Below are 71,670 nucleotides of genomic sequence, written 5' to 3' on the forward strand. Positions count from 1 at the left end.
GTTTTTTATTCATGATTTCTTTATATGTTATTTTTTGAAACGATGGCAAGTATGAATCGCTAATATATTTTGCAATTGTGTTATACTAAAATTTTAAGTTTTATGTGCTAATAACTCAAAATAGCAGAAAAGTGGTTGGTACAACTACGTAGATTATTTTCGCATATGTAATTTTGCTTTTTAAATTTAGTTAATATAAACGAATTTCATGGTGCTTAGAGAAACAAAATAAATAATTAAAAAATATTTTTAGATTACATGTAAATATTATTATTATTTTAAGTGAATTCTATATTTGATTTTCTTTCTCGTTATTTATATATTTCTTTTCAAAATAAATTTTAAAAATAACTTCTTATATTTATTTTTTCATCACTGTAAAAATTTTCATCAAGATAGACCTTCATTTTTTTTTTAGTTTAACGTGAGTGTCCGGGCCAGCTTGCGAGCACCTCGACTAATCCCGCGGACCTAAAGTTAACGACCATGTAAGCCTCCAATGGCCATCATATGAGCAACCATAAGACTTGAACCCGAGACCATAGAGGAAGCAAACCTCTTGGCCCCAAACTCTTATCACTGAGCCATCACCTAAATGGTTAGATAGACCTTCATTTTTAGTTAAAAAATCACAAAAAAAAAACTGCTTGTTACGCTCTAACCCAGGCTTGGAAATATAGGAACTTGACCCGAAAACAACATTATGTATAAAAAATTAAAAGAATTTAAGATGATTACAAATGTATGGACAACATTGTAACTAATAAAAGAAACACACAACATGGAGTAAATGCTCGCTTGGTAACATGGCTGCGGGTGAGGTTTACCCGCAACCACACTAATAAACATTTGGTTAAGAAAATAAAAGTGCTTTCAGCATGTAGGACCCACATGGCACCGCAAGTTTCGAAGAAGCGGCATTTTGCTGCTTCTTGTCTGGGAGAAACCTCAACAGTGGAGCGATGCTCCACTGTAGCACTGTTCACTAAAGTGAACAGTGCGAGTGAATTCTGTGAACATATATATATATATATATATTGAAAAACCAGTGCGAGTGAATTAATTCGCTGTCACTGTTCACATGAAAAGTTTAGTTTTTTTTTCTTCTAAAAAACTAGTGCAGTTAAGTGATTTCATTCGTACTATTCACGTGAACGTGAACAATATTTTTTTTGTTTTTTAAAACAATTAGTTTAAGGTGAATTAAATTTACTCGTACTACAATATCAATTTTATTCCTGATAATATTTTACCTAATTTTATTGCAGGCTCAAAAAATCATGAAAACTGTAGTTCCTGTTGAATGAATTTTGTACGTAATGAAATTGTAATTTTTTTTAAAAAAATTGAGTTTTACTCGAAAAACTAGTATTTAATATTATTTAATAACACTACATAAATTAGAAGGTTATCGTATGATGACGTAGCATTTGTGAAATTTGATCGCAATTCCAATTATGTTCTTGCTGGGTTCGACCAAGTTAAAAAAAATTCAGTTTTTATTTTTATTGTGTTTTATTCAAAAAAAATTAAAAGGAGATCGCTTGATGATGCAATAAAAAATTCAGTTTACCTAATTTTATTGCACGCTCAAAAAATCATGAAAACTGTAGTTCCTGTCGAATGAATTTTGTACGTAATAAAATTGTATTTTTTTTAAAAAAAATTGAGTTTTACTCGAAAAACTAGTATTTAATATTATTTAATAACACTACATAAATTAGAAGGTTATCGTATGATGACGTAGCATTTGTGAAATTTGATCGCAATTCCAATTATATTCTTACCGGGTCCGACCAAGTTAAAAAAAATTCAGTTTTTATTTTTATTGTGTTTTATTCAAAAAATTAGAAAGAGATCGCTTGATGATGTAATAAAAAATTCGGTTTTTATTGTTGCGTGCTTAAGAAACCATGAAAAATATAGTCATTGTAATAATAGATTTCGTATGTGATACCATTGCATATAGTTTAATAGAATAATAAAAAATATTTGATATCAATATTATTTATTTCATGATGTAATAATACTAGTTAAATCTATAATATTTAAATTAAAAATATTTTTTAATTATTTTATAACCTCAATTTGAAAAGCATTTTTTAAACAAAACACATTAAACTACTTTTTATTCAACTTCAATTTCAACCACAGTTTTAACCAAACATATATTTTTCCAAACCAACCTCAATTAAAAGTATTTTTTATAAAATAATTTTTAAAGCCACAGCCACAACAGCAACTGTAATACCAAACATACCCACTAGTTTTTAATCTTGAAATGTGTTGCTTAATTGGTCAGACTTTAAGTTTGCTCGTCAAAAGTTACAAGTTCAAGTCTCACAAACCTCAAAATCACTAGAGATTTGCATGGTCGTTAACTTTAAGGTCTGTAAGATTAGTCAATTTGTGCGTAAACTAATCCAGATATCTACGTTAATCTAAAAAAATAAAACAGCTTTTTATCTAACAGTATAAGGATATTTAGAAGCTCTTTTGATAAAAAGAAGACACCATGTTCTTCTTCTCCATGAAAGAGTTTCCATTTGAAGAAAGGGATCTTAAACTACTACTGTGTATGGCCTTTAATAGTTATCCCTTATTTTTATTATTGACCTTTGAATAATACGTAGGAATATAAGAATGATTATTTTTAAAAATATTTTTTATTTAGAAATATATTAAAATAGTTTTTTTTATTTTTTTAAATATTATTTTTAATATCAGCACATTATTAAAAATATAAAAAAATTAAATAAAAAAAATCAAATTTTATCCGAATTCCATTCGAGACACAATCCTAAACATAGGGTTCGTTTCTTTCTTTCGTGGATCGTGGGTCGAGCAGAAGCTGACATTCCAAGTCCAATTACCCTTCCGCTGACCATGATAAAAGAAAAGGATTGCCAAGTAATTCTAATATGTATCCATAAGGAAGGGACAAGATGATATATTTGTCAAAAATTAAACAGGAAAGGAAATAAAAAAAATAGCTGTTAGAGAACTTGTCTTCACGACCACAACTAGATTTGCAAATTGCAAGCATCCAATTGAAGTCCCACGGAGTCAATTCAATTAATTGCTTTAGTGTTTTTGCATGTTTGATAATACAACCTAGTGTATTTTTTGATTTTTTGATTTTAAAAGATAATAAAATAATTTTTTTAACACGAAGATATCAAAATTATCACAGAATACTAAAATAAGAATCAAATTCATATTATATTATGATAAATGGATTAGCAAATAAACTTTAATTAGATAGAACCTACTTTGAATGAAGTCAAGAGGTTCAACATTTTCCTATATCATTTCTAGAGTTATAATATAGGTTAGATTGGTTTTTTATATAAAAAAATATTTAAGTGTTGTTAATGTATTTTTTAGTAAAGAAAAAAAACTATATAAAGTTTAACATGATATGACCTGATTAGCTTGGCAAACTTAAAACCAACTCGGATAACTTATAAAAATATAGCTTGACTTTAAAAAAATCAAGATGATATTATTTTTAAAATATTAAAATGACAACTTATTAGATTGACTCGAATCAACTTGGGTTGACTTGCCAAATCCGTTACCCATGTCATTAGACTCATATAACCCTATAGAAAGTTCATAACAAAAAAAATATTAGATCCAATTATCAATCAATCCAATATTGAAAATTAAAAATAAAATTTAATTAAAAAATGAGCCAAGTTAACCATGAAACATGAGTCATAAGACTGAGATAACCCCATAAAAAAAAATCAAAACAAATAATAAAACTCAGATCTCAATCAATCAAGTGTTAAAGTATGATATTAAAAAAATAAAATAAAAATCGAGTCAACCGACTAAACATGTAATCTAGATCATGAAACCACAGTAACCTCATAAAATATAAATCGAAATAGATTATAAAATCTAACCCTCAATCAACCTAATATCAAAGAATTATTTTTTAAAAAATCAATTGAAAAAGTTTAAAGAACTCAAGTTATCAGTTTAACCCACGACCTAATTCATAAAACTGTGATATCCTAGTAGAAAGTAAATAAAAAAAACATGAAACCCAAAACTCGGTCAATATAATATTGAAAGATTAAATTAAAAAAAAACAAAAAAACAATCCGAGTCACCCCAAATTAACTTGTCAAGCATATATCAAAAAATTGAGATAAATTAATATAAAGCAAATAAAAAATAATTATAAAGTTCATTTTCAAATCAACTCAATGTTGAAGGATGAAATTGAAAAAAAAACTATTTAATTAAAAAAATGATAAAAAAACTCGACTCAATCTGACTAACTTGCAAAACTCATGACCCGGTGCACGGGATCATGTTAACCATATAAAAAAAAATCTAAAAACAATCATGAAACCTAATTCTCAATCAATCTAATGTTGAAGGATGATGTCGAGAAAAAAAATTATACGAGTCAATACAATTAACCTGCAAAACTCATAATCTAGGTCATGATATCAGGATAACTCTATAGAAAAAAAATTTAAAAAAATTATAAATTTTAACATCCAGTAAATATAATATTAAAAAATAAAATTAAAAAAAACTAAGTTTTAAATTAAAAAATCCTTAAAACTTTCGAAGACAAGAGTAAAAAAGACCTTAACATTTCAATGTTTATTGTTACGGTGAGATAACAAGGCCTTTTTTGTATATGTTAATGAGATGTTACTCCAATGGGAAGTCCACAATCTTGCTTTGTTCTTTATAAAGCCAGTGTCTAGAAAAATGATATCTTTTGTTTTTAGGTGTATTTTAAAAACATGTTTCACTTAAAAAAAATATTAAATTAAATTTTTAGTATTTTTTTCATAATGTTGATATATTAATATTAAAAATAAAATGAAAATCTAAAAAAAATATTTAAATATATATTTTTTAAAAAATTACTTTTACAAAACAATATAAAATATAAAAAGTTGAGAAACAAAATTTTCTTGAAATGTTCAAGAGCAACAGACCAGCACAAGAGGCCCACCTCACTACTCAACAAGAAGTTTTCTACCTATTCCTTTCCTTCACGAGTCACGACAAGTTGTAGAGGAGGTTGAAACTTGGTCTATGCATACGTGGCATGCAATAACTGGAACTTTTTTAACACCGATAATACGCCAATGACTCATCAACCCCATGAATACACCAACATGTCACAAATTTAAAGGCTCAGTCACCCTCTTGGAACGTAAAGCACTACAACGTAACACTTCCTATCTCTCGTCATTATATATATAAAAATTTTAAAATATTAACTCCACAATGCAAATTCAACTCAAATTTAAAAATAAATTTACTTAAAATTATATATTTTAAATTTCAAAAACAAATCAAAATATAAAAGCTGACCCAATCAACTTGATGAGTCAAAAAACAACTTATATATCTAGTAAAAATATAGCTGGACTCAAAATAATTTAAGACAGACCCAAGTTATAAGATTATAATAATTTTATAAAAAACAAATTAAAATAAATGATAAATCATAATTTATAATTAATCAAATAATAAAAATATTTAATAATGAAATTAACAAAAAAAAATTTGAATCAGTAATATTAACTTCTCAAACCCATGATATAAATCATAAAACTCAATCAAAATTTTAAACAAAATAAAATTTTTTCTGATTCATTCTAATTTTTAAACTAGAACCAGTGAAACAGAATAAAATTCAGTCTTCATCTAGACATCGGAAAAGAAAGAAAAGAGAGAGAGAGAAAAAAAAGAAAAGGTCAAAAAAAAAAAAAAAGAACCAGATTAGGAATATTTTAGTCTTTTAGCAACTCTGCCCTTCACATACCCTTTTAGTTAAAAAAAGGAAAATTATTTCACGATATGTAAATATAATTTTTTAAATATAAGAGGGAAAGTGTTACCAGGATCAACCGAACCCTTAGAAGGTCTAAGGACATTTTTCCAAAACACCATCTTCACAGAAGCAACTCTGCCCTTCGCATACCCTATGGTGACTATTGCACTACCTTTGGATTGGTTTCCGGTGACTGGAAGCTTGGATTTGAACAAAAACCACTGTCGAGAGCTTGCTTCAAACAGAGGGTTATAAAGCTGACAGAATCAGGAATGGTGTACTAAAAAACCACTGGGGAAAAACCAAGCAATCATAGCATTTAAAAAACTTTTGATCTAATTATCATTTCTCGAGGTGCTTGTTTTAACTTCAATATCACATAAAACTTAGCTCGTCTCCCCAGATGGTATATGATGCAGAGGTCATAAAAAAACTCTGATAGATTGGATGGAAAACAAGTCATTAATCAAATGGTAATAATGTACGGTCAAGGTCTTTGATTAGCAACATTGTTCTCATTGCTTTGGTTTGGAGGGTAAACAGTGTCGAAAACTATCCTTGCAAATGCATGTCTAACCTCCTCCAAGCTACCCTTTGCCAAAGACTCACAGTCAATCTTCCTCCCCTGTCGGCGCACAAATCTTGTCTCCATGCCCCTTCTAACGCATTCAAAAATCTTGCTCACTCTTAGGAACAAGGCCATGGGTATAAAAACCTGAAAATTAAGACGCAGCACCAGCATACATTAAATTAAAACCATCAAGTGGCTAATAATAATAATAATACCCTTAAAAACAGTCCATCGGTTCAGAATGATGAATCAATATAGTGCATGTTACATATCTGATTAAACTTCTTGCAAGGACGAGGAACAGGTCATCTCATTTATGCTTAGGCTTCATCTACATATAGTTGGTGCATTGAAGACTAGTCCAAATCAAATCAAATCAAATAAACAAAATGGAAGTTAAATGGATAATATATTGATGGTTTTGATTGTTCTCGTTTATTATAGATGCACAAAGGTACATTGATTATGTACAGATGTTTAGGTCTCATTCACATTAGTATGACACAGATAACTGATTCATTTATGTTGCCAAACAAAAGCAGAGCTGATGTAATAAGACAAGAGAGATGAATTGTAGAAATAAATCCTCACCAAATCTGAGGACGGTGCTTTGGGGTATTTAGCCATTGCTTTAGAGACATAACATCCATCAGTCATATTGCATAACGCAGTTTTGACCAATGCAGCAAAATTGATGGTTTTATGCACCAATGCATTATTTGAATCTGGATTCTGTGCTTCCAATAATTCGGGGAAACTGGATTGATATGGCTGGGATATCCTCCTTGCAATTTCCACGGATTCCAGTAAAGATCCACCACTGTGGACAGCAAGGCTAAATGCAGTAACTACCAATGGATCTTGAGGCTGATCAACCAGAGCATTATGGAAAGCGAAAATGCCTAACCTGTGCAATGTAATCTAGTAATTATCTTGTAACTATTCCAGATATGCATGCATAACATATCAATCACTAGAATACACACTGCAACAGTTATCCTGAAGGATTGGAAGTATAAATCCATAATCATGAAACAGTCCACCTTCTTTACTTCAACTCGGTACAATCCTTATCACAGCTCAGGATGCAGATTGCACGACACTATATTGATTATCAAACAACAGACTCCTTTTTAAATGTGACTAATTATGCAAACCAGAAAACAGAATCTTCGTATAAAAGATTAAAACTTGTAAAAAAAACTTGACCATATGATTGCAGCAATACCAGCTACATCTCACCATAAGCTAGAGTGGCATGGCCGATCAGGTGCTACTAGTCTATCAAGATTGGAAAACAAAGACTGAAAAAGCACAAAGAAGAGGCAGTTACGTTAGTATAGATGCTACAGAGGGAGGATGTCTTACAAGGACAAAACAGTATTATTGAAGACAATGAGAGTGCAGTAGATAAGAATAAGATGATGGTGGTGTTTGCTAGAAGAAGACAGATGGAATGCAGCATGTGCAAAAAATCAACCTACAACATCTATGATGCAACATATTTGACAGCAAACAGTGGCAGTAAAACAAGGACAGGTGTAAGTAGAACACAATTATAACAAGATGCATCTTCACATACCAGAAGCATATTAGATCTCTCATCCCGTCTTCGAAAGCCTTGGGAAACAAAATAAGACGCCTGCATCATGAAGCTAGTTAAATATTTCATGGACACCAATTTTACATTGTATATCAAGAAGGGAAACATGATACTTGGATGGGTAGAAGGATCTCTAGAAGTCCAAATCTCCACATTAATCTCAAAGAAGCTTCTGCAGATCCATATGCGAACATATAATTCAGTTCCAAGAGTATCCTACCCTACAAGCACATGGAAGAAAAAAAACTGAAATGAAATTACCAATGACATTAAAAGACTCGGAACAGGAAATTAATACCTTGTCCAGCCTAAGCACAGAATGAGAAAGCTCTTTTAGAGAAAGAGCAAGATCTCTAGTAAAACCAAAATGTAAACGGGCAGCAATTCTGATTGCACGTAAAATGCGACCTGGGGATTAATTAGTGACAGGATTAGATGATTTATCTAAAAAATGAGTACAAGCACTTTAAAATGGTACTATTGAGCATCATGTTTGGCAAAAGCACAGTATATCAAACAGTAAACTAGAAAAACTAACCACTTAATAAGGAGGTAGAAACTCACCACTATCCTCCACGAAAGAAAGATTTGCAGGTATTACTGTACGGACCTACAGATAACCATTAAAAGATGAATGTCATTGGCAATTTCAACATGCCTCGATCAACCTGTGAACCAGAAATTCTATCAGATGCGTGCATACTTTGGTTTTCTTAATGTCTGCAATTCCTCCCATATAGTCATACACTATGTTCGCATATGGATCAAGCATCAACCTGCCAAAAGCATACGGTAATCACAAAATCAAAGTTACAAAATTGCCTTCAAGTAATTATGCAAAGTTCTCAGACAACTTATCTAACATAATTTGCTAAAAGAAAGACAACCAATGCCAGATATCTGTTAATCCCAACTTGAAAAAATGCAAGTATCAAAGATGTACCCGTTGATTGTAAAGTCCCGCTGCAAGCAGTTCCTCCATCGAATAAAATCATGCTCACTGCAACCTCGAGGTTTTCTGACATTACCATTGAATTTCCCATCAGACTTCAATTGAGAAGTGCTAAAACTTGAAACCTATTAAATAAATGGATTCCATTAAACCTAAACATGCAGGTAGACTAAAGGAAATTAAAAATGTACAAGTAGACTGGAAATATCACAGAATAAGACCTGATCATGATCACTTTTTTTTAACGTAGGAAATAAACTGACTGGGGCGGGGGCACTTTATTGGCCAAGTATTTGAATATGGAATAGAAGGTTATGGACAAACCTCCACAATGGCATCATCCACATGCACGTGGCATATAGGAAACCGTTTCCCAACAATTTCACATCGATGAAAGGCTTTTCTTACCCGCGATGGCAAGAATGTTTAATGTGCATAACTAGCATCTCCACAAAAAAATAAAATGAAAGTAAGCATGAAGGCCCAGAATTGGCAAGAATATTGATCAAGCCAGAAGAAAGTAATCTGAGATAGATTTCGTATAAGATTTATGAATACTGATCGATTTCACATTGATGAATTTCATCAGTGAGATCAATGCATACAGGTATCCATAACATATTTGTTAGAGATTAAAGGAGATTGGAGGGAATTTAAAGTTCTAGAGGGTAATGCGTGTGACCACTGACCAGGGCAGGGAAATAGAACGCCGTTTTACTTCCACAGTAAGATCTAAAAAGGCATAATTTTTATCTTTGCAAGCATCATCCAGCTCCTTCGACAATGAGCTTGTATAGTTCTCAATTACATTTCAAAAAATTCATTCTAGCCATCAAGCTTCATGTCGCCCGACAAAAGGTACAGTGTAATTGTTTAATTATGTGATGCCTTTCCAATTTCCAACGAAACCAATTGTCAATACACTGGGAAAAGGAAAAAAAACAACAAAGAATTTAGGTAGAGAAAACCTGCTTAAGTTCAGCTGAAGTTATAACATCAAAGTCTTTTGGGATTCTCTTTAAGATAAGATCCCTTACACAACCTCCAACAAGGTAGACGTCATATCCTACACCAAGCAAGGATCATTTTCATACCTAACAATACAAGTAATGCATATCAAATAAAAACCACAAAAACAAGAATAATAGCACATATAGATGATCCAACCTTTCTTCTTGAGCCCATTAATCACAACTCTTGTAGGTCTTGATATCATTGAATTACTGATTCCAAGTTCTTCAGCGTCCAGCTTCTTCCATTCAGGTGCCTTTCTTTCACCATTTACTACTTCAAATACGAAAAATTAAACATAACCCAATATTTAAAACAACAAAAAGAAGCACAAAACAGACCTTTTTCTTTTTTGGAGGCAGAATTAATTACTGGAAGATGACCCTCTCCTTTATGTTCAGTGGTTGATGCAACTGCTACAACAGAGTTGCTGCAATGCCGAATCTGCAAACATTTCAAGAAGTGAAAATAAAAGGAAAAAAAAAACAAGATCGAATCTTTCATTACAATTATAACTATTTGAGTGAAAGAAAGATTTCAAACATGGAATAAGAGAGGATGGTGAAAGCATAAATGGGTCCTCCATGCAACTACAACTGTCATTTCACAGAATTTTCAAGAGTTGTTCGATAATGATAGCCTGAATCAAGGAAGATTGAATGTGATAGTTAGGATTTTGAGAAGGGATGATGACCAAAAACAAAATAGTACATGTACTTGATAAAGTTCTCTTTGTTAAATTTAAGGCTAATCGGTATAAACACCCTGAACAATCGAAACCTACATCCTCGATCTTTTGATTTTCTGCTTCTTGGTCCCTCGTTGGTTCAGGCCATAAGCAGTGTGGGGCTTCCTCTTGCTTCGAAGCAGTTTATCTTTGTATTTAAAAATTATTTTTGAAAAAATTTAATTTTTTTATTTTTATTTTTTATTTATTTTTTTATTTTTTGATATGATTATGTTAAAAATTAAATTTTAAATATAAAAAATATTATTTCAAAATATAAAAAATAAAAAATACTTAAAAAAAAATCATCACCACAATTCCGAGAAGCTGATTCACCTAAAAAAATAACGGAAGAAGACTTGTGCAAGCATATGTTTTGCCAAAAAATATACATATAAAACCCTTAAAATCAATTGATTTTCATAAATTAAAATTGGATTAAAAAAAAAGAACTAGCTTGTCAGATGTAAGAAAAGAAATCGCGTTTACTCTCTTTCTCATTATTCGATTTCGATTTTGAGCTTAATTCGAATTGTAGTTCAGTTTTTTTAATTTTGATATTAAATTATTTTCGATTTTATTAAATTCAGCTACAAGTTCTTTATGCTTTATGGTGCTTGGTTCCTTAATTCGAATTGTAGTTCAGTTTTATATATATATATATATATATATATATATATGATAACAAGAAGTTTTTAATTGGCAATCTAATTGGCTTGTTTTAATTAGTCAAAGTTCAGAAGATTCTTAAATTAAATCCAAGAGATTGTTTTTTTTTTAAATATTTTTCTAATTAATTTTAGATTTTAATTACTTTTTTTCTAGAAATAAAATTAAGAGACATAGTAACAAAACCTCCCAGTAACCTGTAAAGAAACGGCGGGACAGCTACAAGTATAGATGCACCTATACTGTTGTATTGATTATAAACTTGCCATCTTTATCTTTCTTCTCCCAGTCAGAATCTCCAAGGGAGCTCCTTTTTTGTACAGACAATATCATGGAGCTCAAGTTTAGAGGATTAGACAACAGCGCGTCGTCGATGTTCCTCTCCTCTCTATCCTTTAGTAAAGCTTGAACGATTTTCTTTTATTACCTTCAATATTTTTAAATCTCTGTTTGGTTGGTTAATTTCAAATATGATCCAGACCGGGTCAAGTTATTTGATCCATTTTTAACATTGTTTGATTTTAAAAAACAAAAAAAAATAAATTCGAGTTGCACCAATATATACTATTTTTCTGGGGGGGGGGGGAAATATATGCGCTAATTTCCCAGATTTTTTACGGGAAAGTTTCATTTCTCAAAAGGATTCAAAATATCAACGACAATTCAGTCATAATCAGCGGAATCAAAATACAGCCAAATTCAAAACGGTGGCACATCAATTGGACAACCACTCGACTGGACGCCATGTCCTGAGCAATCCACTACGTTAGCTGTAATTGACCAAACATAAAAAATTCAACCCTCAACCTAGCGTGCTAGGCTTTTTCGAGTGCTTTTCAAAAAAAATTTTAAATAAATTTAAATTTTTTTTTGAAGTTATATGTTTTTGATATTTTTAAATTATTTTAATATGAATATTTTAAAAATAATTTTTAAAAAATAAACAAAATATTATTGACATATTTTTCTGAGTGAAAAACACTTTGAAAAGCAACCACAACTACACTACTAAACACCTCTACTCTCATCTAATTTATCTGAGTATATTATTAAACATAAATTTTTTTAAATGTTTGACATATTAACTAACCAGTCAATTTAATATGTTATTATCAGTAAAACTATAATATTGTGGATTATATAAATTATTTTTAAATCTACAAAATTATTAGATTATATCGGATCTTACATAGAATAAAATTAAAGTTAAACATTGCTTATGGGTATAAGATATGATGACATGGATAGCACAATGAGAATAGTGAAAATAAATATAATTATCTAATTAAGAATTGATATGATAATGTTCCTAAGAATTTAATTACTTAATTAGATATAACCGCACCCGGTTCCATCCCACATCGCAGGGCATGCTTCTTGTCAAAAGCCTACTCTTGAGCATGCGTTATTGTATAGGTTTGGTAATTTTGTCCAGTATGGCTATATATCGTATAAAAATTCTAATTCAGAATTTTATATTAAACAAAAATGCATGGACAATACTTTTGAGGTCTAATTTGGACCTTGGCTAACTATAGCAAACCAACATCTTATAGAATTCAATTCGTAGAATCCACTAGTAAAATTTAATCACAATCACGATACAACAGTTAATTAATTAATAAGAACAAATTAAATACGTCAGTATATAGCTGTATCCTTCCTGTCAAAAAGCCTAGTCTTCAGCATGGCATTATTGCAAAGGTTTGATAATTCCGTTGCATGCTCCAATTTTTCAAAGCAATATATCCACGTTGGAGCCAGTAAGACGCCAGCAGCTCTTCGATCGTAGGCAAAAACATGTTATACACGTTGGAACGCTTTCTACCATAAATCTTTTGCCCAGATACTATCTTTTGGTGTTCAACGCGAAAGACGTTATTCTGCCCAGAACCAAACAGCTACTGGCGGCCATGCTTACGTTCGTTCTTGAAAGCATGAATTCTTCCCGTTTTTAATGAGCAGCGCACGAGTGGGGGCCAATTGCTCTATAACACGGTTGAGTACAAGGAAATACTACCATGCTAGCACTCTATTTTTCGCAACTTGCCTCTTCTACTCAGATCAGGCATCACATTCCTCATTTTGGTCTTTTTTTTCCTCTCCTCATTTTAGCATTGCCTTCTCTATCCATGGCTCATTTTTCGCTTTATGTTTATCTGTATTCAAAACATACACTTCTCCATGAACCATGTGCCATTCACTGACTTTGGATGTCCAAGAAAATAACATGTCCATTATATTAATGTTTTTTTTTTAAAAAAAAAGAAGAAGAAGAAGAAGCAGGCAATGCCTTGTCTGCTAACCCAACTCTTTTAAGGATGAGTTCCTGGAGTCCAGAGTAGATTTTATAGGCAACAGATATCGATGTTAATCTTTCAAAACTGTAATGTAATGCTTCAATGTAGCACAAAGTTTCTTTAAACCATATGATTTCTTTGCTTTGAAACATTCTCTGTTAAATAAATTAAATAAAACGCAGTAAATATATGTTTGGTTACGGAGAAAAATGACATCTACTGTTCATGAATCCCACTTTTATTGCGTCCCAAACTCAGTAATCATAAAGCAGTCAAAGCTGCTTTTGTTTCAACAGTAAACAATGGTCAACACATATTTACGCACTATTCATGCTAATTAATTAGCATGAACAGTGCAACATGCATACACTGCTCACATAAACAGTGTATGCATGTTACACTGTTGATTGTAGCCGGCTATACTGTTCCGGTTCAAAGCTTAAAATGTATTGAACCAGGTCCGATCCAGTAAAATAAAAATTATTTTTAATTTTTTAATTGTTTTTTTATTTGAAAAACTAGTGTTTAACATTATTCAATGACACTACATAAATTAGACAGAGATCGCTGGATGATGTAGCATTTGCAGAATTTGATCGCAATCCCAATTTTATTCTTGATTATATTTTACCTGATGTTATTGCGCGCTTAAAAAACCACAAAAACTGTAGTTCTTATCGGATGTATTTCATACATGATGGAATTGTAGATATTTTAATGGAACAATAAAAAATATTTTATATAAAGTATTATTTATTTTGTGATGTAATAATAATATTTAAATCTATATATATTTTTTAAAATTATCTTATAACTTCAATTTCAAAAGCATTTTTAACCAAACACATTAAACTACTTTTTCTTCAACTTCAATTTCAACTATAGTTTTAACCAAACATCTATTTTTTCAAACCAACCTCAACTAAAAATATTTTTTATAAAATAATTTTTTTTAAATCATAGCCAGAACAGCTATCACAATAACAAACACATTTTAAATGTCTTTACGTTCACTGTTATATCATGCAAACACAAAGCCAATGCCTATGAGAAACGTGATTAATGACTTGCGCTGAATTTCGTCGGTAATTTCATGAATGTGCTAGCTTATTTTGTTTGATTAAATTTCTTTGCTTTGATTCAATCTGTTTCCAAGAAAGTTCGTGATGTTTCATGAATTCGACTCTTAAACTTAGCTTTTTGAGAGGATGGGCACCGAAACAGTAGAGCAGCGTAAAAGTTCTAGCAGTAATCTTTAGAAGAAAATTTTCACTAATCTTTTAATTTTACTTGGTTGTTTTAGCTCCAATATCATATGGTAAATTCTTAGTGGAGTTGATGGTAAATTTTAAAAATATTATTTTAATATATTTTTAAATAGCTAATATTATATTAAATTTCATCTACAGTGTTAGTTGTGGAATTGCATTTCTTAAGAGCTCATCATACTGGCGACTTCTTTTCACAAGAAAAGGTATCATCACCAGACTGAACTTTCACTGATTATAAATAACACTAGAAACGTAATTATTATTTGAATTATATTTCTTAAAAATCCAATTTATATGGAAGATTTACTTACCCAGTATATTTACTGCTGTTCCTTCTTACTTTTATGATTTGGTTTCAACCAAACGAATATAAATCAACATACAGTTGATTTATATGTCAGCTATGTCTTGTTGAAATCAAAACATAAGAGTGAGAATGAACAATAATCTTTTAAAAAAATTATTGTTTGTTTTCTGGTGTTAATAGTGTAATTATAATATTATTTCTCGTACATATTTAATTTTTCATTCTTGGTGACACAACCGAAAATAAAAAAAACCAAAATTTATACATTTACTCTATGTAAGAAAGGGTGGAGCTATTCTATTGCTATTTGGCAGCTGCTTTTCTAATCTAAATCGTAACATAGAAAATTTGACAGGAAAGTTTGCAGAAGGAAAGAGTTTTTTAAAAGAGCATAAGTTTTCTTAACCCTCAACGCCTTGTCAGAGTTGTTTCTGTATACAGAGACCAATTTTAATATTAGTTTTCTTTTAAATTAATATACACAACTCTTTAAAATGATATAATTTTGTTTTTTATTTATTTAAAAAAGCTCTATTTTAAACAGATTTTAAAACAGACATCTTTCCAGTAAATTATAAGACATTAATGATATATTTTCATGAGATTATGTGGTTCCTAAAATCTTATGAACCAAATTTTTAGAACCAAACATGTTCTTGAGACATGACTGGTTTCAATCATGGTCGTTGTTAAAAACAGGGGGGGGAATCAATCAGGGTCGCCTCCATTGGATATCATGATACCAGATTGACAAGTTCATATCTGCTTCATAAACTAAAATTATTTTAGATAAAAACTGAATGCAAAAGGTAAGAGGTTTTTTTTTTTCAAAATAGCACAATCAGAAAAATTATTTAAAGAACTAGCAAAAAGGAGAAAAAATTGAGTAAATAACACATTTTCTTTGTTATGCTAATAGATCTGGCGCAACAAATATTTGTTTTTTTGGTTGCACTAGTTTTACTGGCACAACTAATATTATGTTTTGTTTTTTTTGGTTGATCGAGCTTCGAAGTATTGGTTTACGCCCAGAAACAACGGTAAGCATTCCTTTTTATACATTGATATTTTCTTTCTCAAGCGATAGCATGGCATGTTCCTCAATTTTATTTTTTAAGTGCTTCTCATGCCTTCATGCAGCCTGATATAGCAGAGGGGGAAGTGATTAATGGAGCTAAAAGAAGGGCTGCATCAGCAGGTTGTGTGTCTCCGAGTTTCTCTTTCTCAGTTTCTCTATCTATTTGTTCTTAATGCAGAAAGTACTGTTCGCACAGTTTGTTTCCTCTTCTTTTTGCTTTTTATTTTTATTTTCACACTCCAAGTTCTTAATATATACTGACAGATTGGAATAATGAAATACAAGCAAGGGAAACGTGGTTTAGCTGTTCAAGAAAGAAAGAGATATGGATAGAAGGAAGGTTTCACAGCGGTTGTGAGGTCCTGCTGTCATGAAATCCACAGATATTGCTTCCCAATAGCGCCCCATATATAGCCTCCAGAATATATTTGATGCATCAATTACAATATGGCATTCTATCGGATGTCCTATAAAGGTATAAAGTTAGTCATTATAATTTATCCAAATAATTAAACGAGAAATGATTTAAGATCATACACTACAGATGAACATGATTATCCAGTATTCAGCAGTGATATAGCATCCCTGCATCTTCTGTCCTAAAAAGTTATGGTCGAAATCGGTGTCGTTTAGAGGATAGCAAGCAAAAGGGCCATCTCCTCTTCTCGCATAAATTAAGAGATGCTCATACTGTTGATCGTTTGATGGTCGGATCTCTCTAGTGGTCGGTGTTTAACAGGCTGGTAGTACTCCAGCAACTTCAAATCTGGACGGTGGCGATAATTTCCTGGTTTCAAACCAAAGCACAACCCCTGGTTTTGCACTAGTATCTAGGATTGCAAATGCTGAAAAAATTCAGGTCAACACGAAAAGGCTTTCCGGAAGGTACGGCAATCCAAATGTGCTAGTATTATAGAGTTAACAGGCAGGGAGGGAGGGAGGCTGAGGCATTCAGATTCCAATTGTTTTTTCTTGAATTTGAGTTCTCAGTGTTGTCATTTTATGAATACTTTCCTTCCATAGGAGAAGTTGTCGTCTTTGTAGTAGACGCCTAAATATGGATACTTGAGAATTAAAGTGAAAGGTGATTTTAGCATTTTAAATGAGTTTATGAACTCTCTCTAGATAAAAGTTAAATATTTAAGATTTTTAAAGAGCTAAAATCTACATTAATGAAATATTAATTATATGTTGTAGCTGGGTAGTTTACAAAAAAAAATTGCAGTTGAATTTACATTAAAAAAAGAGACAAATATAAAAAAATAAAAAGATAAAACTCATAATACATAAAAATAATAAAAATATATTTATATATAATTTTTATCTCCTAATTATATCTATTTTTAAAGATCTCGATTAGTTAATGAGTTAATTATAGCTGCTCAATGCTCTATAGTTTATTAAAATTAATCAATTAGTTAGTTTTTAGAATATAAGAAATAATTATATATAAAACACGAACTATTTAAAAAAAAAGTTATTTACTGTTATAACCTTGTATCCTGTGAGTAAATTACTCCACCACACTCCACCTTCTCGAGTATTTGGCGTCTATATATTGGTTCTTAATTTTTCGAGACCGACCGGTCCCTTCCTCTTCCAGGTGCCAGCTCTCATCTGCTTTGCTGCTAACTTAGAATTTAGTTTGAAGACCCCAAAATGGCAGTTTTTTCTTACCAGCAACAGCATCCTGCTTCTGTTGTTGACGAGTTTCAGCTCGATTCAAACACCAATATCGCAAGCGGAACCTTGTTTTCTCCAAATCTTCCATATGAATGTCTCCAGGAGAGCCCTTTGCATGCTGAAAGAATCCTTGAAACTATCCATGCTGATGACAACAGCATTGCGAAAGTCCCTTTCATAAGCACTGCAGACCACTCTTCAACGATTGCAAGGCATAATTCAACTTCGTCCATGGTGGTTGATCTTCAGTACTGCGAAGGAAATCAAGTTAGTCAGGCGATGACCCCAACATTGTGGCAATTGAGAAAGCACTCGTCGCCAGCCATGAAGGTACATATGAGCCGCGATATTAAATTTCCTAATTAAGAAAATGTTCGCCTGTCAATCCACGCCTATTTAAAAATTATACAGAATCCTATGGGAGAAATGCTACAGCACGAATACACTACAATGGTGCATATACTGCACATATATTATACATACGAACAAGATGTAAGAATTACTTGATCAATATCCTTAACACAATGGTAGTTAATGAATTAGGGGTATTAGACTCCATACTCTAGTACTTCATTGAGACATGACAGTCGTTTACATGAAATTTATATGATTGATGTTGATGACGACATTATTGTATTTCGTTGGCTGTGATCAGGTAAAAAGAGAAAGCAAAAGGCAGAAACTAAACCCAAACAGTTCTGTCTCAAGAAATGCAAAGAGGGTAAGGCCAGCAAAAAAACAGAAGAAAGTTCCTGTTGAGCCTCCAACAGGCTACGTTCACGTCAGGGCAAGAAGGGGTGAAGCAACAGACAGTCATAGCCTTGCTGAAAGGGTAATTGATTAAAGGACTGATCAATTGAACCTGCTGGCTTTTAATTAATTAGCGGCCAGATTGTCTTATTTATTCTTTATGAAACACGGTTTTGAAGGTGAGAAGAGAGAAAATCAGTTCAAGGATGAAGCTGCTGCAATCTCTAGTTCCTGGATGTGATAAGGTAAATATAATTTCTAAGTCGTCTGCTAATGCCGATTTTGAGAAAAAAATTATTTCGAAATTGAGATTATTCTGTTAAATATTTCAATTGGCTGTCATATAATTAACAGATAACTGGCAAGGCTCTCGTACTGGATGAGATAATCAGCTACGTTCAGTTTCTAAAAGATCGAGTGCAGGTAAGAATTAATGAAGACATCGCCTAAAATCGCCCCTTCATATTGGTATGCTATCAATTACCGCAATTAGCAATATTCTCATCATTTCTCTGTTCAGTCTTTTGAAGCACAACTTGATTTGCTTAATGGAGCGTTCATTGATGAATTTGACCTGAACTTCAATAGGGAGACACGAGAATGGCAGGTAATTAAATATTTATCATGTTATTTAGATTTCAGAGCTTCTCCTGTAGTATAACTGATTCCTCCCTTATCAACATGCCAATTCCAGGAGCTATTTATCTCGGAACTTCAATTGCCGTCTATTCTAGAATCTGGATCCTCCCTGCTCCCTTCTCTCGTTGAGAAAACAGATGCACCCGCTTCATTGTTACAGCCACACCTCAAGAACTACTAATGAGCATTATCAAAGCAGTACTCAAATGCAAGGCAAAACATCATAAAATTATGTTCCCAATTCTGATAATCCCACTTTTGAGGAATCTAGAACTCCAAAAGTGTTGGAATTAATTTTAAAGTTTATATTCAAAGTGTCTTTTTAATTTTTCTAAATATCTTTTAGATATATATGTAACTATTAAAGATATATTTATCTTTCAAATCTCTTGAATTATCCTAAACTAGTATAAATATATGTTCGGAGTAGTATAAGTCTAAGCCTAATTAAGTTAATATGAATGAGATTTGTTCTTCAGAACATTTCCCATGTTCCCATTTTTACTTTTCTCCTTCCAATATTTATAACGTTAAAGGGCATGGCAGATTGTTTGCCGGCATGGATTAGAGAATCTGCATCTTTTCTAGTGGAAAATCAGATGCACGACACCACCTGCAGAAATGCCTGTTTTTTTCAAGTTCCTAATTATTTAGATTGTGTTCAATGGGTTACAATAATTATATTTCATTTTAGTTCATTGGTTGTAAATCACGTGATCTTCTGAGATTCAGAACACACCCACTTGCTTCGTAAACTATGTTGGATTGTCAAACAAATTGTTTTTGTACAGTGTCATTGTCGGATTGCAACATCATATGCGCAGGCTTGTAACTTATAGAATTAATATCACTGATGCATAACAAGCAGTCCAGGAATACATGGATCAAGCAAAACACGCAGAGTAGTTCAAGAAGTCGTCTTGCTAGGGAAAACAAACCATCTAACTTTTAATGATCTTAACTTTTGACCCGGGTAATTTACTGGATTCCTAATCCTCGTGCAACATTTAGAATTTTATAGCCTGGAATGCGTGAGAAGTTGGTAAAGATTTTATTTTTCATTCATTTCATTACTTTGGATGCAGTAAAGTTGTTCAAGTTTAACAGCAGTTGTTTCTGTATTGATTAATAATTGTGCTAAATTATATATAGTATAGTTTATGAAGAGGTTGTGAAACCCCATTGATTATGAAGCTTCTAACAAGATTGAGGCAGGGCGAGTTCTTGAGTGAACAATATTTCTTGAGGAAGTCTTGAAATAATATTCTTGAGGGAACAAATGTTAGAACCTCGAGATTGTTTATGAGCTCATGTGCATTGCATTCAGATAGGGCAAAGTAATCAGTTTATTTATCACATGTACTTTTGTATTACTTGAGGACAAAGAAGGGCTTATGGGGGCAATGAGTCAATGTTCAAGCTGAGTCGTCTCCAGTGTGGGGTCTGTCTACCATAGAAAGTAATCTCTGACTCAGTTTTTAGCACGTTCCATGTCCTTGAAGTTTGCTTGTATTTAATGCATGTGTTATTTGTTCTATGCATGTTTAGTGTGGTTATGATTATTTTTTAAAATATTTTTTATTTAAAAAAATATATTAATTATATTTTTTATTTTGTAAAAATTATTTTTAAAATCAACACATTAAAATAATTTAAAAACATAAAAAACATATTACTTCACAATAAAAAAATTTAAATTTTTTTAAAAGTGGTTTTGAAAAACACTCCCAAACGCTAGGCTGACTCGGGATGTAGGGCATAGGTTAAGGCCCTATCCGGGGCCTTTAAGGTGATCTTTAAAAAGTATGTCAATAATATTTTTTTATTTTTTAAAAATTATTTTTGAGATCAGCATATTAAAATAATTTAAAAACATCAAAAAAATATTACTTCAAAACAAAAAAAAATTCAAATTTTTTGAAAGCGCTTTTAAAAAGCACTCCCAAACACTAGGCTGACTCGGGATGTTAGAAATAGGTTAAGGCCCTATCCGGGCCCTTTAAGGTGATCTTTGACAAATATATGGGCTCCATTCCTTGTCCGTGGGTGGGAGTTACTGTCCATTTTCAGGTCCGGGTTACAATTTACTTGGTCAAATAACAAGGAAAAACTTTTTTGGTTTTTTTTAAATAAAATAAAATGATATTTTAAGAATTAATTTTTTTTATTAGAGTTCACCTAGTTTTAATCCAGTTAATCTGTAATTCAATTTGAAATGAAACTTAATTCAAGTTAAATTCCAAGTTAATAAATTACTGGGTCAACTCAGTGGATTCACTATACTTAACAAATATGGTATCTCCTATAAATGTATGAAATTGAGCGTCAATTGCATATGGATTAACAGAGGTCTATTACTATATATAAAAAAACACTTAAAGAGCTCCCAGTTTTTCACTGTGGCCCTAGATAAAAAAAAAAAAACATTGTTGATCGGAATAATGTAAGTAAATTTGTCATCCTCAACAAAAATCAATAGGCTGGTTATTGTAGGTAATATAGTTTTTTTTTTGCAAGGTCTTGGTTTTTTAGTTTTAATTAAGAATTTGAACTGATATTAAAAAGGTTTATATATATATATATATATATATATATATATATATATTTTGATGTTGGTTTTTTTAGTTATAATCAAATTGATTAGAAAACGATTTGATGTTTTAAAAATTAAAAGTGACGGGGATAAAAAATAATAATAAAAATAAACATGAATAAGAAAACAATTAAATAAAATCAATAAAAAAAATCATGCAGAGATGATAAAAAAAATTGATAACTGATATGAGAAAAAAATGTTTTAATATAATTTGTAAACCAGGTAAAAATTAAATGATGTTTTATGGAAAACCATCACAGATAAATTATTTATTTTAATTAATCTAAATTAAAATTGAATACCCACTAAGTCGATCTTCCTCCACATAAATTGAATGAGTCTATTTTAATTAATTTTTATTTAAAAAAATAAATAAGTTAAAGTAAAAAAAGGTACATGTCTAGGTCTGGATGGATGACATGTTGTTTTCAAATATAATTTTCGATCATCCTCCACTAAGTCGATCCACAAATTAGGAATATAATTTTGTTTAGAGATTATAGTTTTCGTATTTATAAGAAAATATCGATAAAATTACACGACCCTCGAACTAAATCTCCGATAATCATAACCAGCTCATATCTGATAAAATTTCATATTTTCATTTAAAAAAAGAAAGAAAAGCATTGTTATTTGTATCGAAAATAAAATTTCCAGATTATGGTTCTATGAAACGGGAAGAATGCGGAAAAAAGTCAAAAAACCAATTCGCCCACCGTGGGGCTCGAACCCACGACCACAAGGTTAAGAGCCTTGCGCTCTACCAACTGAGCTAGACGGGCTAATTGTTTTGAGGATCGTACATATAATATATAATTAAAGTAAATGTGGTTCCCTCCACTTCACTAGGTTTGCATAAAATAATGACGAGATAAAATTACAAAAACGCTCATTCATTGAAAAGTAAATTACCAATAATTCTATAATGCTTTTGCTAGATTCGCTTGTTAAATTTATCGAGTTTTCTTTCAAGCAAGCTTGTGTTTCATTTTTTTTTCATAATATCATAATATTACATCTGGCAATTTATTATTTATCTTTTTTTTTTGTTAGAAAAAACTTTACAAAGAGTTTTATCATGCATGCGTTTTTTTTAATAGATTTTCACCCAATTTATTTTTAAATATTTTACATAGTAAAAACTTTGTTAGCATACAATTTCATTATTGTCAATTGCAAGAGTTATTGGAAAGGGTAATCAGACTTTTGTATTTAAATACAAAATTTACAAATACTAGCAATTATATTTTCTACTCGTATGTATAATCGAAATATAATTTGATTTACAGTAAGTTAACGTCAGAAAAAATATAATTTATTTTTAACTAAAATAAACCAACTAATTCTTTGAATATATGAAGAATGTGATATAAATACAGCATAACTTAACATGACTTTTTCTTAAAAGATGAAATTATAAAACTTAATTTACTGGTCTTAGCAATCATCACATGTTCTTCATTAATTTATAATAGCAAGAAAAAAAATCTCGAGATATCGTGATGAAATTCATAACCATCAATAAGAAAAACACTACCATGAAAACTTTAAGTACCTTTTCTTTGAGATGAGTTCTTACTCGGGTAACCAAACATAGCCTTATCAGCCCAAAATAGAAAGAACGTCAAGCTGGGCCTAGAAAAGCAACTTCCTGTGTCCCTGGCCGTGACCCAGATATTTCCTTAAAAAGCATCTAAAACCATATCCCTCATCGAACGGTCCAGAATAAAAACACACGATACTCCAGAAAGCACCAGATTCCCCTATCCAAACCCTTATCCTACGCACAGTTCAGTCTAAACAGACACTTCCACTCTCTCATCAAAAAATGGCCGCCGAGTTACTTCCACCGGAAGGCCCAATCACCACCGCCACTGCTACCACAACAGCACCCACCGCCACAGAGCCCACCACAACCGCAACAACAACAGCTCTAGCTCAATCAGAAAACCGAGGGCCACCGCCACCAGCACTCAAACGGCAACGTCGACCAAGCGTCCGTCTCGGCGAGATCGGCGACCATCACCATCAAACAGCATACGAATCGCACATGCGACGCTCAACAAAGCTGCTGCATCCGCAACACAACACGTGGCGCATCCCTAAAGAATCTTCAAAATCAATCAAAGCACGCTCTTTAACACATCTCGTTAACGGGAACGACAACGAGATTGAAGAACACGAGGTCATTAAAAATAGTCCAAACGGAGAGTTGAATCTTGTCGAGTTCGGACATAGAAGGAAAGCGAAGAGAGCGACAACGAAGAGAGTGAGATCGAATTGGATTTCATCGAATTCAAGAATCGAAGAAGGAGATAATAATTTGGAGAATTCAAATGGAGAGGAAGGGTTTGTTCGGGAATTCGATCTTGATTCTGATAGTCCTACAAAAGACCAAAGTCCAGTCCAGTCTGCTGACAATGTTGGTTTAGATTTCTGGCACGGGAATCGGAGAACGGGTACGGGCTCTGGTCGAGTTAGGGTTACAGAGAGTAGGGAAAATGAAGGAATAGAAATGGAGAATAATGATAACGATAATAATTCGGAGCGAAAATGGGAAGGAGTTAGGACTTGGCTGATTGAGTTAGGTTTAAGTCGATACGCGCCGGTTTTTGAGATACATGAAGTGGATGATCAAGTGTTGCCATTATTGACATTGGAGGATTTGAAAGATATGGGAATAAATGCGGTTGGTTCAAGAAGGAAACTGTATTCTGCAATCCAGAAGCTTCGAAAGGGGTTTCCGTGAGTTATGAACTTTTCTATTCTTTTTTTCCCCCTGAGTTTATATCTTTTAGTATAATTGGTGTAACCTTCTTTTTTAGTATAAAAACCTCGGTCATGGATGAACTGTGATAATAGACAAAAATGCATGTCTGAGATGGTTTGAACTATATCTTTTTTGACTAATAACAATGATGGTATAGTCTTGGAATCAGGTGGTAGTTTCTTGGTATTGATTTCTTGTTTGTGCTCTTCCTTTTTCTTTAATCTTGCATTGGACTTGTTTGATAGTACTTTCTACAGTATTTCATGATCAGTTTGAGGTTAATTTATTTGGAAGACGAAGATGGAAAGTTTATCACTCATTTCATGTTTATAGCACACATGTTGGACAGTTACATGTTGCACGCTCTTTAAGATAGTTATTTCTTAGCAATGCCGTTTGGCTTTCCTATCTATGTGATCTGTTTCTTGATATAGTTATTATCGAGTCATTTTGCTGTCTGATTGTGGTGTAATCGTTTTAAATGCTGAAACTATATCTTTCTATGTTTGGAGATTGAGATGATTGTGTAATCGTTGCTATCTTTTGTTTTTTGGCTTTATGCTTGTCTGTGAGTGCTAAATTTTTTTTGTTATGAAGGTTATGCAATTGTGTCATTATACTTGCCATACTGCTCCTCTGTACCAAGGTCAAAGTTTTGTATTCTTCATTAATATCAATGATTAACTCCACTACTGCTTTTAATGGTTAACTCCATTTGGATTCATTGGCTGATTTTCCATTTTAAGCCCAGAATGGTGGTGCATCCTGATCATGCTTTGGCACACGCCATGCATGTCGACCAGTTAACCTGTTTATCCCTTCTGTTAAAAGACTAAATTTATCTTGGGATGCGCCTCTTGTTTGAGGAAAGTTTTATATAACAAATCTCTGAATCCACTCCTACTTTTATCTGAGCTTGGTTGTACCTTGTTTATGTCATGGATGAATCTATTATTGATCCAGTGTAATTTGTCTTAGAGAAGTAAAATTGCCATCTTGTTTTTGGGACAACTCATAGGCTTGTAAGAACATTTTAGGACGAAACTATATGTGTATGTATTTCTAAGTCAATACTTATACCTCAATTGTTCATTTTCTTTCATGACTTACGGTTCTGCTAATGAATGGTTAAAGGTTTGGTGTAATCTTGACAGGTATGAATGGTAACAGAAAAATATCTTCTCCCAAGATTTTCTTCTTTGTAGAGAACATGTAATGGAAACAGTTTAAGTTAGAAGTATGTTTGTCAAAACACTCAAAGCAATTTCTTTGATTAATGAAGATGGCAAGGTTTAGAATCTAAAAGCTGAAACTTAAAATTTTATATAAAGCAACTTAAAACAGTTTGTATGCCAAATGGACTCCTAACAAATAATGTGCTGGCTTGTGGTGTGGGAAGGTTACAAATCCGTTTTGAATGAAGAACTCAATGCACTGTACATGGAAAGCATTTACATCATAAGCGTGTTGTGTTTGCCTCCTCTGGAATGATTTTGTTTCTTCTAGAACTGATCTTTGATGTTAGAGTTATTGTCACCTATGGCTGGAAAAAGCAGTGCTGCAATCGACTGTTCTTTGAATGTGAGTGGTATTTGAAGAAACTTTTTACTCTATTGAAGGTGCAAATTGTATGTGCAGAGCCATTTTTAATTTTGGCCCACCTATCACAAACCCATTAGGTACTTTCGACCTTAAATTTGTACCTGATTGTTTTCCATTCTTTTTGATTGTTTCATTTAAGTTAGTAAGGTTTAGGCACCGTTTGGCATTGCGTTTGTAACTGCGTTTCATCAAAATTTGAATTTTTTTTTTTTTGCTAAAATTGAGTGCGGTTTGTACTTTTTGGATCGTTTTGATGTGCTGATGTCAAAAATGATTTTTAAAAAATAAAAAAACATCATTGGCATGCATTTCGGCACGAAAAACTATTTGAAAAGCACCCGCAACCACACTGTCAAACACGCTCTTAGCTGTCTTTCCCCTTCTTCTGTTAGTGTTATAAGGTTTCTAATAATGTCACATATTGCCTCTGTAGTTTGGTTGAATGCTATAATCAATGGATTTCCTTTCATGCATCCCTCTTTTGGGCTCCTGGCTCTTGTCCTTTGCCTCTCACTACAGCTGCATGCTAAAGACTCTTAGGGTCCCTGATTGATATATTTATGGACAGTGAAGATCGTATCCTTTACCTAAATGATGGAGGGGGGGTCACTCCTGAAGCCTCGTCCCCCTTAAAAACATTTGTGCATCTCTCTGAAATTAGTTGCGCTTTGGTTTCTTTCTTCAATGCTAAAAATATTGGGGTATATCTTGCTTAAATTGTAACGTGCTTGTATTTTGCCTGTATGTTTTAATGAAAGTTGTACATTGATTTGTTTTGGTGGTTTTTAATAAAGTTGTCAAAATGGATTTGTAGTTCTGAAGAATGTCTTGTATGCGGTAACATAGTAATTTGTAGAGTGATGCGAGGGATGCTTGGAAATTTTTACATTACTTGGCGATGTGGCATGTTCATTACAGAATGTTTTTGAAAATTCTAAGCATCCTTGGTATTACCCCAATATTAATTATACTCGTGTGGAGGGGAGCCTCTACAGTCTAGGTCCAGGTGAGCATCTTAACTGTCTGATGGGCGGAGTATTAGCAGTTTAAAGATGAAGTGAAGTTGAAAATCAGTATTAAGTCTTCTGTTGATGAAACTTGTAAATTATTAAGCTTTCAGCAATATTCAATATTTGCCATTGTAACCTATGGAGACTTCACATTGTAATTTGGAAAAGCTGAGTAGTGATTCTGTGTATATTGTGCGGGAATGACTAGGAATTCGGAACCGAATCGGTGCTTTGACATGGTTTTTTACATGTATCAGTTTGACACTGACGTTTGCTATATTTTGGGGGATGCTACTGGAGTTCTAGGTTTGCATGTGCCTTCGCCTTTCTCGCCCTGTGATTTGTTCTGCGTCATTATGGAGGTGGTTTTCTGACTTTAAGACGACACCTCTTGCCTGTTTCAAATCCTTAGTTCGGTCGCAGTCAGCAATCCTCGGCGTTGGGGAGGGTTGACAGGCAAGCCCAGCGCGTCAGTGTAAAACCAAGACAAGAATGCTGGCGGATCAAGTTGCTTATGCTGTAACTGGGCTAAGACTTGTCCTTGGTGATGCTTTATTTAACTACGAGTATTTAGGACAGCACGGCCTTCGAAAAGAATCATGGGATAGAAAAAAGATGTGAAAAAGATTTACCGAAGAAAACAAGTCATAAAGAAAAGGATGTATTCGATGGAGTTTGTGCTCGTTAACAAAACAATTTTAATTAAATATCGATCAAGCCCGCATAGCTTGGAAATACATTTTCGGTTATGTTATTTACCCCAAAATTGTAAACATCATTTCGGGGTATTCCAAACTATTTCTCCAATTAGAGAAGTGAATTAAAAATTAAAAATAAAAATAAATAGCAGAGCCCATTAGCCGGGAAAAAAAAAGAAAAGAAGGAAGAAAAAAGAGTGTTCGGATAACTTAACAACGATACAAGTGAGAGAGGATTAACTAGTGAGAAATCTCTGGGGGCTCCTTTAAGCACTTCTACCATAGTGCAGCACCATGACATGATCCGTGGTTGAGGATTCTGGAAGCAAAGTGAGTGCCTCTCTGGGGCTCCAGATGTTGTCCCTAACATGCTGCAGTGTCAAGAAAGGAAGAAGCTGTTGCCCTCTACAGGTCATCTCTATCTGCTTTTATCAGATCATAGTCGTCCACACGCACAAAAATACACGACACGTTAGCCAGCTAGCCTAGGTATATAATTTAAATTACATTAAACGCATGCATAGGCATGAAAGCAAGAAATTAAGGGCTTGATATTGTAATGACACCTACTTATCATTATCACCGTGCATATTGGAAGAATATCATTGTTTCTTTGTAATTATTAATTATTTTTTTTTACTTTTAAATACTAAATAGTCAAAACAAGAACATGCCGATGGATTCCTTCTCTCCTCTTGTTTGACAAGGGAGAGCATCACGACTGCTAATCCTCGATGGTCTAGCAAGCTAGAAATTACCACGTCTAGCTAGATCAATTCTTTTCTTGATCGTGTGCTTCTAATAAGTTAATTTTGTAATCCCTAATAATAATAATTAAAAAAACCGTAAGCATCTAGCTAGGCAACTCCAAAATCACTTGGAAGTAACGAAAGATGCAAGCATCTATGCATATTAATGCAAACAAGTTGCTAATGGCGACTTTGATTTTTTTAACACAAAAAAAATAAAATAGAGCTATTCAAATAGGTATAAATAAATATAACTAAATAAATATTTATGATGCATTTGAAGTTGAAGATTCATAGTTTTTTTTTTATATAAAAAAATATTCAATAAGAGAACATCATATGAAGTTGTTGAATATTCATAATTTTCTTTCAATATACATACATACATATATATATATATATATATATATATATATATATATATTCATTAAAAAAAGAGATGTATTTTGAAGTCATGCTTTGTCACCAGGTAACGTCTTTGCCATGGCCCCATACATGTATATCCTTGTAACGTCTACTCTACCCTTAAAATTCCGTTCTTTTTACTCGGGCAGCGGTCAGCCATGACAACCCACCCTTTTGGGCTGCCCGTCCCCTCACCCACGAGGCCACGACTCAAACACTGCCCCGGTTTAATCATTACGGGACCCACCTAGACTTTGCTCGTAAGCCAAAATCATGAGCGCTTAGACTTTATTTTTATTATTATTATTATACTATATAAAACACCATCAAAGATTTTATAATCTAACCGGTAACCATAATCTAAAAGGACAATTTGTAATGGATCCGCTAACCACGGAAAAATTAAAATAAACAAATAAGTAAGAATTTTTTTTTAGCTTCAATAAAACCTAACCATGCATCAGTCTCATGTCATGCACGTCTACTTCACACGTTGCTTAGTCGACCAACAAAATAGCCCTAATGATATCATACGGTCAATATTCTTCCATGAACTAATGTATTGTGTTTGGATTTTCATTCCTTGGGATTTATGCAAGACAAAACATGTCCAAACCACCCTTTGTTTGATAGGTATTTGTGGAGAATTACAAAGGATTAAATATTTAATTTATTTTGCATGCATATCGTGATTTCACCAACTACAAAGAATTTATTTTCGTGGAGGAGACTTATCTGTCTTTTAATGCCTTTTATTCTTGTTCTTTTTCAACAACTTGGAATGATTCTGTTGTGGATTATTCACTCATGCATTGCTTTCCTCCGACGTAAAAACATATGAAAGGATTTTTTAAAATTTTCTTCTTTTAGTGGAGTTCATTCTTGTGGTTGGCGAGAGAGGGATATGATGATGGCGATGATGAAGATGGGGTCGTCTATAGTTCGATCGAAGCCCACCACTTAAGGTGTTTTGATGACGGGGTCTTTTTAAGCACAATAATCCCAAGGAAAAAGAGAGAGGAGGGGTAAAAGCTGAGCTGAAAGAAGCGAAAGCGTGACGAAGGGGAGAGATAACGCATGCAGATTGGAGAGGGGGTTTTCCATGATGACATGCTCCACGTGTGGTTTTTTAGGCCCTACGATATGATTTCATCATATGATGTGCTAGTATCAACCCCCCCTCCCCTTTTGTTATGTTAGTATGCATGTGTCAACTAAGCCAAGACAATCCACATCCAAGTTGATGATAATTTTATACATATCTTAAAGTCAATGCTAGCTTGAAGAATTTTCAAAAAGGAAGCAACACTTTCCACCATGAAGACATCTTTTTGGCTTTCTCACGTATTGATTATATGGGTGTGTGTGTCTAGAGAATGAAAACAAGTTTTTATGATCAAGTGAGTATCTAGATTCACATGGATAATCTAAACTGATTAATTTGTGGACAGACTCCTTAAATTACGCTAAAACGGATTATTAGCAGAGCTAGCCGCGGCTTATGGTAATCCTCGGATGCAATTATAAGCTCGACCTCGTCTTTCACGCCCACTTGAAAAGTTTAAATCATTGGGTACTTCGTTGCATGCATATTTGTGTTCAAAGAAGATGGCTTGCATATTCTGGACGGCATGAACTGATTTCTTCCTAGAAGAAACTTTATGGAACTGGTTTTATTAATGTGTCACTTGGGCGGTGGACCGATCCAACACCAAGAGGAACTTGCCAAGTCGATGGCATAGTTAAGTTGACCAGCCTATGTATACCAACTATCTGGTTTGACTAACATGAAACGAGGTGGTTCTAATTCTATAAAAGCAAAGAAGAATGTTGAATAATTAGATAACAACAATAGTTTATAACATGGATGATTGTTTAGTGATTAGGTGTGTACTTTAGCTTAGGTAAGAATATAAAACAGATGGATACTCTCTCTCTCTCTCTCTCTCTCTATCTATCTATATGCTACAAGACTAGAAAGAGACAAAGAAGAGTTCGGATGGTTTTTGGTGGTTGGTTTGTTGTGTATATGTATTTGGGCAAGATCGATAAAATAAGATATCGTGTTAACCGCATATATCTCCTTGCTTCATGGCATGGCATGGCAAGAAAGCAACAGCAAATTTTATTTTTTAAAAAAATATGGGCATGATCCAAATTAATCATCAGATAAGGGTTGACCTAATTAATTACAAACTTATACTCAAAACTACATTATATAAAAACAAAATGGAACTTTGAGCATGTCAAGTTACAACCTAACAAGCCAAAATATAAGAGTATGCATATTTATGTGCTGTGGGCAACGAAGACAACAGATAAACATGCTATATATATGTAATAACCACCTAGGACAAGGAATGGCGAACTCAACTAACACTACGTGCTTTTATATATATATATCCATCCAGGTTTGAGTTCGAGTTTTTTAATGATACGCGGTCTTGAGATCCTCTTCTCTTTCTTGTATGCTACCCTAGAAACAAACCTAAGCATTGCTAGCCGTAGAAGTCAAGGGAGAATGGATGGCTCTTGCTAGATCAAGTAAACACGCACTAGCTTTTATTGTAATCGTCTTCTATCAGAAAGGGAAAAAAAAATTAAGAGAGGTATGATGAGATGAAAATCGCACCAACATCAATACAAATCGGAGAAATTTTTCAGCGCAAGATCGAATATGTAGTAGAAGAACACTTTTAATTGATCCACATGACTCAACTTCTATTCAATTTTTGGCTTTGTATACGATGGAGAAGTTACTGCCCGAAGACAAGCTCTATGACTTAATGTTTTCTCTTATGGATTAGAGTTATTTCTAGTTTTTCTTTAATAACTTGTATGTAACACTGAGTAGTGAAAGCACTTGACAGGCACCCGTACAGTATATTGCTACTAATTTCTATATTAAGTTGCAGTTTTAGCAGTTATATTTCATGCTACACACACAAACACTAAAGGAAAACATGCACACACCATTTTAAATCAAATAAAATGTTTCTGAATAAATTCACAATTCTTTTTCGACGTAAAGCCTTACACTACGAAAAGTTTCCATAGAGTATAATTGCAATACGCAATGGAAGTCGATGGTTTTCCGATGAGACAGAATTGAAATAACAACGAACAATAAGATCACAGGTTCATTTCACACTATGAGACTCTCATGAGAGAACTTACATTTTGTCTATGAAACATAATTCCGCTAGCCCTATGTTAAATCTACCTTTGGCACATATATGTTTCTCTCTCTAAATTTATTAATTTTGAAATAAGAAATGACTATAGAAAAATTATCTAGCGTTTCTTGGCAGCTGGAAAGGATTTTATCTAGAGTTTGCAGAATAGTTAATCCGATCTAAAAAATATATGTACCAAAAATGTCCTTTCTAAGAACTTTAATTTTAATTATATATAGTTAAGATTAATTTTTGTCATGTATATCAACAAGAATCCACATCCTCATAATATTTATCAAATAATATGCATAAGAAAATAGGTACTTATACATCAATATTAACCCCCCCCCCCCTTAATTTATATGCTATGCGCACTTTCTTTTTTACCCTCCCAAGTAAAAACTTCATTTTGCAATTTACCTAAATATTTGAAGTTGATTCGTTACATATATGATTCATGGAAGCTCTAAGCATTTTGGAGCCAGCGATCGATATTTAATGCGTTTAAGGATAGTAAAAGATATTTATTAAATATGTGTTAGAGATCAGGAAACACGAATTTCAAGCAATTAAACCTTTGTATCTGAATATGTTTCATAAAAATACTGAATTTTTAATGATAAAAATAAGAGGACTCAATTAATTTTTGTAAGGAACCTGATTTATGCTAATATATATATATATATAGCAATAATGAAAGAAATAGCTAGTGGGTATTCTGTGAAGTGTGCATGAGAAGCATTGTGTAAATGATGGACACACAATTATGCCTGCAATGAATATATATGATATGAAAACTCAAATCGCCTTTAATGATGCATCCCATGCACAAATTATATCGTATATAATATTGTCCCTAATAATGAAAAAAATACAAAGTTAATCTATTTTATATATCTATATATATATCCGGTACTTTCATACGTCAATTATTTGCCCAGCTCCATGTAAGACCTATACACCTTTTAATATGTATATGATTGTTCCATATACAATGCACGTAAAATTAGGATATGTCTAATCCTTAATATACTGACTGAAATAATTCTCAGCTATATCAATTACCCTTCTCCATTGCAGTTTTCTTCGTTGCATGATGGAAGATTTGAGTTTTGTTAATCATTAAGGATATAAGTATCAGATAAATCATCAATAATCCCATTCCTAATAGTTAAAATCAGAGAAATTATCGATAATCCCATCCCTAATAGTGCAACATGGCACAATCAGAAGTTCCCTTGTACATACAGCACTGCCTCGGGGAATAATTAATATCATTAACAATCAATAGAGATACTCAAGACAAATCCTCTACGGTATTCAATTCTTAGAGATAAACAAGCTACGTACTAACCCTCGATTAAGTGTAACTAACCTAGACAATTCCGGACTTCCCTAGCGGTACTCTTTAAACAGGCAAGAAAAGAGTAAAACAGCGAGAAAACGAGCTAGTGACTAGGGTTTCTTCTCTCCAAGGTTTTGCATTTCAACCCATCCTAGATGCTTAAATGTTATAGTACTGCTTTACTTCGCTTTATTGTTGCACATATACGTTATTTGTGCGAGATATCGATCATTGAAACATGACTTTCATAAGTAAAATAAATGTTGTGGTCTAAAATAGTACTGATTAATCCCATTTGTGAAGTATGAAAGGCCAGTACTGATCATTTCAATTTATTTTGGTGGTCATAGGAAAGAAGGTGGTAGGTAGTTCTCTATATTATCTCTAAATTAATACACTTAAACCCTACACCTCTTCAATCTTGTCAATGAAAACATCCATAACTAACTGAACACCGCATTCATGACCAGTTTAGAAGGCTCGACACCTTGTTTAGACAAACATTTTTGTTCTTATACCATCCCTACAAGAATAGATTATGGCCTAATGATACAAAAAGAGAAGATGGCTACCTAGAAATATACTTCTCACCTAAATATCAAGTTATCAGACACAATAAATACCGCTAGAGAAACGCATTTAGCTCTGCTGTTTCTGTCATTTCTCTAACACCGCCCTTGTCTATATTCGTCTAATTAAAACTAGTAATTCGAACAGATATGCTTGTTTCCTATTTTTGGTTCTTCTATTTGTCTGTGCCTTTGCCAATCTTAAGTAAATGAGATATGCAAGATAAGATAGAAAGCACTGTACCATCAACTACTACTTTTATGCATTAATTGAAATAGAAAAAGAAATGTAAATACCTCTGATTCGCTATCCAGTCTCAGCTTGTTAACCAGATACTTCATTAATAACCGAACTGTCATCCTTCCATCCCTAAGGTTTCAAATATCGAAACAAGAAAGAAAAATTATATCCATGGACAAAAAGGATTTTCATTCCATTAGTATATAAAAAATTATTAAATCCCCCCAAAATTAAAGGAACCAAAAAAGAGGCAAAAAAGAAAAGAAAAGAAAAGGTAGAGAAGATAAAATATGTTACTTGATTCTCAGGTAGCTCTTGGATATTTGCGGCAAGAAGGGTTCTTTCGTTCTGAATTTGAACATTAAAAACAAATCACTACAAAGCAGCTAATTGGACATAAAAAACATTTGGAAGTTAACTAATTAAGAAAACAAAAGATAGAAAGAAACAAAAACAAAATGGTGGGGCTAATCTTTCTATGTGCTTCTCGTTTGTCTTCTCTTTTCCTTTTGCACTTACTGATTTTGAGACGCTTGTAGCATAAACCAAATGCCAGAATGGGATCTTCTTGGAGGATCGATTACTTTAAAGTCGGAGCTCGGTCCTGCAAAATCCATGCCAGTACTATTTACTTGGAACGGACGCGAAAAATAGGACCCCAATGGCATCAAAGACGAAGAAGAGGATGGTGGAGAAGATGAGGCGGTCGCTATATTGTGCAACATAGGCCTAAAAGGCCAGTTTATCTCTTGATGAAGAGGATAGGTTGAGCTAGTTGCTGCTGGATGGTGTTGAAAGAATAAAGATGTATTGCTAAAATTAGTGGCATGACTTGGGACTGGCCTTGGAGGAGCTCTAAAATCAGGAACGTGAAAAACAGGACTACTCAATGGCCTCGCTTGATGTGAAATTCTGCTACTGCTACCTCGTAGTAGATCAAGCTCTATCAACCCTCCTCTTCTACTTGTAGAATCAAGTACTAGCTGTTGTTGTTGTTGTTGTTGTTGTTGATGATGATGATGATGATCGTGCTTGCCCTCATGGCTTGTTGGTGTTGCTGTTGTTGTGTGACCACCGATACTCAATTGGAGCCACCCTTCATGTCTCTCTTCTTGAACATCTTTTGAGCTTGAGCCAGCTTCATTATTAAAACTGTTAGTTCTTGATTCATCTTCAGCCATGGGAATATTAGCCACCACTAGATCAGATCCTAATAAGCAAGCTTCGCTAACACAAGAGTACTCATAACCTTCTAATCGGCTCATAAGACCAAAGCCCTCTTTAAAAGTATGGACATCCTCACCAAAATAACCACCATCACAAAGTTGATGCTGTTGCTGTTTAGAAAGACTTTGAGCAGGAACCATGGTCATATCCAAGGAGAAGCTGGAAACCCAAACCGCCTATATCGATGATGATGATTCTTGTTCCTGATCTCAAAGTAAGCCATGGATATGAAGAAGGTTTCCAAACTGATTATAAGTGTTAGAACGACTATATTGGGAAGAGGGATCTATAGTTGATGTTGCCATAAGTATGTGCTAAAATTATGGAATCAATAGAGAGAGAGATACCCATTAACCAGATAAGGGTTTTTATTTGATGTTTCATCGTAAACATATCCAAAGACAGCAAGGAGAATAAAACTTGCAACTTTCCATTAATTCTCTTTGTTTGGAAGCTTGTGAGATGATGAAATAGTTGCAGAAGAGAGAGAAAGAAAAGAAAGGAAAAAGAAAAGAAAGAGAGATGGTGGCCAGTCAGTCAGTTATGTTAAAAAATATAAATACTACTCCATAATATTTATTGTTTTTTATACTATATTCTTAAGGTGGTCGAAGGGTAATATTTTTTTGACTTAATTTATAAATTAAGAATAGACGAATTATATATCATGCTCTAGCCGTTTTATAATGAGGAAAAAGGAATAGGAATAATAATAATAAAATTTTTGGAAGGGTCATCCAGCTAATTAACACCTTTAGGCTTTAGGGCATGTTCCAAGGAGAAAATGACTAAAAAGGCTCGCTCTTTTTAGAATATCACGAAAAAGTTCCTTTTTAGCCACAGTAGCAGGAGTAGGAGGATTAGATATCTTGGGAGTTTTAATCAACTTTTAATAATGTTGTGCTTGTTAAGTCTTTCACGGATATTAAAAATTAAAAGACAGAAATAATAGACTTGCTGCTTATGCAATGGCTCAAAATGATACATGATAAATTTTAAAGATCCGCTTGAAGATTAATTTTAAATAGTATTATTTGGGGTATATGGTTGTTGAGGAACAAAATTGTTTTTGAGAAGAGAACTATAAACTTGTTTGATTGTTTCTCCACCATCCTTTATCGGGTTGCTATTTGGTTGCATACTCAAGATTCAAACTTCAATTATACAGGAAATGACTTCTTAAGATCTTTTGATGGCATCAAATTATGGTGTAATAAGAAATCTTAGGTAGTCTTCTTGTTGTTTGCTGTAGTAGATCAGTTTTTTTTCTTTTTTATATCGCTTGTATTTCTCTTTGGCTATTTGCTTTATGGCTTTCTCAATATACTCTCGATGATTATAAAAAAAAAAGACAGAAATAATAACATAAAAATAAATATTTTTTTTTATCTTCTTAAGAATATATATATGTTTATCTACACATCAAATATCAAGTTTAAAATAAAAAAAAAACATCTTGACTATTTTTTTTATTTGAATCGGAGTTTAAAACGTGGCATACGTACGTACCCCGTAACAAATTAAATGTGTCTCGTATAACCCTAAGTGTCTCCATCTTTTTTCCCCTAAGAAACGTTATCTAAAAAACAACTAACTTACAATACAAATATCAGGATTATTGCGGAAATCAGACAGCTAAAAAAGACCGATTCCATCGATCCGGTCTCTCATTCATTTTGGTCCCCTTGCTTGAAAAGATTCCACGCGTCTCACCCTTTCAAATTAATAAGATCGATGCAGTTGGTACGTTCTATTCTATCCATCATATTCTTCTATTATTTTAATATTCCTCAAGCCACATATGTATTTATTCTTTAGTAAATTTTATATATATATATATATATATATATATATATATATATATCTTCAAGAGACATGTTGAGTACTTTTGAATCATACGGACACAAAACAACTCTTCCATAATTACCTAGCTAGAATATTCCTTCGATTTAAATTACAGCATGTTAAGCAATTTTCTAGTTCCCAAACAACTCAGCACATGTATAATTAAAGAATCTAAGCTATTGCATAGGCTTCATGGATGACTTCACTCCGAGAGAAAAAGAAAATTAGTTAGAAACAATTTTAATCAATTTATGTCACATTTAGAAAGAGTTTGGAAACGTGGTTGTGTTTTTTAATAATTTTAATTTTTTATTATTAAAATTTAATATGGTTTGTATGTTTTGAATTGTTTTGATGTGCTGATATCAAAAATAATTTTAAAAAAATAAAAAAATATTATTGACATGTATTTCAGTATAAAAAATTATTTGAAAAGCAATTGTTATCACACTGTCAAACATATTCTAATTAATTATCACCAGATTTGAAAATCACAGGACTAATGCTAGCTATTACAGAAAACCAAAAACAAAAAAGAAGAGAAATTAATATTGCGTTTACTAAACGCAAAACATATACGTTACAATTGTTTAATATAAAAGTAGTATCTCTCTATCGAAATTACATTCCCAGATGTGTTCAAAGAATGCTTTTGCGAACAGCAGGGGGGTTGGGGGCTAGCCATACGAGTGGAATGGCATCATGACGTTACCTGTCAATTTAAAGATAAGATACTAGCTACGGTCCGTGAGATAATTTTTGTTTTTAGATTTTTTTAATAATTTTAATGTGCTGAATATATATAAAAAATAAAAAATAATTTTCATATATTTTTAAATAAAAAATATTTTTAAAAAGTACCTGCAACACAATGTTAAACAATCACTGGATAAAGAAAGGAATTAATTAGAGTGTGTATGCTGTTAATTAAGAGGTAATTATTAGAAATAAATAACAATAACTGGGGACTTTGGCATGCATGATGGTGTTTCCCCGCAACCCGAGAATCGAAAAGCACACGACGACGTGGGCTTTTCCTTTGCATAAGCATGTGCTTCCCACCCTCCCTGCAACAACTGTACTGTACGGGACTCTTATAATCATCTCTCTCTCTCTCTCTCTCTCTCGAACAATGGTGTGACACCCATGCCTTATGTAAATATATATACATCACGCACACGCCTATAGCTTCTGCATACATTTATACTCATACAGTATAGTTGTTAGAGCTTGAAAGGAATTATGTGATTTTTTAAATGGAACAATGGGGTTCGATGCAAGGAGCTCTTGGCAGCAGCCTGATCTCTTCATTCCTGAAAAGCTGCTAATTCGCTTTTCAGACCATCAAACATGGTCTTTTCTCCTCTCCCTCTCCCTCTCTCCCTCTCAAAATACTAATAATTTTATGCCTTTTCTTTTGTATTCCAAAAGAAACAAACAAAGGCACTTTTCAAAGAGTGGTCAATCAATGAAATCTCTAACTGAAACTCTGAATTATACTCCATTTGGGATTACATACATTGACATGCTAGCTAGCTATTGAAAAGCAGATTACTTTGCGTGCCTGGTCTTTTATAGTGGAATGATGCTATATATATTCATTGATGAGACAATTCTACCTAGCTCTATATCTCAAACTCCTAGATCAGAAACCCTACTTCTTTTATGCATAGATGAAGTATTGTTAAGACTGCTTTTCAACATTGTAGTAACATTGAAATTAGATGATATCTCGGTTTCAAACCTGCTATTGTTAGCTTCTTGATATCAAGCAATTATAATTTCTCGCAAATTCTTTGATTCTAGAATGGATAGATTGTTTTTAATTAGAATGATCGATAGCCTAAATATATGTTGAGCATGGACTATAAAATATTTAGCATGTTAGAGAAATATTCATCTTATATCAATGAAATAAATCAAAACAATATGACAGAATGAGAATGTTGATGAAATTTGAACTCAATTATCAAATTCAAAGATTTTTTAAGGATCTGACTGTGCACTCCAATGGGGACTAGCTATCTATCATCCCATTCCAAATAAAGAAGAGGTAAAGGTAAGACAGTTAACCTCTGTTGACAGTGCATGGGCACGGAATGACTTGAGCTTGGAACAAAAGCATGAAAGCTAAGGGGAAATAATAGTGACATTTTTCTACCTCAAATTCACCCTCAAGATTCAAGAATATGAAGCGGTAGTACTGATAAGTACCCCAAAGTTTCATTTCAGAATATTTATTCTTCTGTAGGATATGTTTATATATAGTTGAACCACATAAATTATATTGCATGTACACGCTTAGCAATAATGAAAACACCTACTGAAATTTATCCCAGTTCTTAAAAGAGATATATCGATCGTATGACTTTGTTAATTTCATTTAGGTTAATAATCATAAGTCACACAGCATCCTCCAATATCAGATGGGCCAACAATTTTTAAGTGATGGAGGAATTGTCTATTTCACTAATCATTAATTAGGTCTTATTTAAACCCATATTGCATCTGTTAAGTTAATTATGATATGCAAAGCCGGCTTAAACTAACAGCTACTTGCCAATGGGCAATGGCTAAAGACCTCAAAATTAAATAAAGTATATCTGTGAATTATACTTTATAAAATAAAAATTGTTTTCACCTAACAAAAAAAATCCAAAGTACAAAATGAAAATTATTCAAGGTTATTCTTGTCGTGTGTATATATATATATATATAATAAAATATTTTTTAAAAAATTATTTATAATTTTATCCAGGAACTATTCGGCTCTACTCATGATATGCACCATATTTTCTCAATGAGGATGTAGATCCTACTGAAACTTAAATTATTTGTTGACTAGAGTTCCTACTGACGTCATTGGACACAATAATTCGAACCTCAAGTGGGACTTAAACTAGACACTCCCGCAAACACTATGTATGAAACCATTAATCCTGGACATAAATCCAGGATATCTGGTGCAATGTCATAAGATTCTCCATTAGCCGTTTTGTTTTTCCTTACAAAAAAGAAGAATCCCCCCGGCCCCCCCTCTTTTCCTGTGATGAGAGTTGAGAGTTTTGCAACTAGCAAATTAACACTTCTTAATTTGCACGTTATTATAGCAAAGAAAATCAATGGCGATGACGACACAGTACAAAACCAACAGTAAAGAAAGTTAATTTTAGCAAAAGGTGGGGAGGGTATTTTGTTGGGTCCGCAAAGGATATACTGACTGCATCGCATCATCAGTGAACAAAATTAAAGGCAACAAAACAAAAGAAAAGAAGAGAAGAGAAAACAACCAATGTCTAAACATCAAACTTCGCCTTCAGAAAGGAAGGAAGGGAAGAAATATCAAAGCATATGTATTGGTGTATACGTAATAATCATGCATGGGATCCTCTATCTCATTACTTTTAAGACACAAAAGAGAGATGATTTCATGTATCAGAGTCCACGGAAATTATTTCAAGTTTCGTACAAAGCGGGGACCAATCAACAATAACTTTTTCAATATGCTAATGTATGTTCCCATTAGAGAAAAGTGGGGTTGGTTCTCTTCTCTCCCCTCCCACTACTAAATAGATGGAGATGGAGTAATTGAGGTATAATTATAAAAGTAATTTTGCTTTTAATCTCGTCATCATGCCATCATGAATACCATCATCATCACTCACTCCTCTACAGTGCGACCCAAAACACAATACACAAACCACACCATCTAGGAAGCTATATAGCTAGTCAATACAATAGGCATGCCTGTGTATTTGCGTGTGTTTACTCTGAAGAAGGGAGAGAGAAAGAGTTCTGTTTGCATGTGCATGTGGAACAATGAGTGCCCATCTCAGTCCATGCATGTGAGTGAAGAAGCTAGGGATAATAGAAGTGGGGGGTTTAAATTTGCTGAAAACGAGAGAGAGAGAGAGAGAGAGAGAGAGAGAGTATGCATGGCGTCTGGCGGGCAAGTGCAGGTAAGTGAGCACAGAGGAGCAAAGGCTTGTCTTCGGGCTTTGAATGCATGTGCGTCCTTCCCTTCTGCTCTGCTTCAGAAACCTGAGCCACGGCCAATAATTGTCAAACCTCAAGCGCGCGCGTGCATACACACATATAAACCTAAAATCTTACAAGCTCACCCCTCCTCGATTTTATAACCATTTTATAACCCCCTATGTACTACAGTTTGTGAATATCTGCCTCGCATCAACAGGACCACAGAGTAACCCCATGTAATAATTAGCTTGGATAAGCTAGGCAGCGTACCACCGTTCCCGCAAAACGAAAACAAAAATTCTACTAGGAAAGAGATTTTTTCAGAAATGAAACAAAAAGTATTCACGATGATGTTATTCGATCTCTTCATCGTGGAATTCAGAGTAAACTTCAGTCTGGCCCCAAGGCGTAATGTAAAAGATTCATCAATATTTGATTTTTGTTCTTATAGTTTATATTTTCCAATACACCCCTGTAGTTTTCAAAACAACTAAATGCTTTCCCTGAAAAAAGTTAAATATAATTATATTTAAATATTGAAAGCTCACCCTTTTCACTACTAAAAATGGGTCATTAGCATCGAATTTAGCAATATAATAATTCAGATGTTGATTTAGCAATAAATTAATAAATGAATTAAGCAATGAGAAATATGTTGCTAAAAAAGAATGAATAATTAAAAAAAATTAATATATTAAGAATGGTTTTCCATTACTAACATGGTAGCAAAAAATTTGCGATGAAAATATTTGTTGCTGCTAAAAAGAAAATATTAGAATTACACTTTTATGAAAAAAAAAATTATTTAAAAATAATTGTATGTTAATAATTAATTGATGCACGCATACCTTGAAGAACAAAAAAAAAAAACTCACATGAACATACCAATCTCATGAAAGAAACCTTTCATTCTCTAAAAAAACCCTAACCCACACGTCCCTTTCTTCCTTCTCTAGAAACCTCATCTACTTTCTTTCTTCTCCAAAAACCCCTTCAATCACCTTTTTAATTTCTTCTCCGGTGAATATGTGCTCCCAAGGCGCAGGCGCCGACAACCCCTTCATCTTATAGGACCAGATAGTATATTAACAAGTATATTAAAGGATTTCATCTTGCAACGAACAAATTTGATGCAACAAAGACAGAAAATATATTTAAAAACCTATATACATATTTCTTCTTGAAAATTAAGTTCTATTTGTATTGTCAATGATCTTATATTTGAGAAAATTAACTATTGGGGTTTATATTTTGTTCCCCGATATACTTGAACCAAACCATAAACTGCTCAAAGTAATTTACCTAATTTTTTAATATGTATATTTCTTGATTTATTTTAATGAACGGACGCATTGGATTTTCGTTGCACAATCTCAGTCTTCTTGAATGTTATAGTAGACACTGACAATGCCTGCAAGTTATATTTTGGTTTTGTGTCAAAAAATTTGTTCCGACTCGTAGCAAAACACGGGATAGCTAGGTAGTTATTCACTTCCTAAAACGGGTTACAGAAGTATTAAATATATAATTATAATAGCAATTATAAAACAGGTTCCTTATACAAAATGTGCATAAGCATTGTTTCAATTTTTTTAAAAAAATATCATTAAATATATTATTATCTTAATATTTTAAAAATATTTTGTTTATATCAAGTTTTTTAACTGCTTGATATTTTTATATAAGTTTTTAGGTTATAAAATAAATACCCAAACCTTACGCCGCGGATTAAAAAAAAAACTAGTTTTGAACACTCAGACGAGTTTTCTACATAATCTAACCATTATTACGATGCTCGGGTGCCTTCATAGGTGCTCGATGATGGTTGTAGAAAATTTAAGAGAGAGAGAGAGAGAGATGCTTAGGAGTAAAAAAAAGAAATGAGAGGAGAGAGGAGAGGGTGTGTCGTTCTTTAATTTTTAAATCACTTACCAACCGCACGCTTTCTCTTGCAAAGATATTGTAATATTTGAATTTGTCAACATCTTTGCAACAGTTGTTGAAAAGACATCCCCTTTTCTACCAATAAAACGACTAATCGAATTGCAAGGGACAGCTGCTGTTAGTAATTGGAAATTAGCGAGAGCTTATAGCAATCGAAAAAACAGCAAGGTAGAGAAGTAGTTTCAAATCGGTTGGTTAACTAAAAATGGCAAATTAAAGATTTTAACCAGAGTTTTTAAACCTGATTCGGCTCAAGTCCCAAATCAACCTTATTTTTTTATAAAATAAAATGATATTATTTTATTTTAAAAAAATAAATAATTAACGGATTGTAATTGAGTTTTTAATAGGGTCTTGTCGGGTCACCCGATTCACCCAGGTTTTTAACTTCTCTTATTTTTTCTTAAACCCGACTCAGTTACATCCCTGGGTCAGCAGGATCCTAGATCGACCCATCAGGTTTTAAAACTATGATTTTAACCAACCGAATTGCAACAAAAATTAGTGGTTGGCACTACAAGAATATTTAGATTTAACAACTGAATTTTATATTTGTATTTATTTTTATAGTCCTTCGGTACTTTATTGAAAAACTCACATATGAAAATAGTCCATTGAAAAAACTTTTGTCGGTAATTTATGGTTTGCTGGTGAGTCCATCGACAATAATTTTACAGATGGATTTACTAACAGATAAAGCATACAAAAAAAAGACTTTACCCGTTTCATTCTGTAAGTACTTCTATCATTGAATATAACATATCACCAACCAAAAAACTCTATGTCATTCTATAGGTGATATTTTTTTCTCCGTCGGTGAATTTGACATGTAACTGTCAAACATACCATTTATTATTTTGTCAGTGAGTAAATCGTGACAATAATATTTGCAGTAATTCTTTTTCAACTCTCTAGAATATACTGAAGGGCTATGTTCGTCGGTAACCCTATTAGTAAATATTTTTTAAAAAATTATTAAACAGAAACAAAAAATAATTTAAAAATAAATAATTTAATATAAAATTCAAATATTTATTACAAATTTAAACATTTATAAGTTTAAATATAATAAATCTAGAATAGAGGTGCTGGAGAAGGAGGGGGGCGGGTCTTCGCCTAGACCATGGAGCGAATAAGAGGGAGTGCATGTACCACCAATCTGTGATCTCTTGTCCATTACTGATCAGCGGAGTTCAGCCATCTCAGTACTGAGTCATTCATAATCAGCAGCAAGATGGGTCGTCTGATCTTTAACTTGCTTTTCTAAAATTACCTCGAACTCCGGCATTTGAGTGCTCATAACCAATTGCGAGCATCCAACACATGGTTGAAACAATGCAAGTCATCTGCAAGAACTCAGTCATAGTGTTAGAGAGACCTTTCACCCAATTTCTATTGGGTCCGCTTGATAATTCTGCCTTCAACCACAAATCCAGATCGAGATTTGAATGGATCGAATGATCGTTACTATATCTCCCTTTCAACCCGATATTATATTTATCCTGAAAAAATAATTAGCAAATTCAAAAAAATAATAACTTAATAAATAGTTAAAAACAACATACTATAAATTAAGTGCTAAATTCAACTATTCACGAGCTATTTAACAAATACAATTATTTGTTCCTTTAAGGAAAAATAGTAGGATTTATCTTGTCTTGACAAATTAAACTTTTAAATTCAAGGTTAATTCTTTATTATGATATAAGAGTTATTTTCATCCCATAGCGGAAGATCAAAGGCTGATCAAAGGCTCATGTGTAAGGTAGAGTTCATGCTCTTACTCGAACGTAATGTAACATATCAACTTGAATTGTGGTGGTAGGTTATTCCTTGACTTGTGAGATATCATGAAAAGTTTGAAAGGGGACAGATCGGAGAAACCAAAGTGAAATGAAGTGAATGGGTTATTTATCCTAAAAATCAATACATATTGCAAGTGTTTATTTTCAAACAAATTGTCTCAAGTTATATTATATTTATACTTTTCCAATAAAAAAGAAGAAGGATATTGTTTTCGAGTTTTTTTGTATCTATCTCAACTAAAAAAAAAAATTTCAAAAAGTTAGATATTAAATTTAATATTAGCTATCCGAACTCTAGTATTTTTCTTACAATTCCGAGCTTATATTCATACTTTTAACGGTGTTATAATTTTTCATGATTTTTTAACACAGAAAGTAAATTAAAATTTTCAGAGCAATCAAATAATCTGAATGCTTTAAATATAAAATATAACTTAATAATTTAGGATTAAAAAACTTGTATTCATTAGATGATTTTTTCAATTGATTACAAATATATACTGGAATTCCTTGATAGAAAATGAATTTTATATATATATATATATATATATATATATATATATATATCTTATTAGGTAAAAGGTTGTATTTATAAATAAAAACATTTTTTATTATTAATTAAAATATAAGTTAGGGGGGACTTTCTCTCAAGTTAAAGCTTTCCTGTAATATCAAATATTTAAAGAAAAACCTTTTCCTAGTTCCAAACAAGCTACACCAGTGTGGAATGTGGATGACTAACTTTTGTGTACTGCTGTGTTCCAATTTGAGCGAGATTGTCCACTGATTAGCAAGCAATCGGGTTTATTAATTTTGTCATGCAGGTTAATTATTATTAACACTTAAAATCAAGCAGAATAACTATAGTATCCTATCAAAAGAAACCAGCTCATACAAAAGTTTTGCGGAAGCTATCCCAGAAACCGAGCTATGAAATGATGGAGCTGAGTAGCTGACATTTGTGCCAATACGTCGATGTCTTTTGGCGCTGTAAACCATTTCCATGCACTTGATCATTTTTTTTTATCAATCATTCCATGTAGCTTGAAAAGTGAGGAAATGGTACGTAAGGCCTGTACATGTCCCCAAATGCAAGCCATGCATATGAGCCACCATCACCATGGGCAGCTTTTAGGAAATTAAATCCTCCTCTAAGCAAAGATACTCGTAACTTGTGGGAACTTAGCTTCTAAAATTTCCAAGGGGGGAATGATAATAAATAATTATAATCTTATGTGAAAATTGTTTTAACTGTAGGCACGCATCTTAATCAAAAAGCTATTTCTCTACATAAATTACTATTGGAAGGTGATGTTGAATAATGAATTAAGTGATGAATGATCAAGAGAAACCTCATGATATGACTTATTTATTTTATCTTGTATTTAATTTTTATCAAATAAATAAGGATGATGAGATTCGAACTCATGACCACTTGATCATTAAAACTCTAAAACCATATTAAAAAACTATTTTAACCTAATAGCTTAAATTGTTAAATAAAATTTTAAAATATAATTTATATTATTTTTTAACATAAATTGACGCAAAGCAGAAAACTCCACACCCTTTACAAGTAAGTAGATTGATCCGAAAACTCAGACCAAATTAATAATTCATACATTGAAAGCAGATAGATGTTTTTAATTTGAAATTGACTTAGTACCATAAAGCTTAAATGAATTGACCGCTGAGATAGGGTGTGATATATAGTACAAAAAAAAATCATCCCATAATAGTGTTTCAAAGTTTAAAACTAGGTCATAGCGCGTCGACAAATGTACAATGTAACTCTCTCTCTCATTTCACAAACAATAGCTCATGAACATGCTTTCTTTTGCGTCACCGTGATAGGGGCTGGTATTAACTACAATGGTAGGGTTCTGTCTACACCGGCCGATGGTGGATCGATAAAAAAAAAGAAAAAAAAGAGAGAGAGAGAGTGAGAGGATCCCTGTTGCAGGCTTGTTGGATAGTCTTTTGGCATAGCCTCTCCATAGTGGGTTGCGGGGTGATCGTTCAAAAGTGAAAAGGGGGCCAACTTTTCGATAAACCCCTCTTTTTTGGATTACCACACTTTGCAGTGCATGTTCCCTTTGATTACAAGAAACGCCTTCTCACTTCTACACAATATTATTCGTTTTTACATGGATGTTGATGGGGGCACTTCTTTCATAAACGGGGACTCCTTTAAGGGAATAGACATCCTTATCCTTTTGCAGTCATGATTTAACCTATGGGTAGTCGAAGGATAAAGTAAACATTTGATTGGAAAACATTAAAACATCACAAGAAAATTGAAAAATATCGATATATAAGAAAGATTTAATCAACATTTTATAAGGTGACAAAATGGTGATAAGATATTACCATGGAAACTAACTTATAAAGTTTTTATTTCATCTGCATTTTAAATACCAATGAGATTTTTTATAAAATGTTCGTGTTTTAAAAAAATTAAAATAAATAGAAACCATTATCAATTCTGACGCAAATTATTTTTTCAATAGAAATATGTATGAACATTCTAGTGGAATTTCTTGATAAAATATTCTTTCCATCAAAGATTTTCTTTTTTTTTTGCAATTTTTTATTCAATAAAACCAATTAATTCAACCTTGGTAATCCAAAATTTGTAAAACCTATTAATTTAAACCTAAAAGAAAACAATGTACACAAATTAGAAAAGCATATAACAAAATTATCCAACACATATAAATATAATGCATTATAAAGCACCAATAAATATCTTATGTATTTTCAATTTTGTTACACGATAAAAAAAACATCTAAATCAATTCATCACCTTTTAATCAAAATAAAAAAAACATACAAATAATAAATTTAATTATTTATTTAAAAAGAGTCACAATTAATCTAGGCGAACCAACTAATAATTCAAAGTAACAACTTAATAACCCATCATTTTTTAAATTTTAAAATAACTCAATTCCTTCAATTTAGAAATTCATAATTCAATTACTATTAATCACTTTATAAGTTGAAACATACATAACTTTAATTCTTATCAATTCCATACAAATTTAATTTCCCTTAAATTTTCAACTAAACTTTAAAGTTGACAAAAAAAAGATAATAATTGGTACCCAACTAGTTACTTATTATTTATTCAATTAAAGAATAAATAACATCAATTAATATACTAATTATTATCAATTACACATTAATTTGATTTTCTCTAAATTGACTAAATTAATTGGAACCCAACTAATTATCGATCATTTCTTCAATTCATACTTATTCAATCTAAATTAATATATTTAATCATTATCAATTCTACACAAATTTATTTTTTTCTAAATTTCCAACTTAACCATAAAATTAGAAAAAACTAATTGGTACTCAATAAATTACCCATCATTTATTTTTTAATTTTAACACGTAAGTTACAAAATCACATTCAATTTTATTAAGTGACAAATTAAATTTATTTTACTCAAATCCCAAACAAACTCTAAAATAAAAAAAACCTACATTAACAATGTATAGTTTTAATTATACACCAAGTAAAATTGCTTTTAAATATGCAAGTTACAAATACTATAAACAAGTTTCAATAGGTTAACTTAAAATATCAACGGATAGATTTGCTTACTTGATGGAGTAAAGCTTGACTAGAAAAGGAGTCAAGAGAGGAAATCTTGGACCTTAGAAAAGTTGTTGCTCAAGCATCATTGGTTTACTAAAAATACATATTATGTAACCCTAATTTGATATATAGTAAATATAGCTCCTTGTTTCTATAAATGTAGGCACATTATTGAACCATGTTAAACTTATGTGTTCTTTCTTGTTGTTTTTTTGTAATATTCATCTTTATTATTGCAGATTTAACACAATATATATGTCAGTATATATGTGTGTGTTTGTGAAATTAAATTTTTTAATTGTTGAAAATTGATTGGTAATTTTCAAAAACGTTTCTAAATTGAATTTTCAATTGAAGTTATAAGGGGTTTTAGACAAAATTCCAAACATCGGTGTATATTTGAGATAGAATTAGATGAAATGTTATAGATAAATTATTATTGGTTGATTGAATTTGGCGAATTAACTAATTTATCAACAACATTTCTTAAATTTGAAACGAAAATTTTCTATCGATCCTTAATATGTGTTTTTCTCGTTGTGATAGATAAATTAAGCAGGCAAGATCCTCTAGTATAAAACTAGAAGCACCTTCTTTTTATCTAAAGATGAAGGCAATCAAGTCCTTCAACCCAATTAAACTACAAGTTATTAGAGAATACTGGGAATTATGTTGACCTTTCATATCACAAGAATCAACTCGGGAATTTATGGAGAAAAATCATGCATCTATCGGAGCAGTTTAAAGGAATTGAATCATTTATTTTGTAAAGAAATATTTTTCTATGTTCCAACTCTCATGAATCACCAATTATAATTGTGGCTTAAGTGTAATTGTAGAAACTCGATTTTCACCCTGAGGAAATGTAATTGCATTGTTATGGTAACCCGTGGCTAACTTTAGACACTACGCATCATGGGGGCATTTTTTCTTTATGAGAAATCAAAGAGAATATTCTGAAATGAAAATATTCCCCAAGGCATTTATCTTTGATGAAAAAGCTGCGTGAAATCTCGAAAGATTTACTTGAAGACTATCGTGGTAGGTCAATCAATTGGATATCGATCGTCATGGTACTCAACACTTTGATTTGCGGTTTGTCCTCATCTGGACAATCTTTCCTTTGGGGAGATTCACACAAGGGAGTTCTCATTACTTGTGAGATATAGCTAGCAAGTGTCATTACTCTTCGGAAGCAGAGTGTGTTTAAATGAATCTGTACAATCTTCCTCTAGTTTAGCCGCAAGGCATTTTATTTTTAATTATTAAATATTTTATTTTACTGTTTCCTCTTGTTCTTAATTAATAATTTATCAGGTTGTTCTACACTGCTTCCCCCACACACACCATCATCAACTCACACAAACCTCATCATTTCGGAGCCCCTACGTCTCTATATAAAAAGGATGTATGTCTATTGTCTTGCCTCTTTTTCTTGGCCGGCTGGTTCAGAGATTCGCTTTGTTGACAACACCATCCACTTTCTTCCATGTTATCATTATTTACATTTATCTTTATTATGAATTTTACTACGAAAAAGGGTACTTGCAATTACACTACTATTGACTTGGAGCTACATCACCTTTTCCCCTTCTCCCTTCCCCTCCTTTTACTCTTTATGTTTCACGATCCAACTTTTACTAACACTGTAACTACATTTTTGCATGGAAGAGAATTTTTGATAAATAATATTAAAAGTGGTAGTGATTATTTTTTTTTAATATTTTTTACATTAATGTATTAAAATAATTCAAAAAATCTAAATATAGTTTATTTTTCAAGTTTTTTTAAAATATAAAAATAATAAATCAAACATATTAAAAGATAATGCGCTAATTAAAAAAATCCACGAAAGATGGATAAAAGAAAAACAAATTAACACACACAATAAGAAACTATAAGGAGAAGTGACGACGTCGAACATATGAGTTGTTATTTTAACTTGAAGCTCCTTTTTTGAAGGTACAAATTAATGAATAACTTAACAAAATCCTATTAATCATCTCTATTTCTATCTATCTCTCTAAATCCTATGCTATTTAATTGATGTGGACTTCTATTCCTATGCGTTATCTCTAATTCTAACCGCTTAATTTTTATTCTTTTATATATTTTGGGCCCATTTTATTTTCAACTCTATCTTCCTTTTCTTTTTTCTTTTTCCTTGAGATGCATTTTTTCCTCTAATTCACTACTCGCATTCGCATTGGTACGTAGTAGCCTCTTGATTTTTCTCAAGAGATGACAGAATCAATTTTAGCATTTATTTAGAATCGAGCTTAAAATTAATCTACATTTAAAACGAGAACTGCTCAGGATAATTTTTTTTATTTATTAACATGAATGTCTGAGTTAATTTGCGTGTATCTCAACTAATTTTATAATTCTGATTTTATGATTCTAAAGTTAACAATCATGTAAGTTTTCAGTAATTTTAAAAAGAATCGAACTTATAACTATTAAAAAATAAATTAAAAATTTAATTAATTGAGCTTGATAATTTTTTTTTATCTCTCGTCATATTAATCCTTCGTTACAGTAGGTTTCGGAGCTAGACTCCCCGTCCTGAGGTTCATTAGCTGGTAAAAACAAAGCTATTTTGTTTAATTAATTGTATCGTTATTATACATAGTGACTCACTTCATTTGAGTGACGAGCTTAGCACAATATATCAGGACAACAGGGAAAAGCAGTATATAATCATTAGTCTCCAAATTTAATACACCTATTTTTTCTGCAATTTCCTTTTTAGAAATACTAAAAGTATTTCTAGTACTAAATAGGAAAAAAATTACAAACAAATAAATTATACTAAAGTCACACAAACAGATATTATAAGTTATAAATTATGGATTTATAAATATTAACTGATTGATAAAGCATGAAGAGATGCAATTATTTCTTTAATTTATGTGTGAATGTTTTATGGAAAAAGCTAACATCAATCAAAGACTTTTATAGCAAAGAGTTCAAACCTTTATAGCGATTCATTTTTTTATTTTTAATTTTAATTTTAATTTTTTTAACAGTTATTTAGATTGTTTTTGAATTAATTAAATTAACTAGATTATATTAAAACAACTTTTATATAATTTAATTATAAATTTAAGACTAAATAAAGAGTTGAGTGAAGAGTTATTTTCATTAATTTTATTATTTTTTTAAATTTTATTTTTTATTAATTTTTAAAGGAAAAAGATAATCCAATTCATGTTGGAGCGCGAGCCGTAGTAAATGATTAAGAGCAATTATATTTCTCCTCGGTAATTAAACCATGCACCTCCTTTCCATTGGTCATATCTCAAAAACAAAGGAGATCAGTCCCTAAAAAGAATCAAACATGCAAACAAACTAATCAACTCTGCATTTGTTTTCGGGAAGTGGTAAAAGAAACACTTTGTAGTGTGTATTGGGGTCAGTGCCACACACCGTTAAAATTCAGTCTTGAAAGCGTGGACTCTGCATTTCTCCATGTTTATGAGAAACAATAATGATGAAGCCCACCACCTCTCGGAAAAAACAACCACCCAGATAGACAGAGAAGGAATTCTAGCTCTACGGTGGTCGATGGTTCAAGGTGAGAAGCATGCAGCCTCCGGTTTCCCAGACAATACCGGCAGCCTTGGGGTCCATAAAATTCCACGCTCTTAATCCTTTTTTTTATTTTTTATTTTTGCATGGACGTGCTGGGGGTCTGTTTCTACGTGGGTCCCGATTACCTGACTGCGCGTGCAAAGCCGGAGTTCATGGGGGCTCCTCTGTGGACCCCCCTTCCCCTACATCTTCATCACCACGTGTCCTTCTCCTCCGCTCCTTTTCTTTTTTCATTGCCGCCATTTTTATTTCTATTTTCTATTGAATTTGAGAACAAAAATGTATCATAGTATTTGGTTTCTCTTTTAAAATTAGAAAAATGAATATAACTATTATAGAGAGGACATATATATATATATATATATATTTCCTTGTTATTCGCATTTTATAAAGAATTAAATATATTTAAAAAATAAACTTATCTTTATCTTTATCCTTATTTTCCCCATAAATATTTTATTTGTCTTTTTTATATCTATTGTTTTATAACAAAATATACTAATAGAATGTGTGTACTTTATTGTTTTTCTCCTAATTACGGTATTAGTTAGCTAGTGTATTGTTGTTGTTATTATTGTATATAGCAGAGTATTGATAGAACTCAAGTTTTTATTTGTTCATTGAAAAGTAATTTTTTTAAAATTATTTTTTAAATTTTCTTGTATTTATTTACTATTATAAAATTTGGTTTGGTTTTTAAAATTTTTTATTTTGGGTGGAATATAATTTTTAAAAGTTATAAAAAAATCCAAAATATCTTATTATTTATCAGTTGTATCAAATTTAATCCACAATTGTTTTGTTGCTGTATATTTTATTTTGAGTTTTTTTTTAAATTTCATCCCTTAAAATTTGATATAATTTGATTTTTATATCAACTTTAACTTTTATTTTTTTAATTGTTATTTGTTTCTCTTATTTTTTAATTAAAATTTTGTTATCAATCATGTTTGTTCCTATTCTTTTGATTAGTATTTATTTTATTTCAAATAATTTATAAAATTGAAAAATAAATTTTAATTTCATCATCTTTTAATTTTTTTATTTGTCAGATTTGATTTTTATTGTTCTAATTACTATTTATTTATTTGAAATAATTTATTAAATTAGTTTTTTTTTCAATTTCAACCTCTTTTAATTTTTTTTATATGTTAGATTTGGTCTTTATTATTTTAATAATCTTGAAAAAAATAAAACATTAATAAATAATTTTTCAAGTTATTTTTTATAACATGACCGAATATTAAAAAATATTTTACAACTTATTTTTTATAAAATTTTAAATATTAAAAAAATAATAAGAACCCACTTTTATAGAGAAAAAATCACTTTTTAATAAACAAACACACCAAAATATCAAGGTATCAAAATTACATTTTGTTTCTGTCTGCAAATCTTGAACTTCGTGGGAAGATGGGGTCCATGCATATCTTAGTTGATTATATAGTTCATGTGGGGGACGGAATATAAAACATGAATGGATTTGTCATAGTTGAGTCACGTCGACGTTTGATCTATCATCAAAAGGTCAAAAACAAATAAAAAAAATAATTATAACTAGCCAAGAAAACAAAAACATACATATATATATATGTATATATATATATATATATATATATATATATATATATGCACTGATAATATTATTCATATGCGAACGTGAATCTTGCCAATATGGCTCGGCACTTTATTTGTGCACAATCTTTTGTCACATTATTGGCTTGAAACATATAGCACATATATTCCTCCCACTAGCTATATATATTAGGTTCTTTGATGAAATGGATCATCTTAGTCAATGAACCAATGAAATACACAATGTGGAAACACTGGGGGAAAAGTAATCAGCACACGTTTTTTTATTTTCTTGGATTCGAAGGTTACCATTTATCTTATAGGATGGGATATCTTGAGAGATTTGTTTTTATAGTGCCTTCTTTTAAAACTTAAATACGTGACTTGACTGTTTCTATGTACAGGGAAGGCTTAGTTGGCTGCTATTTTTATATATTAATATGCAAATAATTGTGTATTACTGCACATTTGATTTTGTGACTTCAAGTTAATGCAAAAGGCATGATCTGATCGGACATTCAAAAGGCAATGGCCATTGGAGAGTGTTCATTTAATTTAAAGCAACAGGTACTATTGTACACTTTGTGTACGCAGCTCGCTCCAGTGATATATATATATGTAGTTTTCAAGAGTTTGTGGTCAAAATGTCAGGAAACAAATTAATGGAAGAAAAGGTCATGACTATGAAAACAAGAACATATTGTATGCATACGTGAAGAATTTGGTTAACGTTATCTGTCAATTGTTGCCTTTATTCTTTGCTGACGCCCATGCAGTGTAACTTGAGAGCTAGCTAGCTAAAAGTTTGCCTTATTTCTTTCATCTTCTACCTCCTTTCTATTAGGTTAGCAAAAACTTCATGGGTAAGCTCATATATACGTTGAAATTAAATGCCATGGTGCTTTCTTCTTTCTTGTCTTTTGGGTGGAGTGTGGTGCATGCTCACTCCAGCTCCAACTTAAATTGAAATTCTAGAACAAGGGGATTTTAATCCTCGTGAATAAAACAGGCTAGGAATGCTACCTGGCACGCAACAAATTGGGTATCATTCACGTATATATATATATTTTTCTCTGTTGCTAAAATATTAATTTTAACAACGCCTAAGCAATTCCATCAATTTTCAGTTAGACATGACAGGATATATTCCTACAAAGCGGTCCATGTTGGTCGGCTATTCCTTTACAGCCTTCAAGTGTCTTTCTCTGAGATTCATCTGACACCTGTTTCTCCCAGCATCATGTATATGTTTAATCTTTTTATTTCTTTTCAAGGAAAAAAAAAGAAAACGAAAAAGAATTACCGTCTTCATATTTAGATAAGTTCTTTGATCAATTTATTCCCAAACAAATTAAGTTTCCCTTGTAAAATTGCTGTTTTTTTGGGGAAAACAAACTTAGGAGAGTGATAGTATTTGGAGAAAGAACCAACTCAGTTCGCGGTACTTCTGTGGAACTGCTCTAAACTCTAAATCTTGAGGATTTGTTTTTAATAGGTACAAGCATGTATAACAACACCTAATTAAGATGAATATAAAAATAAAAAATGTAAAAAACAAAGACAATCGATACCCAAATATTCTTCATAGCTGTTTAAAAATATATAAACCCTCGAATACATCCAAAACTTCGCTACTCTCTTAACCTTGAGGTATATCTTCCTTAACCTTTCACAGTACTGGAGAAGGAAGCTTTTAATCTTGTGATGGCCACAAAAATAAGCTGGGAAATGTCAAACATGAGACTCCATGGATATGAAACATTAAGTTTTGCTTGAAATATTTATGTAAATGCTTTCTGAAGTTTTGTCTCGCCATGGTCTAGCAGTGAGAGAAATAAAGTGGGCTCTTGAATAAGTTAACCGATAGCTTAGATCTAGCTAGGACCTGTTTGGTAGGAGAGCAAAGGAGATGAAAAATTACTGGTTAGCCCAGGTTTAGGATATATTTGGTAGGTAAGAGGGTAAAGGAGACAGAAATTTATCATTCTTCACACTCTTTAATTACTCATGTTTTATACATTTTTTAGAGGACGAAAAGATTAAAAGGAGGTTCACATTTAACCCTCAAAAGGGGAGTTAAATATTAACCTTGGAGAGGAGAGAGTAAAAGGGTTTTCCCGTGTTTAATTTTCCCCTTCTTCTTTTTTTCATGTTCAACATTTCTTTTTCATTTTGGTTCTATCCCAAATTTTAAACCGTAAATATATATTATTTAATATTTTTTTACAATTATATTTAATATTACATTTGCTTTAATTTAAGTGGGATTCACTATTATCCATATTTTTTTCAATTCTTATCAAACGTCTTTAACTTTTCATCTATTGATAATTGTTTTACTCTTTTACCACTTTGAACTATTAGATCTTTACTCTCTTAACATTTTTGTTTCTCTAAATTTTTAACCTCACACCAAACATAGCAAAAGAGGTTTTCGTAAGGGAGAAAAGAGGGCGCAGCTTACAGGACACCAGCCTGCATGTGGCTCCTGGATTGGTACCTACATTTTTCCATATTCTAACTCTTCACGGTAGCCGATGCTAAGCTTGCCGGAATGTTTAACTGTTATCTATTCAATTGAGAGAAACAGCTTGACCGTGGGAAACCAACTAGGAGCAACATGGACGTTACCAAACCTTCCCTCAAGATCACAAACTAAAAGGTAATGTTAGGTCATTTGCTATAAAAAAAAAAATTCGTTTCCCTGAGTGATAATCTTGCTTGTCACTTTGGCCTTTGCTAATTCTGAAAGCAAGGTGAGGTCGTTTTCATTAACTGTCCAACAAGGATGGTTTCCTACCTTTATCATTTACCGATGCATAAAGATGTTTAGTCCATGAGAAAGACGCTCTAATACTTGCATAGTCATGGATATAAATCTGATCTAATCTTTACTCCACTTTCGCACTCACAGGGAGAAAGATGAGAACTAAAAAATTATGGTTAGTAAGACGAAATAGAAACCAAGTCAAATGGCAATTCATGTTAAGATTGACATAATTAGTAGAAACCAGTTGAGAGTGGTAAAACTAGACCACCAAATCGTTATAGTTGGTTCGTCAATTCTGTTCTGACGAGGATACTCACCAACATAGGAGGTCCCCTGATCTGTAAGTCCAACTGCTGCTTTCTTAAAAGTTCCTCAAGCAAAATGAGAAGAGCTAGGAAATTAGTGATGATAAGTCTGCTCCAAACTAATAAAATAGAAAGGCCAGTTCATTATAAGCTTAAAAAAACAAAGATCGAGCTTCCTTGACATTTCTGGAATCGATATCCACCCATCTAATTTGAGGCTTTTGTAACAAAAAATGGAAACCTTTACAATTCTCCATATGAAGCACATATTAGAAGCTCAAATGCGTCAAAAGCTTTCTGCATCTGTCTTCATGATGAGCGAACATAGCACGGTGGATACCACTAACTTCAGCAGAGTAATACTAGAACAGCAATCAAAAAGAGGGAAACACATCAGGAGTAATAATAGTAGATTCAGATATTTAACAATAGAGGCTAGGGCAAGTTAAAAAAAAGATAATTTTCTCGGATGACACGTCCAAGTCCATGATCAACTAAAATACTGTAAGTGGGAATGAGGGAATGTTGAAACATCAGTGTTACCATAGCCCTTTCATCCAGTAAAAATTTGAGATGCAGTGAACTTGCTAGCATGGCAAATTTTCTCTATCCTCCATGGGCTATAACATGATTTTGGAAGATGAGAAGGGATCTCAAGAGTCAAAACATCAATAATGCTAGTGATTTTATTTGAAACATGACTAACAAACCAGAAGTCCTAAGAAGAGCACTGAGGATTCCAGCATATCTAGAACTTTTCCAAAGTGTGAAATGATGCCTTCTGCCATGTACGAGCGGAAGTATGAACCATACAGATGCAAATTGTGATATAATAGTAATTGTCAGCACATACATGCTAGAGAGACATATCACGAATATCATCTGCTATCAATGACTACAAACAATGAAGGATCTGAATGAGAGCAAGGTCCCTGAGGAAAAAATATTGTTGTGGTCAATGAGCACCATATTCTCAGTTTGACCTAAAGACGAACCAAATAGGATTTAAATAAAGATGTCTCATTGCCCACAACTTTGAATGTGGGTACGAAAATGATGGATGATGCTAAATTCATGGAATGGCATGCTTGTCAAGAACTATGATTACAAATCCAAACATACGATGAGGACTACACAAAAAGCCAATAGCACATTATCATCAGTGGAATACATTATATTCTAGTCACTCCGTATACTGGTAACAATGACTGTGAAATTTTGAGCAGACAAATCACATGGACATTACATACGGGCCCTCCACCATGTGTTATATGCATCGCCATTGGCTGTGGTCTTAACTATTTCCCTTTTCTTCATCTCTTTCCAATCTACACGTAATTTTTTGCAGTCACCACAATAAGCAGTGGTTAGACTTTTCTTTTCTAATTATATCGTATTGCATGCCTTTCTAGTTCTTCGTAATTATTTTATGAATTTCAGTTCTGCATTTAATTTCACAGATTTATATCTTTCTTCTCTTTTTCCTTCATTTTTCCTCTTTCTCCCTCTCCCCAACTGCAGAAACATCTTCATCACTGTCATTGCCATTTCTAACCCTTCAATACTCACATAGAACATGACTGTTTAATTCATAAAAATGCCACCATGCATACAATGCTATGGCAGGGCATTTTCTTCATTTTTGTTTATTGCACAAAACAAATAATAACTTGGTTCCACACCAAGCCTCACCAGGACAACTTCAATGATCGAAAGTAGATGATTTAACAAGCATAAAACATGGACGGGCAATTGTAACATATGTTTGCATGAAAAAAGTCTAGCCATTGCTGCCTCAGGAATAATCATTGAAGGCAGTGTTTTGAACCAAATTTGTTATATTTAAACCAATATGGGAGGCAATTTGATTCCAAAAACTTCATTAAAAACTTATTCTCTCTTTTTTTTTTGTTTCCCCAAAATGGATAAATTTACCCTGATGAAACCCAGAAGATGCATCATATACATTTAACAAGGCATCAGTGTAGCAAGCTTCAATATTAAGAGTCCTCGTGTTCTGATGATCAATAACTCTTTAAAAACAACTGAAATAAACACTTCCAAAACCAAAATTCTAAAGTCAAAGCATATTTTGCGAGGATAAAGGCAGTTCACTCTCTTGCCCTTGTGTAAGTTTAAACTGTTAAGAGTAAGTGTATAGTCCCTCAGCGAAGGCAGAGCTTAAAGGCACTTTCGTCAACTACAACAGTCATAATAGGACAGCCAACAAGAAAATCCAGAAGGATGCATGAAGCACTTTTCTTAGACCCGTGCATCTTTTATACAAACACGTCCTTCTCGAAGGCAATAAATTTCTGCACCGGATGTGAATAATTGGGGATGCATCACATCAATCACTCAAGATATAGTTCAAAAGAAGCTAGCTATCCTAAACCAAATTAAAAAAAAAATACCACTTCAAGAAGATCAATCAATATATAGATAGGTTGGTTGTAGTTTCATACCTCCTGCACTTCATTTTCTAGGGTGAAAGAATCTATCCATTGTGATCAATGCCAAAGCTGCAAGAACATTTGAGGTCAATTGTGAACATTCCAAATAACAAAATCAGGCTGTAACATCCTCTTCTTTTTCTTTTTTGTTCGGAAAATGATAGAAAAATTAAAGACAACATTTCCATGCAAAAGATAATGCTTGAATCCAGTCAGCCAGCTATGTAATAAAGGAAGTTCTCAATTTATTAGATGTAAGGGCCTTCATATTTTAAATATCATGTCTCCTGAAAACCACCTATCCTGATGAAGCTGTCCAACTAAACATCGCCTCCTAAGCCTTATTGATTAGATGATTCTTGATATAATTAGCAGAACCTATTGAAAGCATAAGGGAAAAAAATATTTCCACAAATTTGAGCATCTTGTTGAGCTGCCACTTCTTTCAAAGACATAAATTAGCACAAAAAAAATTGCCAGCGCCAAAAATTAGCAGTGTCATTGTAATTGATGAAAAAAAAATCAATCCATTGAGTTACACAAGAACCAGTCCCTACGCAAGATTAACTCCTTCCCATGTATTTATACAAGACGCACAATATATCATTTCAGGGATTTAACTGGCATAGAAAAGTGACCCCTTAAATTCTCTAATCAACCTCATCTTCCCAGAATGCACACACAAAGTATTTTTGAGCGTATAAACTGGAAGCTTTGGAGAAGTATAAAGGGCAAAAACAGGATCATCCAACAACAGGCAATTACTAAAGACAGGAATGAGGCACCCGAGTTCAACAGATGATTTGCACAGCATTCATCTGAGTTCAGGAAACTTCAGTTTGCAAATTAAATCTTATGACCAACTCCCAAACTAAAATGTATCATAAAAAGTTAGACGGGGTTGTTTCACTATTTTTGTACCTTTTGCAGCTGAGCTCATAAATGGCTGACGTGCAACTGCATATTAGGTCAGGGTTTAGCACTGCATGGACATAAATGTTGATGCATTTTATTTCATGACTAAAAAGCAGAAAGCAGAGGCTTCCTTATAATAAACAAACCACCACGATTAGGAATTTTATCATGCAGATGGAAAGTCTAGCTCCCAAAAAATCAAAATCTACCTTTTTACATCAATCACCAGTAATCACCACAAGAGCAAATTCCCTCATGAAAGTGATGGAAACGATTCATATCTCTGATAATGATATCACGCTGCACGATCTTTGATATTAATTTTATTGCAGCATGACAGTCTGCACATATTCGGAGATTCTTTATAATTCGAAGAGGGCTTATGGATGGTGTTCTAATTAGACCATAGGCTAAAGCTAGTCTTTCACTGTGGACCCACAATCGCTGTTCCTTGTCAACATCCTCCACATCAAGCAAAACAGAACTAAAATCAGGAACATAACCTTCATTCCTGGCTTTCACGTTCAACCACTCCAGCATCCCGTTAATCAATTTTGTGTCGGGATGTGAAGTGTCCCCCACGGAAAAATAATGAACCCTACCCCGGTTCTCAATCCAACTTAGGCCTGGTTCTTTCCTGATTCCTTTCCTTTTCATGCTTGTCCTAATGGAGGCCACATTTCCCCACCTCCTTGCATTAGCGTATATGTTTGACAATAATACATGTGTTGCCTCGTCTTCTGGTTCTATCTCAAGAACACGCTGGGCAGAAATTCTTCCAAGTTCAACATCATTATGGATGACACAAGCACTGAGTAAGGCCCGCCACACCATAACACTAGGCTCAAATGGAATTTCATGAACCAACTTAGCAGCCTTATCAAGATGACCCGATCTCCCTAAAAGCCAGACCATACAAGTGTAGTGCTCTGCACATGGTTCAATGTCATATTCTTCTACCATAGATTTAAAATAAGCTTGTCCTCTATCTAAGAGTCCGGCATTGCTACATGCTGACAGGATACCAACAAAAGTCACCTTGTCTGGTTTACACTCTGTTTCCAGCATCAATTCAAAAGTTTTTAGAGCTTCCCCATAAAGTCCATGCACAGAATATCCTGAAATCATAGTGTTCCATGACACTTGATCATGTTCCCTTAGCATGTCAAATACTAAACGTGCATCTTTAATGCTTCCACATTTGGCATACATATCTATCAAAGCATTGCCAACCACGGTGTTCTTGTCATAAATAGTTTTCACTGACAAGGAATGAATCTGGCTGCCTGGTTCCAAGGCAGCAATACCAGCACATGCACGAAGCACGCTAGAGTATGTCACTTCCGTTCCCTGAACTTGGCATTCAAGCATATCTTTAAACAAACTCAATGCCTTCTCCCCATTGCCTGCCTGCACATAGCCAACAATCACCGTATTCCAACTCACATCAGTACAGTTTGGTGATTCTGAAAATAGTTGCAATGAGTTCTCCAACCTTCCACATTTAGCATACATATCCATTAGAGCATTTGATACAAAAACATTCATATCTAAACCAACCTTAACTACATGGCAATGGATTTGATTCCCCAATTGCAAATCCACCAAGCTCGCACATGCTTGCAGTAAACTAGCCAGCGTAAACTGATTAGGAAGCACCAAACCTCGCCTCATCCTACAAAACATCTCAATAGCCTCTTCACTCTGCTCACTCTGAGCATACCGAGCAATCATAAAACTCCAAGGAATCACATCATCTTTAGGCATCTCTTCAAACACCTGTAAAGCATCATCAACATCCCCGGATTTAATGTACAAGTCAATCAATTCAACACCAACAAAAAGTTCTTCCAAATAAGATGTTTTGAAAGCACATCCATGCACAGCCTTTCCCACATTAAACACCTCCAGCCCAACACAAGCCTTCAACACACTCGCAAAGGTAAAATTATTCGGTTTAAACCCAACTATCCTCATCCGTGAAAAAAGCTTCAAAGACTCTTCAAAACACTCATTCTCTACATAACAAGCAACCATCCCAGTCCAAGAAACCATATCCTTGTATTCAATCGCGTCAAAAACTTGTCTTGCACATTCAGCGTACCCACAAACAGAGTAGCAATCAATCAAAGCAGTACCCACAAAGGCGTCAGAATCAAAACCAAGCTTGTAAACACAAGCATGGACACTAAACCCCAATTTAGCCCACTCAGCACTGACAAGTAGCTTCAAAACAGTACTAAAAACAAAAGGGTTAAGCTCATGACCCTCTCCTTGTAACCTAGAAAACAACCCAATAGCTTCAGAAAATCTAAGACACTGACTATAACCTTGAATCAAAGTAACAAAAGACACCGTATTTCTGTCAGGCATTTCATCGAACAGCTTAGCTGCATCAGGTAATGAGTCGTATTTTACATAAAAGTTTAAAAGAATGTTGTTAGCAAACAAGTCTAAGCAATTACCCTTCTTTATAATCTCACAATGGAGATATTTTCCGGTGGCGCAGTCACCGTTTCGGATACAACTTTGGAGTAAAGAACCATAAATGTAAGTGTTGAATTCTGGTGAAGAATGAGAAGTGCGTTGGGCTAAGAACGTACGTTGAGTGATGATGCATAATGCGGTGTTGGATTTACAGTGATTAGGATGTTGTAGTAATTTAGAGCGAAGCAATCTGATCATGCGCTTTTGATTTTGGTTAACGGAAATTTGAAAAGGATAAGCGGAAGAGCACAATGAGTGAAGGCCAGCAACGGCTACAGTGAAGGGGTGTGAACGCGGAATAGAGATTGAGACTGAGGCATTAGGGCCGGGCCGTGCAGACCCAGCCCGCAGTTTTGACGTGCCATTGGGCAAAGCATGCAGTGATCTGTGCAGTTCTGGCCCAGGCCCTACACTCTGAACATGTTTAACAGGCTACTGCAATGCCATGATAATCCATTACACTGCCTCCTTTTATTTTTAAATTCTAGCTGTTTTATCAACAACAAAAATATATATATATATATATATTCTCAAATAAAATTGAAGAAAAAATCAAATTTATAAACTCATTAATTATTCTCAAATCATATGTGTTTTTGACGCATAAATGATAAACTCTTTGTTTGATGATCTGTGAGCTAATAAAAATAAATAAACAAATGCATCATATACATACAGACATACAATATGTATGTGTATATGCACGCGCGTGTCATGTCACGCTGAGACATGATTTATATCAGTATACAGCCCAACAAAGCTTTTTTATGCGCAAATCCATATAATTTACTGACACAAAACTCATTACAAATCATGTTCTTGTAGTATACTCGTCATGCAAGAGCTTATTTCTTTTCCTTTTTTTTCCCAATGGTTGCTTCTAATTAGGGACCATTTTGCATTAAAGAAAAGTTAGTAAAGGAGGTAAGGGATGTGCATGATTGGATACCATTGAGAAAAATAAAACTTCAAGAGCTTGATTCAAAAAACTATACAATTCATGTGCTAGAAGTATATTGTTACAAGCACTCACCTTCCTTCCCAATGGCATCTCATCAAATCATGAATCAATCACGGATAACTTAAGAGGCAATTGACGGACATCCTATTTCAAAAAGTGATTAAAAAAATTCATTTATTAGTCGAATAATAAAAGCTTGAGATGAAAAAATTTATTAATTTTAGATTTGAGTCTTGTGATTGCTGATATGATAGCCACTAGAAACTTACATGGTCAATAACTTTAGAGCCTATGGGATTGATCAAGATACGCGCAAACTGACTCGGACACCCACGTTAATCCAAAACAAAAACATGTGTAGTTTGATTCAAAAATTGTAATTATCTTCTAGAATATAAGTTTTATGAGTCCTAATATTTAATATCATTTTAAAAATATATATCTAATTATTTACTGTATTGCTATTATAATTCATTTAATAATTAAAGAGCTTTTATAATATTTATATTAAAGCTTCGTCATCAAATTAATAAATAATTAATTTGCTATTAAACTAATATTATAAGCTTGTCTTGAGCTAAATCTTTTGTAGTAGTATTTTTATTTTTAATATATATGAGAGTATTATGTTTAATTCATTAGAATTGAAATTAGTGTTAACTAGGGATATATAATATAATTCTTTAAATTATAACCGGTAATAATAATATAAAAGAGTTTATTTTTATAATTATCCTTTCATTATTTGACAAAAGCTGGAGTTTATGTATTCAGATGATAAAACGTGGCAAATTGGAGTACCTTGGAAGCTGCAAGTGCTTCTTCTATAGACAGCGCGCGTTCAAGTTGTGAGAAGAAACGGCGTCGGTTTTACGTTTGTTTTGGTGATTAGGGTTTCCGGATCCTCTCTGCTCTATATAAAGCACCTTATAGCCGCTGCAGTCTCAATTCGGAAGCGAGATTCGAGATTTTTTATCTGTTTTGTACGCTCGCTCTACTCTTTGTATAACTTAACTGCCTCTTTCTCTTGTTTGTGGTTTTGACTCTATATGGGAAGAGTGGAGGATCTGAGCAGATGATGAGGATTTTAATATTTTGATTGCTGATTAATCCATGAAGCTTCAAAATTCGAGCTTTTTAAAACTGATGCTCATCTCTCCATTCCCATTTTGCTTTTTCAGTTTGAGTTTGCTTTTTCCCGTTGCTTTTAATGTCTCGACAACCTAGTTTTGCTTGGATTTAACCCCATTTTCTCATTATTTTTTCTGTCATTTATTTCGTTAGTTAAGCTGAGGTTTGTTTTTATTCGTTTAATTTTAACTCGTATGTCTTGATTAGTTTAAATGTAAACAATGGGAGACTTGATTCTCCAGACTCCATGCTCTTGAGAAGTAAAACCTTAATCTGCTTTATTTATCCTTGTAGATCTCGCTCTGTATTCAAGTGTATAGATAAATTGATCCAAAACCTTGTTATCTGTGCTTGAAACTTGGATCCTTTCCTTTTTTACTTTGATTTGAAGTATTAATCATAATTACCGGCCCCGGCCTTCTTGGATCAACCCGGGATCTGGATGATCCGGGTTTTAGTTGGGTAATCTTTTATTCAAAAGAATAAAATCCGGATCAGCAATTGGCCTGAAAAAACCTGTTTGACCTGTGTCAACTAGGGTGTCCAGCAAAACTCGGCAGATTTTAAAAAATATTTTTTTTTTCTTAATTAAAGATTATTTTTTATATTTTTTTAGTTAGTTATTAACCTGTATTAAAAAATTTTATATTTATTTTTTAAAATATTGAATTGTAAATTTTTAGTATATAAATTTTATATTAATTTTAATATGTGATAAAAATATTTTAGTTTAAATATTTCAATTAAAAATAATAAAATTATATTTTTTTAATGTAAAATAAAAAATAATTTTTAATAATTTTTAAAATCTTATTATTTTTGTTAAGGATAGGTTATCAATCCGTGTAACTGGGGACGTAATTCCGCCAAATCAATTCTCAACATGGGTTTAATAATTATTGTATTAAATATATCAATGCCCATTCTGCGGATTTAATCAGTTTTTTAATATGTTTTGAAAATATTGATATTGTGTTTGTTTTAATACTTAAATATTGATTTGTCATAGCAAATTAGATTAAAATTATAAAGATTATTTTTTTATAAATTGATAAATAAAATTATTTGAATTTAATCAACTAAACTCGATTGATAATCTACTCTCGTTATAAAATCAGTAAAATAAATTATAAAATTTATAAATTAACCCTTTATGTTTTTGTTCATGTTTGGGTAACAATTAATTAATTAATTAATTTTCTAAACGAAAAAGTGAAGGCCCTAGCATATTAACTTCGGTGGCTCGTTGTTAACTTGTTATGTCTATGGATCATAGTTATCAAATATGATGCGGTTAATCCAGTTAAGAGATTGGGTTTTTAGTGATCTGGTTAATCCAGTTAAAAGATTAAAAGATTGGGTTTTGAGTGATCTAGTTAATTTAAGAGATTGGGTTTTGAGATACGGTGATTTGAGTTAAACTGAAAAAATTTAAAAAAAAATTGAAATTTTCATATTTTATAAAAAAAATTAAAAATTAATTGATGTGAATATTTAAATGATAAAATTTAAAATAATATTTTAAAAGTTTTTTTATCTCAATAAAAGATAATCTTTTATTCTTGTATATATATTTAAGGATTTCAATTCTTACATTAAAAAAATAAAATATATTTCTTGTATTGTATTTATATAAGAAATTTTAAAACAAGTTATTAACAAACTAAAAAATATATATAAAAACTCCAATAAAAAGAAAAACACAAAAAGATACTTTTTGAAAACAAAATGGATCTTTATTTAATTTTGCCTAGTTATCTGGATTTCGGATTAACCAGGTCGGCTGATTTCTCAAGAACAATTACAAGCCCGTGTTTTTAAATACAAGCCTGAGTTTTTTAATAAAATAAAAATGATCAAAGCTTGGGATTTCGAGTTGACGTGCTGAACCAGGCCATTGTAGTAACTATGCCATGAACACTGAAATTGGGCTTTTTAGTATTTTCAATTCTTTTATAATCATGCTTGATGAGCCATGGACATTAAACGAAACTTTATTTTCTGACAAGAAATTGCAGAGTTTTATTTTAAATTTCATGATAATATAAAACTGATTATGAAAATAATTCATGGATCATCCCACCATCTCATCTTTATGTGAAATGAAGCAATAATAATTTGGTTAACTTTGTATTTCTTCTTGTACTTTCTTTTGTTTTTAATGTATTTAAAAAGTCATTGAAGTGTTTGTTGTATTCATATTACCCCGGCATGGTACATGATTGTCCTTCTTTGGTCTTTTCTTTGGTTGGTATCGCTAACGCTGTGGAGTATGGAATATTTTATTAATGTGCATTTTGGTCCTTATAATTTAAGAAACATGAATATTTTAATTTGGTCCGTGTTTTCCTTTTCTTACAAATAAGTTCTTAATTCATCTTCTTATCCTTGCATTTTACACACAAAAAAAAAATGATTTACCTACTTGTTTAACATATGTTAATAGAAATGCAAGCATCACTGGCACAAAAACACGACACCGTCATTCTTTCACTCTCTAGCACGCACAAGCCCTGCTCACAGGCACATTCTTGGTGCATATTATCTACAACTCTAAAAAACATTATGATTCTTTATCTTGCTTCACTGTTTATATAAACAGTGAAGCAAGATAAAAGAAATGAGACTAAACTGTAAAACACAGACAACAATAAATTCGATCCAATTTTTTTATAAATATTTATTTTGATTCATAAATTCGTTTTATTTTTTTTTTGGATAGAGAGATGCTCATTGAAAAACTGGGGTAGGAAGAACTGAAAAATCTGAATCGAATCCGACCAAGGCCCAACAACTCTGCTTGGAAAATAGTGTGTTTCGCCAAAAGGACTTGATAAGAATATTCTCCAGGATTGGTTACCTATCACAGTGAACAGTTGCAGACACCATTGATCACGTTTGGAAATGTTGACACTCAAACCACTTGCTTTTGCCAGGCAGCCCACCGGAAACGGTGTGTGTTTCTCAATTATTGCGTTCCACTCTTTTATTCAGAAAATGCTGGCTGTTCATAAGCTGTAGAATACCAGGCAATAATATTAAAAATGGAGGGAGGGGAGCACATTTAACATACATGATGTTTAGGTTTTCCGTGGCTCCCTTTATCTTGCACGGTCCACGCAAAGACTTGATGATGACCACCGCATCACCGTCTGAATTCTGACCATCTTAAGCTGCAGAATCATTTTTTGTATTAATATTTTTTCTGAACAATAATGGTTAGTGGTTCATTGTAGCAAGGCGGAAATGAGGTTTTTGTAGATGGGAATGCCGAAATGAAAAGGTTATTACTATGATTTTCGAAATAAATTAAAGTTCAGAAGAATAAAGTGAAGATATGATATTCTTTTTTCTTGGGATGCCAAATGCTTTGCTATTTTGAAAAACTAAGAAATTGAAAATTTTCAAAACTTTTAAGGTGCCACCCTGCCCTTGAACTAGGTGAGTGTTTGGATTTGTGGATAGAAAACGTTTTTTTAAAAGATTGATTTTTAAGAATTATTAATTTTTAAAAAAATTATTTTTTTTATGTTTTTAGATTATATATCAAAATAAATTTTAAAAATAAAATATATATATTATTTCAATACATTACAAAAATATTTTAAAATATAATTTCTATGATCCATTAGACTATGTTTGTTTCTCGGAATTCATTTTAAGGGAAATCACTTTCCAAACTTTCATGTGTTTGTTTGTTATTAGAAAAGTTGGTCAACGGAAAACACTTTCCGGTCAACGGAAACACTTTTCGATCAACGGAAAACACTTTCCAGTCAAAGAAAAATTTGGTTTGGTTTCTAGGAAAGTATTTTCTCTTTTGACTGTGTTTGTTTTCCCGAAAGTGGTTTCCGGGAAACCACTTTCCAAACTTTCATGTGTTTGTTTGCCATTGGAAAAGTTAGTCAACAGAAAACACTTTCCAGTCAAAGAAAAATTTGGCTTGGTTTCCAGAAAAGTGTTTTCCTGAAAATTTTGGGTGGAAAACACTTTCCGGAAGTTGTGAAAAAATTAGAAATATCATTATTTGTTGATTATATCAAATTTGATCCTCAAACTTTTGATTGCTATATATAATTTGTTTTGAACATTTATTTTTCAATTTCATCTCTTAAAATTTAATTTTTATATTAATTTTGGTCATTATTTTTATAATTGCTATTTGCTTTTTCCTTATCATTTTTTTATTGAAATTTTTTATCTATCAAATTTAGTCCTCATTCTTTTGATTTTTACTTATTTTATTTTAAATAATTTATGAAATGTTAATTATTATTATTTTAATTTCTTCACCTTTTATTTTTTTTAATTTTTTAAATTTGATCTCTATTATTTTAATTATTATTTATTTTATTTGAGATAATTTATGAAATTATATTTTTTTTTCAATTTCATTCTCATTTAACTTTTTAATTTGTAAGATTTGTTCCTCATTATTTTAATAAACTTGAAAAAATAAAACATTAATAAGTTATTTTCCAGCTCATTTTCCATAACATAACCAAACACTGGAAAGTGTTTTCCAATTTATTTTCCATTACACTACAAAACATCGGAAAATACTTTCTCGGAATTCACTTTCCTGAAATTCATTTTCCCCGGAATTCACTTTCCAAAAAAAACTACTTTCTTGCAAACAAACGGGGCCTAATAGGCAACTGCATTTCAGTATCGCTAAGAAACGTGCGTGTTTAAATAATAATTATGAAACATAGTTGTTATTAAATCCATCTTTCTTCAACATTTTCGCGAAAATAAATCTCTTAATTAGAGTCAGCATCAGATGATCAAGGATCCATATAATAGTATAAAAAATATTTATAAAATAAATGAACAAAAGCAGACAAAAAGAACTAAACAACCCAACGACGATAAATATATAATAATAATAAAAAATAAAAAAACATACGAGAAAGAGCTAGTAGGATACATGTGATCTCAATCTTCTGACATAATAAAAATATAGCCCCAAATAGACACGGAGACCATAGGAAACTACGCCGAAGATGAGATGACGAGTACTTTAGGTAATAGCCAAATGAAAATTACTAAAACGTGACTCTGGAACACAACCATGGACCCTACTAAGCCCATATATAATATAATTATTATTTATCTAAAGATTAGTCCTTCTATCGTAGATTCGTATCGCTATCAGTCAAAAGAGGGAAGGCAGTTTAGACGCCGACCGGCTAGAAAAAAAGATGGAAAAAATTTTCCGACTTGTTTTTTTGTTTTTTTTTTCCTTTTCTTGTTGTTTAGACCATCTTTCTCCTCTTTCCGGTTCTTCATGGTCTTCCTGCCTTAAAAACGCGTCTTCGGTGTGCAAGCATATGGGGTCGCCGAAGTCAACCTGCAAAACCATAAAAAACGCGTTCTATTTATTAAAAGTTTTCCGGAGATAAACACAAACACGGAGGAGATCTTACCGATGTCTAAAACAATGTCGGCATCTATTATTATTATTATTATTTAAAAAAGAAAATTCAATCAACTGGTGGCACCTTCCCGTGTAATTATGATTTTTAATTGGAATATTTTTTAATGTTTAAATAATATAACGATTCATGAATCGAAGTAATTGGACGATCTAGCTATGATAGCATGTTTCGAATTACAATATCTGTTAAAATGGTTAATACACTACAAAATACATATTTATACTGTTAATAACACCTAACTAATCACAATTTAATTAAGCATAAGATTGCTAATTTTTAAAAAAATACATTAAAAATCCCAGATAGCCAAGTCTTTTACAGAAGAAAAGAAGAGATTAATACCAGCCTAAAATCTAAACAAATTAAAGCTAGATTCTACTTACCAAAACAAAATGAATTGATAGATGCGAAATATGTGCCATCCGAAGCATTCATTCATCTATCTAAAAATAAAATTAAAATCAATCTAAGCTATGTGCAAAAAACAAAAATAAAAACCACCTTATTGTTCAGTATGAAGCCGGGGGGGGGGGGGGGGGGGGGGGGGGGGGTAAGGGTAGAATATTACCTCTCTTTCCTTTTCTCCAAAAACCTCTGCAGTGATTTCCTTCTAGCTATTGGCAGATCTGCTCAACAAACCAGCAGCAAATGCTTCCGTTGTCAGCATATAACCATTGGCATATGAAAAGGTTGAAAAACATTCCCACACAAATTTGTACGGCCAGCAGCAAAAAAATAATAATAACAAGCACAAACCTCCATCAAGACTCTCAAGAAGCTTTTGTTGGTGATCTGTTCTTGGATCGGCTACTGATTCAACAACGGTCTTGGAGAATCCCTTCTCAGCAAGCTTCAAAATGTTCTCAGCCTGTATAATTTTTTTTTGAAAAAAATAATTAATAATCTAACAAATGAAATAAACAAGAAACAACTGGTAGGCATTTATTTGTGCAAACAAAATTCATAATATTTTACATACCTTGTCTCGAGGGACATCGAAAACAGCGACGGTTCCGTTGTAGAAAATAGTCAAGGGGGCGGTTTCGGGAGGATTCTCCAAATTGAGCCTAGAACACGAGTAATATTAAG

The 71,670-nt window shown here is 32.4% G+C and overlaps 6 protein-coding genes and 2 non-coding genes across 17 annotated transcripts in view; 3 read left to right on the plus strand and 5 right to left on the minus strand.

The window, feature by feature from the left end:
• Positions 1-6,243: 6,243 nt before the first annotated feature.
• Positions 6,244-10,815, minus strand: LOC133700434 (uncharacterized). 4 transcript variants are annotated; one of them, XM_062123959.1, is made up of 15 exons: positions 10,740-10,815; positions 10,499-10,595; positions 10,297-10,399; positions 10,112-10,231; positions 9,911-10,010; positions 9,269-9,350; positions 8,936-9,069; positions 8,696-8,768; positions 8,557-8,602; positions 8,291-8,400; positions 8,106-8,213; positions 7,972-8,031; positions 7,632-7,693; positions 6,981-7,296; positions 6,244-6,533 (listed from the first exon to the last, which is right to left on the minus strand). In XM_062123959.1, exons 2-15 carry the CDS (start codon positions 10,556-10,558, stop codon positions 6,306-6,308), a joined length of 1,602 nt encoding a protein of 533 aa, XP_061979943.1. In that variant the 5' UTR covers positions 10,559-10,595; positions 10,740-10,815; the 3' UTR covers positions 6,244-6,305. The 4 variants fall into 4 exon arrangements, with proteins under 4 accessions (XP_061979943.1, XP_061979946.1, XP_061979944.1 ...); XM_062123962.1 differs by lacking the exon at positions 10,740-10,815 and having other exon boundaries at positions 6,981-7,209; positions 10,499-10,723; XM_062123960.1 differs by lacking the exon at positions 10,740-10,815 and having other exon boundaries at positions 10,112-10,228; positions 10,499-10,721.
• A 7,151-nt stretch (positions 10,816-17,966) lies between these two features.
• Positions 17,967-19,560, plus strand: LOC133701986 (transcription factor bHLH137-like). Its single transcript, XM_062126173.1, has 6 exons — positions 17,967-18,320; positions 18,646-18,822; positions 18,920-18,985; positions 19,095-19,163; positions 19,261-19,347; positions 19,435-19,560. Exons 1-6 carry the CDS (start codon positions 17,967-17,969, stop codon positions 19,558-19,560), a joined length of 879 nt encoding a protein of 292 aa, XP_061982157.1.
• A 3,124-nt stretch (positions 19,561-22,684) lies between these two features.
• Positions 22,685-22,757, minus strand: TRNAK-CUU (transfer RNA lysine (anticodon CUU)). Its single transcript has one exon. It is a non-coding gene; the product is annotated as a tRNA-Lys (tRNA).
• Positions 22,758-23,721: 964 nt separating this feature from the next.
• LOC133701893 (uncharacterized) lies at positions 23,722-24,913 on the plus strand. Its single transcript, XM_062126064.1, has one exon. The coding sequence runs from the start codon at positions 23,804-23,806 to the stop codon at positions 24,722-24,724; it is 921 nt and encodes a 306-aa protein (XP_061982048.1). The 5' UTR covers positions 23,722-23,803; the 3' UTR covers positions 24,725-24,913.
• Positions 24,914-28,005: 3,092 nt separating this feature from the next.
• LOC133701891 (protein LAX PANICLE 2-like) lies at positions 28,006-36,290 on the minus strand. 2 transcript variants are annotated; one of them, XM_062126063.1, is made up of 4 exons: positions 35,060-36,290; positions 34,838-34,888; positions 34,597-34,669; positions 28,006-28,477 (listed from the first exon to the last, which is right to left on the minus strand). In XM_062126063.1, the coding sequence occupies exons 1-4, from the start codon at positions 35,911-35,913 to the stop codon at positions 28,322-28,324; spliced, it is 1,134 nt and encodes a 377-aa protein (XP_061982047.1). In that variant the 5' UTR covers positions 35,914-36,290; the 3' UTR covers positions 28,006-28,321. The 2 variants fall into 2 exon arrangements, with proteins under 2 accessions (XP_061982047.1, XP_061982046.1); XM_062126062.1 differs by having other exon boundaries at positions 28,006-28,480.
• Positions 36,291-57,313: 21,023 nt separating this feature from the next.
• On the minus strand, positions 57,314-63,334 carry LOC133700887 (putative pentatricopeptide repeat-containing protein At5g13230, mitochondrial). Of its 5 annotated transcripts, XM_062124612.1 has the most exons (4): positions 60,771-63,334; positions 60,568-60,628; positions 59,659-59,715; positions 57,314-57,555 (listed from the first exon to the last, which is right to left on the minus strand). In XM_062124612.1, exon 1 carries the CDS (start codon positions 63,244-63,246, stop codon positions 60,784-60,786), a length of 2,463 nt encoding a protein of 820 aa, XP_061980596.1. In that variant the 5' UTR covers positions 63,247-63,334; the 3' UTR covers positions 57,314-57,555; positions 59,659-59,715; positions 60,568-60,628; positions 60,771-60,783. The 5 variants fall into 5 exon arrangements, with proteins under 5 accessions (XP_061980596.1, XP_061980597.1, XP_061980599.1 ...); XM_062124613.1 differs by lacking the exon at positions 60,568-60,628; XM_062124615.1 differs by lacking the exon at positions 60,568-60,628 and having other exon boundaries at positions 57,314-59,508.
• Positions 63,335-65,078: 1,744 nt separating this feature from the next.
• On the plus strand, positions 65,079-65,162 carry LOC133702430 (small nucleolar RNA SNORD36). The gene has a single exon (XR_009843723.1). It is a non-coding gene; the product is annotated as a small nucleolar RNA SNORD36 (small nucleolar RNA).
• Positions 65,163-69,994: 4,832 nt separating this feature from the next.
• LOC133701257 (protein TIFY 9-like) overlaps positions 69,995-71,670 on the minus strand; it is a 2,247-nt gene continuing 571 nt past the window's right edge. Inside the window, exons 3-7 of one of the 2 annotated variants that reach the window (XR_009843534.1) lie at positions 71,561-71,648; positions 71,338-71,449; positions 71,150-71,207; positions 70,965-71,024; positions 69,995-70,493 (exon numbers count right to left, since the gene is read on the minus strand). Coding sequence is in view for 1 of the 2 variants with exons in the window: in XM_062125116.1 (XP_061981100.1) it covers positions 70,445-70,493; positions 71,150-71,207; positions 71,338-71,449; positions 71,561-71,648 (307 nt within the window). In the remaining variant the exon portion in view is untranslated. The remainder of the gene's footprint in view (positions 70,494-70,964; positions 71,025-71,149; positions 71,208-71,337; positions 71,450-71,560; positions 71,649-71,670) is intronic. The other variant, XM_062125116.1, reaches the window with a different exon arrangement.

This window comes from Populus nigra, chromosome 8 (assembly GCF_951802175.1).
Source record: "Populus nigra chromosome 8, ddPopNigr1.1, whole genome shotgun sequence".
Lineage (NCBI taxonomy): Eukaryota > Viridiplantae > Streptophyta > Magnoliopsida > Malpighiales > Salicaceae > Populus > Populus nigra.

Bases quoted from the DNA above. Each gene is read 5' to 3' on its own strand.
- LOC133701986 (XM_062126173.1), top strand. From the start codon at position 17,967: ATGGCAGTTTTTTCTTACCAGCAACAGCATCCTGCTTCTGTTGTTGAC. The intron at 19,164-19,260 runs GTAAGAATTAAT...TTCTCTGTTCAG, and splicing joins TTCTAAAAGATCGAGTGCAG to TCTTTTGAAGCACAACTTGA. The intron at 19,348-19,434 runs GTAATTAAATAT...TGCCAATTCCAG, and splicing joins GGGAGACACGAGAATGGCAG to GAGCTATTTATCTCGGAACT.
- LOC133700887 (XM_062124613.1), bottom strand. From the start codon at position 63,246: ATGATCAGATTGCTTCGCTCTAAATTACTACAACATCCTAATCACTGT.
- LOC133701891 (XM_062126062.1), bottom strand. From the start codon at position 35,913: ATGACCATGGTTCCTGCTCAAAGTCTTTCTAAACAGCAACAGCATCAA. The intron at 34,889-35,059 runs GTAAGTGCAAAA...GTTCAAATTCAG, and splicing joins CTACAAGCGTCTCAAAATCA to AACGAAAGAACCCTTCTTGC. The intron at 34,670-34,837 runs GTAACATATTTT...TTGAAACCTTAG, and splicing joins AAGAGCTACCTGAGAATCAA to GGATGGAAGGATGACAGTTC.
- LOC133701893 (XM_062126064.1), top strand. From the start codon at position 23,804: ATGGCCGCCGAGTTACTTCCACCGGAAGGCCCAATCACCACCGCCACT.
- LOC133700434 (XM_062123959.1), bottom strand. From the start codon at position 10,558: ATGACAGTTGTAGTTGCATGGAGGACCCATTTATGCTTTCACCATCCT. The intron at 9,070-9,268 runs GTTTGTCCATAA...TTTATTTAATAG, and splicing joins TGGATGATGCCATTGTGGAG to GTTTCAAGTTTTAGCACTTC. The intron at 8,032-8,105 runs GTATCATGTTTC...TTCATGATGCAG, and splicing joins AGATCCTTCTACCCATCCAA to GCGTCTTATTTTGTTTCCCA.